The sequence below is a fragment of the Leucoraja erinacea genome, chromosome 1 (assembly GCF_028641065.1).
Source record: "Leucoraja erinacea ecotype New England chromosome 1, Leri_hhj_1, whole genome shotgun sequence".
Classification (NCBI taxonomy): domain Eukaryota; kingdom Metazoa; phylum Chordata; class Chondrichthyes; order Rajiformes; family Rajidae; genus Leucoraja; species Leucoraja erinaceus.
Window position 1 is genome coordinate 48,400,087 of NC_073377.1, and position 72,089 is coordinate 48,472,175.

Consider the following 72,089-nt stretch of genomic DNA (forward strand, 5'->3'; position numbering starts at 1 on the left):
GACAGTTTACACCCCAGCGGTATGACCAGCGGGACAACCAGGTTCTGCAACAGCTTCATCCCCCAGGCCATAAGATTACTGAACAATCAACAAAACCGAGGCTAGAACTTTTTAAATATCGACACTTTTTAAAAACTTTTTATATATATTTTTATTTTACAGAACCATGCACATGAGGCATTTTTATGGACGCACCTAGCACTTTTTACTATTACCTGATTTTGGAGAGGCAAATGCAACGAAATTTCGTTCAAGGTGCACTGTGTCTAGGTGTATATCTGAATGACAATAAAGTTTTCATTCATTCATTCATTCATTCATTGACTTCTCCAATTTCAGGTAGTCCCTGCTTTCTCCTCACTTTCCCAGCTCTCCCTCAGCCCACTGTCTCCACCTCTTCCTTTCTTCTTCCTGCCCCACCCACCCTCACATCAGTCCGAAACGTTGCCTATTTTCTTTGCTCCATAAATGCTGCCTCACCCGCTGAGTTTCTCCAGCATTTTTGCCTACCTTCGATTTTCCAGCATCTGCAGTTCCTTCTTAAACTTAACTTTTACATTTAATGTTTACCTTCACTAACAAAAGATTATGTTAATTAATCTGTAATTTTGTACAACAAAAAAAATTCCAATTACACATATTCGACAAACATATGATGAGGACATTCTTCACAAACACATTTGTGTAATGTCTCCAGTCAGTTGTGTCTAAATGGGAAAACCCGAGAAATAATACAATGTTTACAATGTTTCGTTAATATTTTCCCACTACCTGTTTTTGAAACCACACCAACCTCATGCTACTGGCTCACTTGTGATGGTTGCCGAGTATGAGCTGTGTTCACTGACATTGTCTCAGCTGGGCCCCCAATTTTACAAGTAGAATAACTGAAGCTTGCTACACTGGATAAAGGTAGCCAGCTGTTCTTCTGGTGAGGTTTAGTGTGGCCGCCGGGAGGTACTGGCCTGTGTTCAGGAACACATTCTGTTTCAGGAGTGGTCAAGAATTTGCAATTACATGGGAGAGAGCCAATACCCCATTTCTCAATAGCTGCAGTGGAGAACGGTGAAGAAGCTGGAGAGGAAGAGAGATGTCCTGGTGGTGCCTCTGGCTGCTACAAATGCGAAAAGTGCATCCAGGTACAGCTCCTAAAGGGCCGTGTTGGGGAACTGGAGAAGCAAGTGGATGACCTCCGGTTCGTACGAGAAACGGAGTCGTTCCTCGACAAGTCCTACAGTACGATTGTTACACCTAAGGTACTGGAAGAGAGAAGGTGGGAGACAGTGAGAAAGGGAGGGAAGCATGGAATGCCAACGTTCCCCGGGTGGTGTACCTCTTGTAAACAGGTTCACCCGCTTAGAAGCTGTCGGGACAGAAGACGTGTTTACACTGAGCGACGGACTGGCTTGCGATGCGAATAGGGCTGTTGAGCCAAAACCAAAAAGGCCTAAGGCAGGCAAGGCCATTGTAGTGGGAGACTCCATTGTGAGAGGTACGGACAGGGGTTTCTGCGGCAACAGACGGGATGCGAGGATGGTGTGCTGCCTTCCCGGTGCCAGGATCCAGGATGTCACGGACAGAGTGCAGAAAATCCTCAAGGGCGAAGGTGAACATCCGGAACTGGTAGTGCATGTCGGCATAAACAATGTCGGAAAGAAGGGGATGAATATTCTGCAGCGTGACTTTAGAGAGCTCGGAAAAATGTTGAAAAGCAGGACCTCCAGGGTTGTTATCTCCGGTTTGCTTCCAGTTCCCCGTGCTGGCGAGAGCAGGAACAGGGAGATACGGGACCTGAACGTGTGGCTGAGGAACTGGTGCACGGGGCAGGGATTTAGGTTCTTAGATCACTGGGATCTGTTTTGGGGTAAGGGGGAACTGTACAAAAGGGACGGATTGCATCTTAACAGGTGTGGGACCAGCATTCTGGCAGGCAGGTTTGCCACTGCTACACGGGTGGCTTTAAACTGAATAAGGGGGGTGGGGTGTCGAATGGGATAGTGGAGGATGGAGTTAAAGGGAAAGGGTTTCTTAAATGTGTGAGCGTAGAGACCGAGGGGTGTAAAATGAGGGTAGAAGCAATAGGTAGCAAGGTGAAAAGTAAAAGTGGCAGGCAGACAAAACCCGGGCAAAAATCGAAAAGGGCCACTTTTCAACATAATTGTATAAGGGGTAAGAGTGTTGTAAAAACAAGCCTGAAGGCTTTGTGTCTCGATGCAAGGCGCATTCGTAATAAGGTGGATGAGTTGAAAGTGCAGATAGCTATTAATGACTATGATATAGTTGGGATCACGGAGACATGGTTCCAGGGTGACCAAGGCTGGGAGCTGAACATCCAGGGATATTCAATATTCAGGAGGGATAGAGAGAAAGGAAAAGGAGGTGGGGTAGCGTTACTGATTAGAGAGGAGATTAATGCAATGGAAAGGAAGGATATTAGTTTGGAGGATGTGGAATCGGTATGGGTAGAGCTGCGAAACACTAAGGGGCAGAAAACGCTGGTGGGTGTTGTGTACAGGCCACCTAACAGTAGTAGTGAAGTTGGAGATGGTATCAAACAGGAAATTAGAAATGCGTGCGACAAAGGCAAAACAGTTATAATGGGTGACTTCAATCTACATATAGATTGGGTGAATCAAATTGGCAGGGGTGCTGAGGAAGAGGATTTCTTGGAATGTATGCGGGATAGTTATCTAAATCAACATGTAGAGGAACCAACGAGAGAGCAGGCTATTTTAGACTGGGTATTGAGTAATGAGGAAGGGTTAGTTAGCAATCTTGTTGTACGTGCCCCCTTGGGCAAGAGTGACCATAATATGGTTGAGTTCTTCATTAGGATGGAGAGTGACATTGTTAATTCAGAAACAATGGTTCTGAACTTAAAGAAAGGTAACTTTGAGGGTATGAGACGTGAATTGGCCAAGATTGACTGGCAATTAATTCTAAAAGGGTTGACGGTGGATATGCAATGGAAGACATTTAAAGACTGCATGGATGAACTACAAAAATTGTTCATCCCAGTTTGGCAAAAGAATAAATCAGGGAAGGTAGTACATCCGTGGATAACAAGGGAAATCAGGGATAGTATCAAAGCGAAGGATGATGCGTACAAATTAGCCAGAAAAAGCAGCATACCGGAGGACTGGGAGAAATTCAGAGACCAGCAGAGGAGGACAAAGGGCTTAATTAGGAAAGGAAAAATAGATTATGAAAGAAAACTGGCAGGGAACATAAAAACTGACTGCAAATGTTTTTATAGATATGTGAAAAGAAAGAGATTAGTTAAAACAAATGTAGGTCCCTTGCAGTCAGAAACAGGTGAGTTGATCATGGGGAACAAGGATATGGCGGACCAATTGAATAACTACTTTGGTTCCGTCTTCACTAAGGAAGACATAAATAATTTGCCGGAAATAGCAGGGGACCGCGGGTCAAAGGAGTTGGAGGAATTGAGTGAAATCCAGGTTAGCCGGGAAGTGGTGTTGGGTAAATTGAATGGATTAAAGGCCGATAAATCCCCAGGGCCAGATAGGCTGCATCCCAGAGTACTTAAGGAAGTAGCTCCAGAAATAGTGGATGCATTAGTAATAATCTTTCAAAACTCTTTAGATTCTGGAGTAGTTCCTGAGGATTGGCGGGTAGCAAACGTAACCCCACTTTTTAAGAAGGGAGGGAGAGAGAAAATGGGGAATTACAGACCAGTTAGTCTAACATCGGTAGTGGGGAAACTGCTAGAGTCAGTTATTAAAGATGGGATAGCAGCACATTTGGAAAGTGGTGAAATCATTGGACAAAGTCAGCATGGATTTACGAAAGGTAAATCGTGTCTGACGAATCTTATAGAATTTTTCGAGGATGTAACTAGTAGCGTGGATAGGGGAGAACCAGTGGATGTGGTGTATCTGGACTTCCAGAAGGCTTTTGACAAGGTCGCACATAAGAGATTAGTATACAAACTTAAAGCACACGGCATTGGGGGTTCAGTATTGATGTGGATAGAGAACTGGCTGGCAAACAGGAAGCAAAGAGTAGGAGTAAACGGGTCCTTTTCACAATGGCAGGCAGTGACTAGTGGGGTACCGCAAGGTTCAGTGCTGGGACCCCAGCTGTTTACAATATATATTAATGATCTGGATGAGGGAATTGAAGGCAATATCTCCAAGTTTGCGGATGACACTAAGCTGGGGGGCAGTGTTAGCTGTGAGGAGGATGCTAGGAGACTGCAAGGTGACTTGGATAGGCTGGGTGAGTGGGCAAATGTTTGGCAGATGCAGTATAATGTGGATAAATGTGAGGTTATCCATTTTGGTGGCAAAAACGGGAAAGCAGACTATTATCTAAATGGTGGCCGATTGGGAAAGGGGGAGATGCAGCGAGACCTGGGTGTCATGGTACACCAGTCATTGAAGGTAGGCATGCAGGTGCAGCAGGCAGTAAAGAAAGCGAATGGTATGTTAGCTTTCATTGCAAAAGGATTTGAGTCTAGGAGCAGGGAGGTTCTACTGCAGTTGTACAGGGTCTTGGTGAGACCACACCTGGAGTATTGCGTACAGTTTTGGTCTCCAAATCTGAGGAAGGACATTATTGCCATAGAGGGAGTGCAGAGAAGGTTCGCCAGACTGATTCCTGGGATGTCAGGACTGTCTTATGAAGAAAGACTGGATAGACTTGGTTTATACTCTCTAGAATTTAGGAGATTGAGAGGGGATCTTATAGAAACTTACAAAATTCTTAAGGGGTTGAACAGGCTAGATGCAGGAAGATTGTTCCCGATGTTGGGGAAGTCCAGGACAAGGGGTCACAACTTAAGGATAAGGGGGAAATCCTTTAAAACCGAGATGAGAAGAACTTTTTTTCACACACCTAGAGTGGTGAATCTCTGGAACTCTCTGCCACAGAGGGTAGTTGAGGCCAGTTCATTGGCTATATTTAAGAGGGAGTTAGATGTGGCCCTTGTGGCTAAGGGGATCAGGGGGTATGGAGAGAAGGCAGGTACGGGATACTGAGTTGGATGATCAGCCATGATCATATTGAATGGCGGTGCAGGCTCGAAGGGCCGAATGGCCTACTCCTGCACCTAATTTCTATGTTTCTATGTTTCTATGTCCTCGTTACACAGCAGGGTAGGCAGTGGGAGTTGACAGTAATTGAGATCAATGCCAGGATAAACCCAGTAGTAGGCTGGGATTTTATCCCTTGGAGCACAGGAGGATGAGGGGTGATCTTATAGAGAGGTATATATAAAATCATGAGAGGAATAGATGGGGTAGATGCACAGTCTCGTGCCCAGAGTAGGTGAATCGAGGACCAGTGGACATACTTAGGTTTAAGGTGAAGGGGAAAAGATTTCACATGAATCTGAGGGGTAACTTTTTTGCACAATGCGTGGTGGGTGTATGGAACAAGTTGCCAGAGGAGGTAGTTGAGGCTGGGACTATCCCAATGTTTAAGAAACAGTTTGACGGGTACATAGGACAGGTTTGTAGGGATATGGACCAAATGCAGGCAGGTGGGACTAGAGTAGCTGGGACATGTTGGCCGGTGTGGGCAAGTTGGGCCAAAGGACCCGTTTCAACACTGTATCACTCCATGACTCTAGTACCACATGAGGTTTAGTGAGCTCAAAAGGCATATTTAAGATCAGCACATGTTCCTCAAATCCCCCTTTCCACCAAATGCATCACAAACTATGCACATTGCTCAATGAAACACACCTCTGTGATTACTCACCTGCAAAGATCTCAATCAGAACTCATACCTAACATTCATATGTAATGTTCTAATGCATTCTCCCACGGTGCCACCGGCCTCAAATCCACATTTCACGGCGAACATACACAGCTATTCAAGAATGACAGGTATGCCATTCCAACCGCATGCACAAAGCTAACCGATATACCTTTCTTCAAAGGACAAGATGTTGAAACACACTGCATAGTGCTACTGTGGGTGTAAACTTCAGGTGCCAGTTTATCAATGCAACTGATGTGACAAAAACAAAAGGAAAATTGTAGAATGAGTGCAGTGCATGAGAAATTATCAATTGCACTTACTTTTCCACCCCATCACTTCAATCTGTATTAGGTTAGCTGAAGTTTCCCATTTTCACTACTGCATAGTCTTTGTTCTTCATAATTTCCTACATTGGTTCATCTATACAACTCCAAAATTGGTATTTTGAAGAATACAGACATGCATAATGGCCGTACTATTATTTCTTATCATTGACAAAATGAATTCTGTCTTTGACTTTCTCCAACGCAGCAATAGTTTTTAATTACATCCTGCACCAATTTTGTTTGGAACCTTCTATTGAGTGTTTTAAATACCTGCTTAAAATACTCAGCAGATTAAACAGCATGTGTGGAGAGATAAAAAGTTAATGTTTCAGGTCAATTACCATACATTGGAACCTGTCAGCTTCAACAATATGGTAGCAGATGGAATAAAATGTAGGAAAATGTGAAGTTATTTACTTTGGTCGAAAAAAACTCAAGATGGATTTGAAATGGTGGTAAACCAGTGATGGACAGCTTTAACAAACAATTATGAATGTAGAATGTAGCATTAAGAATAAGAGGTATGTTGCATTTCTATTTTAGTACAAAGTTTAGAGTACAAAATTAAGGATGCTTTAGTTTCAATTGTACAAGTGTTTGATGAAACCACACTTGGGGAAATTTTGGTCTTTACATTTAAAAACATACATGCACATTGCAGATTCTATGAAATCTGACCTTGGAGAGGGTCCAGAGGAGATTTACAAAAATCCCAGGGAATGAGTGGGTTAACATACGGGGGATTTGAGCATCCTGTTCAAATAGTAGTACAAATCACTATTCTAAACTCCGCTTTTGACCAGGACCGGCAGGGTTTACATAAAAACATTGACAGCACTGGGCCTGTACTACCAGTACATGCTGTAGCCTCACCATGATTTTTAGCACTGGAATGTACTATGCTGGGCCCAGGGTGTTTAGAAGAGTGGGGTGCCTCATGATCTGTGTGGGGTGGGGGGGCTAATTGAAATGTACCGAATAGTGAAAGGCTTGGATAAAGTGGATGTGGAGAGGATGTTTCCACTAGTGGGAGAGTCAAGGACTAGAGGTCATTGTCTCAGAATTAAAGGACGTTCCTTTAGGAAGGAGATGAGGATGAATTTCTTTAGTTAATCACTTTTAGACTGCCTCTACTACCAGTACATCCTCTCTAAAATACGGGGATCTTGGCAGGAAAACAATACAGAGTACTCCAATTGTAGCCTCACCAGCATCCTGTTCAAATGTAGTAATCCATCACTTTCTAAACTTCACCTTGCAATGAAGGCCAATCTACTAGCTTGCTTCTAACTACCTGTACACCTGCCTGTTGTCCTTTAGTGATATGTCAAGAATGTTTTATTGACTTATTTACAGTATGTCCCGAAATGGAACAATGAAATTCTTACTTGCAGCAGCACAACAGATATGTAAATGTAGTACTCTGTGCACAAGGTTACAAGGATCCCTCAGTATTTTGCACATCTGAATACACCTTTCCAAATTAAGCCATTGTTATTTTATGGAAGGGCTTCCCATGAGGAAAGATGACAGCATTCAGACTGTAATCAGACAGTATTGACAGAAGCTCAGAAGAGTGTGGCAGAGTAGTGCAGCAGATGGTACCTCACCACTCCAGTGAACTTGGGTCTGACTACGTGGAGTTTACACGTTCAACCATGTTCAACCTGTCACCATGTCGGATTTCCCCAAATGCTTCAAATTTCTCCCAAATTGCAGACGTGTCAGTTGGTAGATTACTATAAATTACCCCGTGCCCCTTGTGTAGGTAAATGGGGAATTAATCGGAAATGTAATGGGAGGGGGCCTGTATCCTATCCCGCATCAAGCCCCATTCAGCTGTACCACTCAAGCTTACTGACTGACAATAACTCTCAAATTTAATTTCTCGCTGTCAAACACCCCCAAAGTTCATTGTGGTGGGTCGAATCATGAACATTGATGAGATTCTCCCTTGATGTCAGCAAGAGGAAGGAGCTAGTTATTGACATCAGGAAGCATATGGAGGCACAGTGGCCTAGGGCAGCACAGTGGCGCAGCACTAGAGTTGCTGCCTTTTAGTGCCCAAGACGCAAGTTCGATCCTGACTACGGGTGCAGTGAAATGGAATATCTACTACGGGTGTACGAAGTTTGTACTTTCTCCCTGTGACCACATGGGTTTTCTTCTGGTGCTACGGTTTCCTCCCACACTCCAAAGACATACAGATTTGTAGGTTAATTGGCTCCTGTAAATTGTCCTTAGTGTAGAATAGTGTTTGTGTAGGGGGTGATCACTGATCAGCACGGACTCAGTGGGCCGAAGGGCCTATTTCCACGCTGTATCTCTAAAGTTTCAAGGCATAGTGGAAATCATGCCCCAATCAGCATCAATTGTACTGAAGTGGAAATAGTTGAAAGCTTCAAGTTCCTTGGCATTAATATTACCATGGACCAACCACATTAATGTCACAGCGAAGAAGTCACACCAACGCCTCTACGTCCTGAGGACATTCTGAGGAAATTTGGTATGTCACCAATGATTCTTACTAACTTCTACAGATGCACCATAGAAAACATGTTGTCAGGTTGCATCACAGCATAGTTTTGGAACAGCTCTGCCCAAGACCACAAGAAATTGCAGTTGTAGATGTAGCCCAGGCCATCACACATACCAGACAGCCCACAGTTGACTCCATCTACACTTTGCGCTGCCTCAGAAAAGTAGCTAACATAATCAAAAACGTGTCCCACCCTGGTCATTCCATCTTCTCCCTGCTCCCACCCGTCAGAAGGTAAAGAACCTTGAAAGCAAGTAATACCAGACTCAGGAACACTTTCTTCCCATCTGTTATCAAGCTTCTGAATGGTCCTTCCATAAGCTAGGAAACAGTCTGATTCACCTCTACCCCATTTTTGACATTGGACTTTATCTATTGAACAATGCTGAGAGCTATATTCTGCACAGTATCTTCCCCGTCAAAGGGTTTGGACCCAAAATACCACCTATTCCTTTCCTCCAGAGATGCTGCCTGACCCGCTGAGTTACTCCAGCATTTTGTGTCTATCTTTGGTGTAAACCAGCATCTGCAGTTCCTTCCTATGCATCAGCATATTTACTTTCTTAGGTGTCTGAAAAGTTTTGGCAAGTAAATGTGGATTCTCTTAAACTTGTACAGATGCACAATAGAAAGTATCAGATGGATGCATCTCAGCCTGGTATGGCAACTGCTTAGTTTTAGTGTAGTTTAGACATACAGCCCCCGCACATTGATACTACCCTACACATACGAGGGACAATTTTACATTTTTAATTTATACCAAGCCAATTAACCTACACACCTTTACATCTTTGGAGTGTGCGAGGGAACTGAAGATCTTGGAGAAAACCCACACAGGTCACGGGGAGAACAAACTCCGTACATAGAAACATAGAAAATAGGTGCAGGAGTTGGCCATTTGGCCATTCAAGCCAGCACCATTCAATATCTTCATGGCTGATCATCCAAAATCTGTACCCCATTCCTGTGTTCTTTATCCCATATCCCTTGATTCCACTAGGCCTAAGAGTTATATCTAACTCTCTCTTGAAAACATCAAGTGAATTGGCCTCCACTGCCTTCTGTGAAAGAGAATTCCACAGATTCACAACTCTCTGGGTGAAAACATTTTTCCTCATCTATGTCTTAAATGGCCTACTCCTTATTCTTAAACTATGACCCCTGGTTCTGGACTCCCCCAACATCAGGAACATTTTTCGAATCCCTTAAGAATGTTAAATGTTTCTATAAGATTCCCTCTCATCCTTTTACGTTCTAGTGAATACAATCCGTCGACCTATTCTTTCATTATATGTCAGTCCTGCCATCCCGGGAAGTGACCTGGTGAATCTATGCTGCACTCTCTCAAGAGCAAGAATTGTTCAAAAGCAAAAATAACAGACAAACACCAGTAGTTAGGATCGAACCCGGGTCTCAGGCACTGTAAGGCAGTAGCTCTACCTCTGTGACACCGTGCCATCCTGCTGTGCTCTTGATTGCCTGAACCTGCAGAGTGGTGAACACAGCCCGGTTCATCACATGTTGTCACTTTGTTTCATCCAGCCATCTTCATGGTGCATTGCAGGGCTCGAAATTAACTGTTGCCCGGGTGCCAATGGCCACCTAAAGTCCCACCGGGACACCTAAATGCCGTGTCGTTTTAACCGGCTTGGCAAGCGAAGGAAAGCTTGGCTGATGTGGACTGCGGGCAGCCTGATGCAAACTGTGCCGGTGTTTCTCAGAGACCTCTTGTCTTATCTTTGTTCCCTGTCTTGCCCTGTGGAGTTGCTGCTTATTTGTGAACCAGTGGCTCAGGCAGCGGATAGGCGCTCGACACCGCTGCAAATTGTACTGTTGCTGTTGTTCCCTTAAAGGGCATGTCATACTTTGTGATTTTTTTTCGGTGCTGCGGAGCATCAGTGAAGGTTTTAAAGGGCCTCACTCACTGACGCTCTGCAGTTGCCGAAAAATATCACAAAGTGGGACAGGCCCTTTAAGGGAACAACAGCAACAGAACAATTTGCAGCGGTGTCGAGCACCTGAGCCGCTTCTTCCCTTCCCCACTCTTCCTCCCTTCATCCCGCTCCACTCTTCCTCCCCTTCTCCACTCACTCCCACCCCCCTCATATCCCCATCTCCCTCCCTTCTCCAACACCCACTTTCATGACGTTCCCCATTTGTGGTCCCAGCCTACGATCAGCGATCCACCCGCTCACTATCCCACACACGCTAGGGACAATTTATACAAACCTTTGGAGTGCGGGAGGTAACCCTAACTCTAGGTTGATAGGCTTGGTATTTATAAATTGTCCCTAGTATGTGTGGGATAGTGTGCAGGGGAAAGCTGGAACGTGGACTTGGTGGGCAGAAGGGCACTGTATCTCTGAACTAAATGTGACACAGGGCCCCAGGGTTTGGACTCGAACCCCCAATATTCTGCATGGGAACTAAACTGTTGGTCACGAGTTGTCCCAGAGGCAGATCTCTTTTCCAATGGTCTCTCCAAACCCCCAGAGGCAGCAGGCTTTTCAACTGGGTACAGGCAATGTTTTAAATACACCCACCCACCTGCTCCACCCACTGAGTCTAAATACCCCACCACCCATTATGAAGCAAGTCGAGGTGGCGGGGGGGGGGGGGGGGGGGGGGGGGGGGTTGTTGTTCCCAAAGTCTGCATTAATCCCATAGTCAATGTTACTAAAACAGATGATGTGGAGTAGACTTTGTACAGTACTCTTAGTGGGATCTAGCTATCACAGAATGGGGGGCGTCGGGGAAAGTGGGAGGTTGGAAAATGGGAGAAGGGAGGGAGAGGGGGAGAAGGGTATGTGGGGGGAGTGGAAAAGGGGGAGAAGAGTGGAGCAGGAAGGAAGAAGTGGGGGAAGGGAGAAGAGTGGGGGCGGAGTGGAGAAGGAGGGATGGGAGCAGGAGGGAGGAGGGGAGTTCAGTCTACACTCACTGAATCCATCCCTGTGAAAAGTTAGAGATGGTGATTTGGATCTGGAAGCGGACCAATACAAAATAAAACTGAATGATTCAGACATCTTTTCATTTGCACAATTGATTTTATTGTATTAATTTCAATATATGAATGTTTAAAATCCATGCATTGAGGGAAGAATACTTTACAGCTCATCTGTGGACCCCAACCCCAACCCTAACCGGGCGTCACCCACAGGACAGCATACGTCAGCGTGTGACAGGGTGCATGACATGATGAGACACCCAAATGTCGCCCCTGGATTTTGAACATTCCAAAATCCTGGCGCAACAGGGAGACACCGCGCGTCACTACATGAGTCACGTGTCACGACCCGACAACCTCTTTTCAGGTTGTCGCCAAAAATGGCGCCCTTAAATCCCTCACCCCACGGGAGGGGAAGAGAAACTGCAAAGCCACCTACCCGCGTTTGGACCATATCCCTCCAAACCTGTCCTATTCATATACCTGTCTCTGTCCCTATCTTTCTATCTGTCTCTGTGTCTCTCTCCGTCTCTGCTCTTTCTGTCTCTCTCTGTTTCTGCGACTCTGTCTCTCGCTTACCAGTTCTCCCCCACTTTTTCATCTGAGACCCACCCCGAAATGTGGGTATTGATACTCCCCCTAATGTTCCAGTGTAGTGCCAAATAACAGCCATGTTGCTGAAAGGGTTGTTGTGATATAGCATGGTGTTCCTGAAGTCCCACACCAGTAGAGCGACCCAACATCTGCACTCTCCTTGACCTCGTCCTTACCATACCGGCAAGTTCAGTTGAGGCTGAGCGAGGATTCAGCCGGCTGAAGCAGCTGAAGACCACCATCAGAAGTTCCCTCCAGGACGACCAGGTGACGGACCAGCTCCTCATCATGTTGCATGCCAGTAACAGCAAGGACCTTGATCCCCTTGTGGCATGCAGGAGGGTAGAGGGCAAGGAGGCCTGACACGGGAGAAGACCCAGCTGCAGCATCTGCCTTGGGACCTCACCCTGACAGTGACAAGTCTGATGAGGAGGATGCTCTGCTCGAGAGTGACTCAGATGACAATTAAAGTGACTTTTACATGTATTTGAACAGCTCTGTCTTTACTTTGCTTTTCAGGAGATGGTTTAAATATCAAGCAGAAAAGTTACACAAGTTCTGACAAGTATAATATTTCTGTTCATTTAAAGTTGATATCCACCGCCTCAAAAAAAAAAAAAATAACCACTTCAGCCATTTTTATTGCCCTTCTAGGCAATCTCACTTGCCAAGTTCCATGATTGATTCAATATAGTCAACTACTTCCATGACTCATCTTCTTAGTGGGCACAGAGTAAAAGAGGTACTATGTACATTCAAAAGTATGGTGTAGGTCTGGTCAGATAATAATAATAATAATAATAATAATAATAATTCAGTAACAAGTATATTACAAGAAAAAGAAAATCAAAGTACACTTCCATTCTCTTTATTTCTGTTAAATTACAAAATTGTAAAGCAGAAGGGATATATTATGTATCTATGTTCCCCTCTTGATGTTGTTACTGTGTCCACCTTCAAAGGTGTCAAACAGATTGATTCAATTCTTTATCAACTTACCTTGCTGTGACTGGGCACAACAGAAATTGATGATTGAAGATTCAAGAGGAAAAGACCCATGCTATGACCATGTCATGATAATTTTCGGTCCTTCACAGAAAACATGCTTGCGTCAATTTGTAGTGTGCATGGTTAGGCATATATATTACCATGGTCAAGGATGTATTGACAGAGGTTGATCATACGCTGAATAATCCAACCACATTTTTGTTTGGAAGTGGAAAGAAATAATAGAAATTGCATTCATTGCAACGTGTAAAAATAGTTGAGATACTGTATTATAATATTGCTGCATTGTGGTATACATCATGCCTTGATTGGTCAATATGTTTAGTTTGTGACATTATTTGAAGCAGAAATAATATGTGAATGCTTCATTGAGCATAATTCCAACTGGTAACTACGCACTTCGTCCGAGCACATTATCGCACGCGTCATGCAAGCAGTCTTTAAATGACCACCTAAAATGTCTTTGGCAACCTAAAAAGCTGCCAAGGTTGCCCGGCTGGCAACAGTGAAAAAAAGTTAAGTGAGAGCCCTGCATTGCATCAGGAAGGCTGAAGGCTCAAGGATGCTTACCACCTTGGCATTTCCCTTTTCTCCTTTTACTTCAGTGAGAAGGTAAAGGAGCTTGAAAGCTTGGGTGTTCAGACTTAAGAACAGCTTCTTCTCCCTGCTTCCAGATTCCTGAACCAATCACCTGTTTCATACCCCTTAATCAGCAGTGCTGCCATGCATTCTCATTCTAAACTCTACTTCATTCCATTACGACATTATTGTACTTTGATATATTTTGCACAACTGTGAACAAGAAGTTTCATTGCACCTTGGTGTCTCTTGGTATTCCTCTACACCATCTCCTTAGGTGCCCCAGTATTAAGTTGTGCTTTAAATGATAAGCTTTCAGTTTAAGATACTGTCCTGCTGTCAGTAACATCATTGCATAAATATGCATTTAAAATGCAGAGATGTTACATAAATATTTTTATAATTACGACAATTAATTATTACTGACTGTATATTTATTTACTTTGAAGTAATGAGAACTATTCAACCCCTCCCTCCCTCCTTCGTGAACAAACCAATGGGAAACTTCCAGTGAATGAAATTTATGATTTCTGAGTAGGAAGTTTATGAAATATACAGATTAAGCCACATGTGAGGACTAAAAAAATGTGCATGAACTAATATGCACTGAAGAATGGAATTGCTGGTGAGTGGGTTGGTGCTCGTCACATTGTGCCTAACCTACTGAGGGAGCTGCTCTTTTGCCCTGCCCCTGCTGTCGGAGCTCGCTTGCTCAGACTGGTTACGTGTGTTTCTCTGACTCGGGCACTCACTCACTCAGACAGAGCTGCTCTCCAGGCTGCAGCTGGAAGTGGTCTGTTCAAGAAGATAACACGGGAGTTCTTGGTTCAACATTTCCACCCCGTAAAAGTGATTTCTTTCTTTCTGCATCCTGAATCCAGCCGGGACTCGGTGTTCTGTTTGAATCGCGGGATTTAATGTGCATCCGTGACTAAAGCAACAGCTTGCTGGAGGGGGAGAGAGAGAGAGAGAAGGAGAGAGAGAGAAAGAAAAAGGAAACAAATCGCCGAAGAGCGGGGGTGAGGGGAAAAAGTGCAGCCGCCCCGGGAGGGAGAGTGTGTGAGCCGGGGTGAAGGGGGGATCGGGGAGTGCAGTGTAGGGCAGGGAGGGGGTCCGGGTGGGGGAGGGCAGGGCAGGACAGGACAGGGCAGAGCAGGTCAGGGCGATGGCGCTCCAGGCTCGGGCTCTGTACGACTTCCAGAGCGAGAATGTGGGGGAGATCTCGGTGCGGGAGGATGAGATGCTGACCGTGTACAGCGAGCACGACATCGAGGGCTGGCTGGAGGGAACCAACAGCCGCGGCGAGCGGGGCCTCTTCCCGGCCTCTTATGTGCAGATCCTGCGGGGCAGCGGTGGTGGTGGTGATGCAGAGCCTCCCGCCTCCCGTTACGCCAACGTCCCCGGCGGCAGCGGCGGCGGCTACGACCCCCCGGCGCCCCAGGCCCAGGCCCAGGCCCAGCCCCCCGGCGGCTTCGCGCTGCCCCCCCTCCCCGTCGCCAGCACCTTCTGCCCGCCACCGCCGCTGGTGCAGCCGGGGGGCGGCCTGGGGGGGCTCCAGCAGCATCTACAGCAGCAACAACAACAACAACAGCAACAACAGGCGGCCGGCAGCGGCGACGACGACGACTGGGACGATGACTGGGACGACAACTCGACGGTGGCGGACGAGCCGCTGGCGGGGGCGGCCATGGCGGGGGGAGGAGGAGGATACTCGGATTTCGACGGGACGGGCCGCTACAAAGTGAGTGTGGGGAGCGGCGGGAGAGCAGCCTCTGGCTCCGTCTCGTCCGCAGCCTCGGCCAAGAGCACGGCCACGGTGGGCAGGAACCTCAACCGCTTCTCCACCTTCGTCAAGTCGGGCGGCGAGGCCTTCATCCTGGGCGAGGCGGCCGGCTTCGTCAAGGATGGCGACAAGATCTGTGTGGTGCTGGGCCCGCACGGCCCCGAGTGGCAGGAGAACCCTTACCCCTTCTCCTGCTCCATCGACGAGCCCACCAAGCAGACCAAGTTCAAGGGCATCAAGAGCTACATCTCCTACCGCCTGGTACCCAGCCACACCCAGAGCCAGGTCAACCGACGCTACAAACACTTCGACTGGTTGTACGGGCGGCTGGTGGAGAAGTTCCCCGTCATCTCCGTGCCCCACATCCCCGAGAAACAAGCCACCGGCCGCTTCGAGGAGGACTTCATCTCCAAGCGCAAGAAGGGGCTGATCCTGTGGATGAACCACATGACGAGCCACCCGGTGCTCGCCCGCTGCGACGTCTTCCAGCACTTCCTCACCTGCAACGACGAGAAGGCTTGGAAACAGGGCAAGCGCAAAGCCGAGAAGGATGAGATGGTGGGCGCCAACTTCTTCCTCACCCTCAGCACTCCGCCCACCCCCCTGGACCTGCAGGAGGTGGAGAGCAGGGTGGACGGCTTCAAAACGTTCACCAAAAGGATGGACGAGAGCGTGTTCCAGTTGAGTCACACTGCCAACGAGTTTGCCAGGAAGCAGGTGGTCGGCTTCAAGAAAGAGTACCAGAAAGTCGGCACCTCTTTCCGATTGCTCAGCCAAGCTTTCGAAATGGACCAGCAGACCTTCTCGGTTGGACTCAATCGTGCCATCGCATTTACTGGCGACGCGTACGATGCTATAGGAGAACTTTTTGCAGAACAGCCTAAACAAGATATAGATCCTATTGTGGACTTACTAGGCCTTTACCAGGGCCACCTGACCAACTTTCCTGATATTATCCACGTCCAGAAAGGTATCTATACTTTTATGCATATTACTCAAGTTTACTGTAACTCCTGATACAAAAACACTAGACTTATTTCCTGATCTAAGTAATTTATGTGATTATAGTATAGTACTTTAACCATACCAGACCAGTAAATGTTGTGAATAAGGTCATAAGTAATAGGAGCAGAATTAGGCCATTCGGCCCTTCAAATCTAATCTTGGCCGATCTATCTCTCCCTCCAAACCCCATTCTCCTGCCTTCTTCCCATAACCCCTGACACCCATACTAATCAAGAATCTATCTTTACTTTAAAAAATATCCATTGGCATGGCCTCCACAGACTTCTGTGGCCAAGAATTCCGCAGATTCACCACCCTGTGACTAAAGAAATTAATTTACTTCCTAAAGGGATGTCCTTTAATTGTCGGTCCAAGACTCTCCCACTAGTGGAAACATCCTCTCCCCATCCACTCCATGTCCTTGTGATCTAGATTATAACATCTACCATATATAAAAAATATTTTTGTAAACTTGACCAAGTCAGCTTGATTTGGTGGCTGCATTCAAGCCAAAGGTAAAATCTTGACTTTGAAAAATTTGAGGACGTGATTTTTGCTCCTCCAGTGCTTCACTCACATGCTGACCTTTTTGATGAGATTATGGGTTTGTGGTTTGTGAAACCTTGCACAAATTTCCTGCAACATCCGCTAAGTCACAGTGGTGATTTCACAGCAGAAGGACATCGAAAGGTCAGAGATTATCAAAAACAGACACAAAGTGCTGGAGTTAACCAGCAGGTCGGGCAGCACCTCTGGAGAAAAAGATGGGTGACTTTTTGGGTGGGGACACCCCTTTTTCCTCGTGCATGCTTTTTCTCCAGAGATGCTGTCTGACTCGCTTGAGTTACTCCAGCACTTTGTGTCGATCTTTGGTATAAACCAGCATCTGCAGTTCCTTGTTTCGACATTTGGATATTATCAGTGTCCTCTAAATGCTGGAAAAAAGGACATCGCATTCAGTTTTTCAGTTACATTTCAAAAAAGTGTGCTTTCCAAAACATGTTTTGATCTTTGTGTTGACCTGTCAAATGACTGCCACATTTGCCCACTTTGGTGGTTTTGCACGAATATTTGGCTTTGAAGTAAAAGTGGTACTTTAGTGCTGCTGTTATGTGCTGGGGTGTTTCGATAAATTAAAGGCACCATATCAATAAAGTTCAGCAAAAGTTGAGCGATATAGCTATAACAGGATTTGCTTGATTACTAAAGTATTTCTATATGTAAAATGGACAACAGAAACTGGTTTGTTGACTTTAAATTGACTAAACCCAGCTGATTGTCAAAATTAATCGAACTGAAATCTTTAATAACATTTGTTTTAGTTTTTCTTATTGTGTTAGTAAGTGTGTCAAAGGTTATGGGGAGAAGGCAGGAGCATAGGATTGAAGGGGAAAGTTAGATCAGTCACGATTGAATGACAGAGTAGACTCGATGGGCCAAATTACCTTTTCCTGCTCCTATGACTTATGAACATGATTGTGTACATAGTTTAAATACAATTTATTTTAAAGTCTGTGTTGGAATGTTAATAAGTGCAACATGTCAATACTCTACAACATTGGACAGTCCAACCCTACCAAGGTCTGTAAAAGGGTTCTGGATTGTTGAATTTTAGTGTGTTTCAGAATTTGATAAATGGCTGCATTAAAGACAGCCTATTAAAATTAGTATTTAAGATCTGTAAAATGATTGGTGGACTCGCTGTTCCAAGATGATGAAACCCACTGCAGTTATATACTGTTTTTCTGATGTCAAGTCACAATTTTATAAAAACCTGTCATAATAATACTAAATGGATAAGCATAGATGTATGGGTGCAGAGCAAAGGCTCTGAATTTTTCAATAGCCTGCTTGAATCTAATGAATAACTTGACTGAGTCTGTTGACTATAAAGTTCTGGACCTTAATCTATTCAGAAGATCCAGGGATTACCAGGCTTTCATAGCTAACAACCTACAAACTATTTAGTTGCACCAATTTTAAACTTCTAAAACCAAACCTTAAAGACAATTGGATTGCTGGAAGTTTGTTTAAACTTTTAAGAGTAAAGATAACTTTTCAAAAAAGAATGTGCAGGCTTTCTCTATTAATATTTGCTTTTTTTGCCCAGTTCTTAATTACTATTCTCTATTCTCCAAATTTTTTGACAGTTTTATTTCGAAAAGATTAGTTATTTATTATTTTTTTCATGTCATTTCTACTTGCCATGCAAGTATATGCACCTGAAGGACTGCCTTGAAAAATAATGTGAAGGCCTTTTTGTTTAGATTGTCAGGTGAGCTGTAGGGAGATACACCAGATGGTTGAATCTGGAGCAACAATTCTCTACTGCAGGAGCTTTGCAGGTTGAGCAGCATCTGTACTGAGAAAAACAGAGTCTCTTCCCCACCCCCGAGATATGCTGATCGAGTTCATCCAACAGATTAATGTTGGATTGAACTGTGTGTGCAGTGAAGACTTGAGCATTTATTGTAATTATTTGAGGTAGTTTGATAGTGTTAAAACAAGTAATTATTGTGCCATGTCATTAAAGATTTCAGCTCGATTAATTTTGACAATCAACTGGTTCTCGTCAAATTATAGTCAACATACCAATTTCAGTTGTCCAGTTTACATACATTGCAGCTGGTTTGGAAATCTTAACTCGTGTCTCTCACTTTGTCAAATTTAAGGCTTATGTAGGGTCAGAACAGATAGTGTTAATCCACACTCTGCATTTCCTAAGAATATTTCAAAATCAGGATGTAAAGTGTTATGATTCTTGATCTTCAAGCATCTAAAGAAGCGACTAAGTTTATAATGTATTTTGTATTACACAAAATATCCATGCAAACTAAAACTGAAATTGGCTGATCTATAGCAGCAAGCTGCTGAGTCAGGCTGCTGACATAACCTCATCTAAATGCTTACGTTTGTTCAATTTGGATAACTGAGCTGCTGTTAGCTTTGAAAGATGGTAACCTCCCATTTAGCCTAAAAACATTGCATGAATTCACATCCTTAGCATGCAGAGGAAATGTTTTTTTTTTACCCAAAACAAAAAACCCTTTTAAGTGAGGCATAATGTGGCAATGCAAAATTGCTCACATTTACGAGATAGCCATAATAATTGAAAACTTGTTTAAAATCTTTACATCTAATATTCTGGGCCAGTAAGTGTGTGTTTGGGAAATGCAAACAGTGTGCTATTCATTTACTCAAAAGCTTTGGTTTGAGAGGGGAAGAAACTCAATTATACCAGATGGGATGACAGTGCTGCAAAATAAAAATGGGATTGGAAATGACATCATAATTGGGAACAGATGGCATGGTGAAGGGGAGATTCCTCGTAATCCCAAGGGAGTTGAATGTGCACTAGTAGTTAACTAATTGTGAAGTTTAAAATAAAAAACCTCTAATATAATCTGGCTAATGTAATGACTCGACCAATGTTAATGATTTGTATCTTACTGATTGCAAATGTCAATTGGCATAATTGTGAGTCATAAACTGTAATCTATAATTTTAATATTTTTTGATAATTGAGATTTAATTAATCATGAGGTAAGCAGCTGATTGAGAATGGGCAATGCAAAACACTGGGCACTGTTTTCTCTTGCTCCCCATGAAGTTCACAGTTTATGAACATACCTCTTATTTACAAAATGACCGTAACTTCTAACTGTATATCTTCTAACCGTTCAGAAGAATAATGTTCAATGATTTGTACATGAATTACATTTGATTAACAAATTAAAAAAAAAAAGAAACTCTATGCCTTTTACAATTCTTAATGTTGCTCATACAAATCACTTGAGTTGTAGCAGAGAAGTTAACCTGTGGTCCCTGTCCTGTAGAATTTTTTTTAAATTTCAACATCTTCACACACTCGAAGGTTCATTTATAATTTATTTTATTGAGATTGCCACTGTTTTTAGAGGCATTGTTACTTGATAGATAAGGAAGCACAAAGTCTAGCGTTCAACTAAATTCAGCTGATCTAAAACCAAAGTTTCAGCTCATAATGACAAAGATGAAGGCAGCAACTAGAAACTGATGTTTAAAAAAAAATGACACCATCTCAATGTTGTAAGTAAAAGGAAAATAGCATTATAAACAGGCGTAGACTATGAGATCTCATTTTCTGCTCCTTTGGGATTTCAGACTGGATTTAAGCAAATTTGAAAGTATACGTATTTATCTTTTGGGTTGCTTCATGTAATAAAGTCTGTATTAAATGTATTGCTTTAATTTGACATTTTGTTTGTAAAAAGAGCTATAAAATAAGTTTTATAGCTCTGAAGAAGGGTTTCAGCCCGAAACGTTGCCTATTTCCTTCGCTCCATAGATGCTGCTGCACCCGCTGAGTTTCTCCAGCTTTTTTGTGTAACCTATAAAATAAGTTAACTTGGTCAGTAGTATGATGTAGTCTTTAAAGTCTTGGTACAGCAGTGCTGAGCAATTTGCATTCGAATCCTATCATGTCAGACCAATTGGGGACAATTTGCATATCAGTGACATCTGAAGAATTGAATGCTCTACATTATAATGAATTTTAATAGTAGTCAACTTGGTCATCAATGTTTTTTTGTGTGCAGTGTTTATGGAAAATATATTGAAAGATCATTTAGATTTTGCATAAGACATTGAAATTCATTCAGCCTGGGTATAGCAAACCATCTCTTCCACCCCAACCCATTCCATTTTGTTTGACTAGAATGTTCTATGCTGTAGATTTTTCTTACAGTAAATGATTAGAGATTGGGTATCAACCGTGTTCAGTGTGGTATATTCAGATGGTGTGGACTGAATCAGGGTTGTGAGAATCAGAGATTAAACCATCCAACTAAATTGTTGCTGTAGATTTTATGCAGTCTTTCTCTATTCCTTCCTCAGCACTTGGACTTGCACATATCAGCTATTTATTCAGTCTTGTTTTTCCAATTCTTTTTCAAATTCTTAACAAAATGGAAGTGCCAAAGCATCTTTAAGATCCTTTCACTCCTGGCAGTATCTAAGGTACAATGAAACAATAGTCAACCTAATCTCAGACCTTTCCCCTAGATCTGCTCAGTCAGTAGGATAACTTTGTTGCTGTTCTGTGACATTGACAGTTTGGCTTCTGTCTCCCGTCATCACGTTTTTTAAAAAGAAAACGTTTACCCTCTTTTTAATTTTTGTGTCTTTCCCAGTTCGGGATTGTGCAATGCTCTAGGAGTACTCCTATTAAAGTTCATTTAAGGGTATGCAAGTATAGTGAGTGGTCATGGTTACCGGAATAAAAAAACATAGCAACCTATTCAGAAGTTTGAACTTGAAACAACTTCCATTTATTAACTCGGAACAATGTCCCAGGGTGTTTCACAGATGTAAGCGAGAGTGAATAGCAAGGCTATTTTGCTAAATAATTTATGGAACTCTTAGAAATATTTCAGCGTAATATATCTAATTATTGTATCAGCAGTGGTGGTACTATAAACCTGACAATAAAACTGAGAATTGTCAATGATGATAGTTATGGATTCAATTGAGCTTGTATTGTTCAACTATTTATTTAGTTTTTAAGTTATAACAATTTTAGTTGTATTTAATCGTTCGCAGCATAAGGGCATTATTGACAATGTCAGTGTTTACTGTCCATTCCTAATTGCTCCTGACCTGAGGTGAGTGCATCTCAATCTTATAAACAGAGAAATCTTGAATTGTGAATGTGGAATTTCAAAGAGCCCGGGGTGTTCCCTGCCCTTCTGTATCCTTCTGAGATTGGACTACCTACAACACCCATCATGAGTACTAATAATACTATCTCTTCAAAATTCTCTACATTCACTGGAATGGTAAGCAAACCATTGTCAGTGTTCTCTCCCAGGCCACCAGTCTCAGTATTGATGTCATTGTCAGTTGGCAGGCCATGTTATTTGCATGTGATACAAACACTCTATTCTGAATTCTGTAGCAGAAAGATTGCCTGGTGGAGTGAGGGAAGGATTCAAGGAGAAAATAAAATGTGCCTACTGACTCTTGAGAATCTCGGGGCCTGTGACCACTATGTTAAGGAGGAGTATTCTGGGATGATATTGAGATTGTATGTGCATGAGGAAGATGCACATGTCCTTGTGTGAATGACAGAAGTGCACCACCTCACAAACTAACTGCCTGTCCAGATGTTACAGATGACTCATCAGCCATGTAGACTCAATAGCAGCAGTGGAAGGAAGTCATTCTCAATTCTGAGGGGCTGCCAAAGCAGAGGTTATAAATGTGCCGTAATATGCTGATACTGGAGAGAGTGGTTAGTGAAAACAATGGTTAGTGAATACATTGATCATGTGTGGAGCTTTGTTCCAGATGTGTGGGATTTTGTTTTTTGTCTAGACTAAATTGTCATTACACCCTAGAAAGACCGCTGTAAGTGTCTTTCTACTAGGGGTCAACAGATATTCTAGCGACCTTAGTCCCAACAGTTGCCCACTGTGTGGATGCAGATTTTACTTTTGATAACTTGATCTGTCTGAAATTTGCCAAAAATGGATCCCACTTCCGCTTCTGGCTTGTTAACAATTCACTGTGTATTTGGCAACGAAGAGCATCCATGGAGGCAAAGAGATAGTCAATGTTGTGACCCTGCATCAGGACTGAAGAGTGCTGAGAGAAGATTTCCTGTATAAATGGGTGAAAGCGAGGGGTGAGTCAAAGACCGATAGATGATTCTTAAGGGGCTGGACAGGCTAGATGCAGGAAGATTGCTCCCGATGTTGGGGAAGTCCAGGACAAGGGGTCACAGCTTAAGGATAAGGGGGAAATCCTTTAAAACTGAGATGAGAAGAACTTTTTTCACCCAGAGAGTGGTGAACCAGATGGAAAGGGAACAAAGGATGAGAGAACCTATCCATGGACTGGTACAAATGGCAAAGGAACACTGGGATAGAGGGCATTGCCTGAGAACGGGGTAATAAGAATGTTGGATACAGCCATGATCATATTTATGCGGTGCAGGCTCGAAGGGCCGAATGGCCTACTCCTGCACCTAATTTCTATGTTTCCTATGGGGGTGAAACCAAGTGAGATGGAATCCAATGGGATAGGGGATATGGAGGATAGGATGAGGGGCAGAAAACCAGATGGAAAGGGAACAAAGGATGAGAGAACCTATCCATGGACTGGTACAAATGGCAAAGGAACACTGGGATAACACATTGCCTGAAACTGGAAAATAAGAATGTTCATACTATTTGGTTTTATGCTACAACTAGACCAAGGGGGACCTGTGGGTCCCGTCCCCTCAACGTGCGGTTGCGGTGGGGGGGGGGGGCCTGCGGCATCACGCATGCACGCACACACACACGCCTACACCCCGCACGCATGCACACACTCACATACACACCCCGCACGCGTGCACACATGCCACACGCACACACTAGCCACCCCCCTTGATATTGGAGAGAGGGGGGGGGGGGGGGGGGGGAGTAGGAGGGAGGGGGAGAGAGTAGGAGGAGCGGGGGAGAGGAGGAAGCGAGCAGGGAGCAGCAGTGGGCAGTGGGGCGGGCGTTAACTAAAGGACTGCGAGTACAGTGGCTTCAATCCAGTGCCCGGGGAGGGGTCGTCACAGGGGAGGACGGGCGGGCTCCTGAACGTAATCTTCTGCAAAACCGCCGCCTAGTCTAAGTTTGGGCTTGCCAATGCAAAAAAATATATCACTCCCAAGCACTGAATGCGGTGGACTAGTTTGGAGCAGTTGCTGTGAATTTCTGCCTCTCATGGATGGGTGGTTTAAAAGACTGGATGGCGCTGAGTGTTACATCTCTTAGCAGTTGAAGGGGAAAATGCCAGAGATGGAGATGAGGAACAGCAGGAAATCAAAGAAAGGGTGGTCACCAGGAGAGGGACGGAAATGACTGATGGTGGGATCCAGTTACAGTGGTAGAAATGGCAAAGGATGTATAGTGGATGCAGTCGGTCCCTTTGCCTCAACAGACATGGCTCAATTTGCTGAGTTCCGCAAACTGTTTTTTGTTGCAGCATATTTCAGCATCTGCAGTCTCTTAGGTCTTTTCAATGTATTCACACTCTTGTAAGGGCAGAGTTCCTAATTTGAATGAGATTTGAATTTCACATGTAACCTCTCCAAACATTTACAAAAACAGTTTTGGGACGATCTGCCAATCCCAAGTTTGCCAGTTGCCTCCTTTGCAATTTTGCTATTTTCAGTGTTATTTTGGGAACCACATGCTGTGACACAACAACATTTCAAGATCACCAGTGATTTGAATTTCCAATCAAACAAATCATTTTAATGTCAATATAGAGGGTTTGGAACCTGAAAATATTAACAGAGTGATAAGATCACCCCTTTTAGACACTCAAGAAATAATGCTGAAAATACAAATCAAGATGTACAAATTTCTATGGAGAGCAATGTGGTTTAAGGTGTTGGTTGGTGACCTTTATTAAAATTGAACTATGTAAAGGCAGACTTTTACATTCTGCCTGCAAAATATTTGATACTAAAGCCATGTAAAACTATTTGTTTTTAATTTAGACCTTATGTGGAACTTGATAATCCAACTTAATTGGATTAGGTATGAATAAGGTAAGGCTAAATTACATTCCTAATTACATTCCACAATAGAGCCAGGCTCTGATCAACAGGTGCAGCACATGAATGACTATATTCATGTATGGAAATCAGATTATATTCATGCTGTTATGCATACATATAGAGAAAAACTCAGAGAAACAAAGCAAAATTTGGACTTCCATCACTGTTCTGCACAAATAAATCAATCAACCTTGTTCAAGAAGGAACTGCAGATGCTGGAGAATCGAAGGTAGACAAAATTGCTGGAGAAACTCAGCGGGTGCGGCAGCATCTATGGAACAAAGGAAATAGGCAACGTTTCGGGCCGAAACCCTTCTTCAGACGGTTTCAACCTTACCCTTTGAATATAGAAACAAGACGAAAATAATGCCATATATTCAATCATATATGGTCCAATGAAATTAAGATATATATGTAAAAATATATATATGGAAACAGGCCCTTCCGCACACAAAGTCCACACCGACCAGCAATCTATCATACACCAATTGCATCCATCACGCCAGGGACAATTTACAGAAGCGAATTAACCTACAAACCTGCACTTCTTTCGGATATGGGAGAAACCAGAATACCTAGAGAAAACCCGTGTGGTAGTAAGGCAGCCATTGTGTCATCCCATTAAATTATTTTTTCTGTAATATATTTATTATGGTGTCACGTGAGTAAAGATGAACACATGATTCTGATTTCTGCCCTTAGTTGGATAACAGTCATTGTGTTTTATGGCTGGTTTTCAACCTCTTCAGGCTGAAGGTCTCGACTCGAAACATCACCCATTCTTTCTCTCCAGAGATGCTGCCTATCCTGCTGAGTTTTTCTAGTTTTTAGTGTCTATCTTCAGTTTAAACCAGCATCTGCAATTCCTACCATCCGGGAGGCGCTACAGGTCTCTCCGTTGCCGGACCAGCAAGTCCAGGAACAGCTTCTTCCCTGCGGCTGTCACACTACTCAACAATGTACCTCGGTGACTGCCAATCACCCCCCACTCCCCCCTCCCCGGACACTCCACCCACAGGAAAAACACTATGTATACATGTAAATAGATTTATTTATTAAAATCATATTCTATGTCGCTCTTCCAGGGAGATGCTAACTGCATTTCATTGTCTGTACTGTACACTGACAATGACAATTAAAGTTGAATCTGAATCTGAATCTTCCTACACTATTTGTTAAGCAAAACAGACCCTATTCTCATTATATAATTTTGTGAACAGCATGAGAGCATGCGAATTTTGTGAAATGCGTGAGTCTCACGCTCAATGCGTGAGAATTGGCACCCCTACTAATAATGCAAACATTTTCTGCAAGTTCCAATTGTTTGGACAAAAATCACATTACTGCTTTATAACAGTTAAGTTACTTTAAGACCATTTCAGAAATTATGGTAGTCAACAAAAAATCAACTAACAAATTAAAGCAAACTAAAAAAAAAAACATGTTCCCTTTCCTGACTCTACCTCATAAGTACTTTAACGCTGTTAACAGAGCAAAGGGATATTAATCTCAAGAATCAAAATGGGGAAAGTGAGGTCATTCTAAGCCCATTCAGATCTGCATAGAGTTATACAACATGTACATGGCTGGCCCAATTTGTCCATAATGATTAAGTTGGCATTCTGCGTGCCCGGGGACTGGCTGCCGTTCCCAGATCAGCTTGCATCCCAGGGACTGGCTGCAGTTCTCCGGTCGGCTCGCTTGCCCCGACCCTGCGAAAACGAGTTGGAAAAAAAAAACGCGTGTGCCGTAGGTTGCCGATCCCTGTCCTAGATGTTTGGCCTCATTGTGATCCCCTCCCCCCATGTTTTACAACCAATTCACCTGGTTAGTTCTATCTCCGGCTGCTTCATGTTGTCGGCGGCTGCACATCCAACCAAGAAAGAAGAGAAGAGAAGAGACACGACATCACTCACAGCCGCCAACTGACGCTCTTCCACAGACCGCACAGATCGCTCTGATGTGGCGCAAAAGAGACAAACTGTGCAGGGACTGACGACAGCGTGAGAATTCTGTCAAAGCGTGAGAGTTGGCTGATGCGAGAGTTGGCAGCCCTGTCTAAGGCCAGGATGTCACGCACAAAGCGTGACAGTTGGCAGCCCTGTCTAAGGCCAGGATGTGACCACACACACAGGGAGACACACACACACACAGGGAGACACACACACAGGGAGACACACACAGGGAGACAGAAACACAAGCGCGCACACACACACACACACACCTTCCTTCCCCCTCCCTTCCTCCGTCCTCCCCTTCCTCCCTCCTGCCCTCATCCCCCTCTTTCTCCCACTCCCACCCTCATTCCTCACCCTCCCTCTTCCCCTTCTCCTTTCCTTCCTTCATCCCCTTTCTACATTCCCTCCCCTTGTCTCTCTTTGCCTCATCCCCTTTTTTTCTTTCCCTTTCTCTCTCTCTCTCTCTTTCCCCCCCTCCCTCTCTCTCCCCGGCGGCCCAATGGGGAGTCTGGCGGGCATGGTGTAACATGGATTGGCGGCGCTGGCGCTGCCATGTGAGTTGAATGGGAGGGAGGGAGCGAGGTTGCAGCGGCGGCTGGCAGCGCAGCGCTCATAGCCGGCAAACAGATGCGCTGACACCCGGCGGCTACACATCCAACCAAGAGAGAAGAGACACGACATCACTCACAGCCGTCAACCGACGCGCTTCCGCAGATCGCTGTTGTGGCGCAAAGAGACAAACTGTGCAGCAAAGATCGTATAGCTCCGCTATAGGAACCTTGCTGTGCAGGGACTGAAGACGGCGTGAGAATTTGCTGTGTCTCACGCTCAAAGCGTGAGAGTTGGCTGCCCTGCATTCTGGATCAGTCCAATCAGGGTTGTGTTGTCCGCAAACTTGAGAAGTTTGACAGAGGAGTCTGTGGAGGTGCAGTCATTGGTGTAGAGAGAGTAAAGGAGATGGGAGAGTACGCAGCCTTGCGAATGTTCCTATGCTGTGGGTCAGCGGGTCCGAGATGTACTTTGCCATCCTCACATGCTGCTTCCTGTCTGTCAGGAAGTTGGTGATCCCTGACAGAGGGGTTCAGGCACAGTCAACTGGGAGAGTTTGGAGTGTAGTAGCTCTGGCACAATGGTGTTGAATGCAGAGCTAAAATCTACAAACAAAATCCTTGCATAGGTCCCCTGTCGCTGGAGGATGAAGTGCAAGCTTAGGTTGTCTGTATCATGCACTGATCTATTTGCAAACTGCAGGGGATCCAGCAGGGGGTTTGTGATATTTTTCAGGTGAGTCTGCACAAGTCTTTCAAGAGTCTTCATGATTGCAGTGGTCAGTGCGACAGGCCTGTGGTCATCAAGACCAATAATCCTTTGGCTTTTGGGGTATGCGAACAATAGTGGAGATTTCGAAGCAGGCAGGAACAAGTGGGACTTGGGGCTTCAGGTAATTATGCAATTAATGATTCTGCAAAACCAGGCACAGTAATCTATCAGCTTGAGCCTGGCAGTCAGCCAGAAAACTATTCTTGGCTTGTGATTTTGTTAGTCTTCGGGAAAATTAGGGCTAGTCGTAGTATGTCTGTTTACATTTGGTCCTGTGATTTGAGAATAAGCTCTACAAAGTTGGCTCCTTGGCAAGATCCAGAATTATTGGCACACCCTTTGTGATGCATCCAGCAAGGAAATAGAGTTAAAACATACAAAAAAATCCCAGTCATACCATTTGGTAGAATAATAGCTATTAATGTAACAATTTCACAAGAGACTTGGAATAAAGCCATGTCTAGAATGAACAGACTGGAAACTTGGATATTGTAGAGATAAGAGCAAGTTTGTTGCTTCTCTTAAGGACTGGATATGAAGATTAGTGTGCTTTTGTATCTGAAGCTGGGAAAAGTGTTTGCTAAAGCCCCCCCATATGTCAATTTACTTTATTTTTGTCACATTCACCGAAGTAAACCATTTCCTTTTGATATTTATCAAGGGGCCTAGTCTTGCTTTAGCTCCATTTCTCATTCGACGTGACATGTTTATATCTAATTCTTTGTTAATTCTGTGAAAAGTTGTTTGATTTGGTTGTGTCAATCTCCTTTTTTGGAAATATTTCTCTCATGACAAGATTTCATAATTTCTTGCAGTTATGATCTAAACTAATTAATCAATTATATATTGCTTCAAGTCAACCATAATGACTCGCCTGTCCTTCAAAATCATGTTATTACTTTTATTTCATAATCTGTTTCTAATCTTTTTAATTGTATTAAAACTGAAAAGGGCAATCATTAAGTAATTGTAAAATAATGTGTAAAGATCAATTTTTGCCCATGTTAGACCTTTGTCAGATAGTATGAAATGCATATGACTTAAAATAAACATGATTAACAAGAGAATTTCTTGAGCAGATCCCTTTTCTCTTTGTAACTTTTCATCCCCTCTGTCTGGGGCTCAGTGAAAAATTACCGACTACTGAGAATACTTTTGCAGATGATGTGAGCATGTGTACAAGAATTTTGAAATGTTTTATAAAAAAACTTGTAACTTTCATCCCCTCTTTTGTGGATTTTTCAGATAATGAATGGGGCAGTGTTGGCTTCATTAAATATTCTCTAATCTGGCCAATGAGCCAGGCAGTACCTGTTGGAATTTTTTATTTCAATGTCAAATTGGACACAGAAAGCATTTAATTCAGCATTGTGAAGAGTTTTTGTTCAGCAATAATATATATTTTTAAACCATTATATTTTGTTAAATGACTTTCCATTAGTACTAAATTTTCTTTTGGCCATCGGAAATGGCTGCTATTAACTGGACAGCTTTATACGGGGGCAGAATTTAGAACTTTTAACACTTCTGCTTGTGTACAACGCTCACCTCTTTAAATTGATTATATCTGCTATTGTTCTTAGATTTCACCATTTCAATACTACACTATATTGTGCAAGTAGCAGCCAAATTTTACATTTGCAGGTACTTGTGGGGCTAGTATTTAAATACATTTTAGTCCAAACATTTGGAAGCACATATGAAAATAGTTAAAGTTGACATTTTTTAAGAGATAATTAAAACTTTTAAGTTTTAAGGGAATTTTATGTTAAGGAGTCATCTTGGATTGAAGGCACAAGGCACTGCATATGCTGGTTTACAAAAAAGCCCCAAAGTGCTGGAATAACTCCGTGGGTCAGGCAGCATCGTAAATATTGGCGTTCCTAATAATAGATGCAAGCTGCCAGTCAGTGGAAAGCTTAGGTTGTTTATATTGTGGAGTGGAGTTGTCCAGGGATGCCAGGTTTCTGGGTCTGCTCTAGGATACTTGTTCAAAAAGACAAACTGAATTCTAGTATGATCCCACAGAAGTGAGATCTGTACTACGGCAATGTAAAGTGAGTATAACAAAGCAAGTTATTCTGTCACTTGGTGAATGGACACTCAATCGCAGAAAAATAATTAAATTGAGGTTAACTTGATCAAGTGTAATAATGGATCAAGCATGTGTTGTTCTTTGTTCAGGAAGGAATTGCAAATAGAAGGTGTATATCTTCTATTTACACCGAAGATAGACACAAAATGCTGGAGTAACAGGCAGCATCTTTGGAGAGAAGCATCGACCTGAAACTTCACCTTTATTGAAGCTCTTTTATTACCAAGCCAAGTGAATTGAAAGCTTTAGAGACTAGATATTTGTGTGTGTAATATCTGATAAAACATAGTTGTAATCAAAATCTTCGCTTTGGATTCTCTAAAAGTGATCTTCGGCTGACCCTATTCTGATTTTTTTTTTAAATGTGACCAGCCACATAGCCACATGTTGTAACCAATTTTCAAATCTGGACATCAATGCCATTTGATAAGATTGCTCTAGTAATAATTTATGCTATTATTATCTTGCTGACTTCTTAATGTTGACTAATGAAAATTGTTTCACATCAATCTTTTTATTTGCAAAAATGCTCAGCCCCTGGGATAAAGTTTCTCACGTCAACCTACATTGCATGTAACTTTTTTTATTCTGCAGCTGTATTCTAATTCTAGTTCTCATCAGGACAAATGTTCTCTCATTAACTGCCCCATCATTATGCCTCATGTGCATCTGTGCACCTCTTTTTTGTCATGTGTACCAATTTATAAGTTCCGGAAGTGGCGGCGCTGCCCAAGCAGCTGCGGCTCGCCTGCAGTCCTTCTGTCTTTTTTTTTTCTTTTTCTTTTGTCTTGTTAGATGTATGTTTTAGTTTATTTTTAGCTGTGGGGGGTGGGAGAAACTTGTTTTTAGTCTCTTCCTTCGGGGGCGATGAGACCTTTTCTTTGTCGTATCCCCGTCCCCGTCTGCGCTGAGGCCTAATCGCGGAGCTGCCGGCCTCCAAGTGGGACCGACCTCGTGGCTCCGGAGGCAGAGTCAGGGCTTACCATTGCGAAGCTGGCCGACTTCGGGTTTGTGGTGGCACTGTGGCGGCGGCGGCCCAATTTCGGAGCCTCGGAGGCTTCGGCCGCGAGCCCAGTGGACGACAACGTCGGGAGCTCACAGGTCCCAGGTTGTTGACCAATTCTCCGGAGCTCCCGCAACAACAGCTTCATCTGCTGGACTGGAGGGTGGCAGCTTCGACCGCCCCGGGCTGCGGAGTTTGAACCGGCCCATTCGCGGAACTCGGATTCGGCCGCGGGACTTACCATCACCCGGCGGGGGGCCCAACATTGAAAGCCTGGATCGCCTCAACGCAGAGGGAGAACAAGGAAGGAAGAGACAAGGACTTTAAGACTTTTGCCTTTCATCATAGTGAGCAGGTGTCTGGTAGACTCACTGTGGTGGATGTTAAACTGGATTAATTGTGTGTTCTGTTATTTTATTTTCTGTATGACTGCAAGGTATGCAATTTAGTTCAAACTGGAGACAGTTTGAATGACAATAAAGGATACTTTACTTGTTTTATCTAATTTCCATGTAAAATATCCATACATAAATACTATCAAGCCATGGGGAGCAGTGTTACAGCTACAGAAAAAGTGCAGATAAAAGAGTGCAAAAGCATGTACTAGATCAGGGGATCATGACTTCATCCTTAGTTTATGTTGGCGGCTTTCCCGAGGCAATAAGAAGTGTCGGCGGAATCAAACGAGGGTGGGGAAAAGGTTGGTTTGTGTGATGTACTAGGCAGAGACCATAACTCTCTGTAATTTCTTGAAGTCTTGCGTAGAGCAGTTGTCAAATCAAGCTGCTTAAGATGTTTTCGATGTTGTATCGATAGAAATTAGTAAGAATCAATTGAGGAATGCCATATTTTCTTAATCTTCTGAAGAAGTAGTGGTGGTGGTGTGCTTTCTTGGACCTATGTGATTGAAACGGGACAAAATGATGTATTTACGCCAAGGAACATGAAGCTCTTGGCAATGTCCACTTCAGCACTAGTTAATGTAGTTCACCCACTGTGCTCTCCGAAGTCGACCAGCTCCATCATTTTGCTGACATTGAGGGGGATGTTGATATGTTGTCACCATGTTATTACTAAGCTTTCCATCTCCTTCCTGTACACCATCTTGTCATTATGGGTTATCCTGCCCACTACAGTGGTGTCATCTGCAAACATCTAAACTTGAGCTAGGGCAGTATATGGCTGCACAGTCATGAGTGTATAGGGAGCTTAAGGTGCTAAGAATGCATCTTTGTAGGGCACTAACGTTGAGAATTTGTCATCTATATCACTGATTGTGATGGGGCTGGGACCCCAGTTGTTTACAATTATATATTAACGATTTAAACGAGGGAATTAAATGTAACATCTCCAAGATGACACAAAGCTGGGTAGCAGTATGAGGTGCGAGGAGGATGCTAAGAGGCTGCAGGGTGACTTGGATAGGTTGGGTAAGTGGGCAGAAGCATGGCAGATGCAGTATAATGTGGATAAATGTGAGGTTATCCACTTTGGTGGCAAGAACAGGAAGGCAGATTATTATCTGAATGCAGTCAGATTAAGAAAAGAGGAGGTGCAATGAGACCTGGGTACATCAGTCTCCGAAAGTAAGCATGCAGGCACAGCAGGCAGTGAAGAAAGATAATGGCATGTTGGCCTTCATTGCGAGAGGATATGAGTTTAGGACCACGGAGGTCCTACAGCAGTTGTACAGGGCCCTGGTGAGACCGCACCTGGAATATTGTGTACAATTTTGGTCCCCTAATTTGAGGAAGGACATTATTGCTATTGAGGGAGTGCAGCGTAGGTTCACCAGGTTAATTCCCGAGATGGCGGGACTGGCATGATGACAGGTTGGGTTGACTGGGCTTGTATTCACTGGAATTTAGAAGGATGAGAGGGAATCTTGTAGAGGAATCTTAGGGTTAAGAGAATGGAGGGATATGGGGAAAAAGTTGGAACTGATTTTGGATGATCAGCCATGATCATATTGAATGGTGGTACTGGCTCGAAGGGCCGAATGTCCCACTCCTGCACCTATTTTTTTTAAATGTTTCTATGATTGCAGACCTTTGGTTAGGATGTCAAGGATTCAGTGGCTGAGGCGCAGGTCCAGAAGTTTTTCAGAGCAGCTAAATTATTGAAGACGGAACTGTAGTCAATGAATAGGATTCCGACATTGGTGTCCTTGTTATCTGGATTTTCCAGGGATGCGACCATAAGAACAGATTCAGCCATAGAATCTGCTTGATCATGGTTGACCGATTTTTCACCCTCTCAACCCCATTCTCCTGCATTCTCCCTGTAACTTTTGACGCCTTTAATATTCATGAAATTCATTAAAAATACCCAATGACATGGCCCACCACTGCCATCTGTGACAATGAACTCCACAGATTCACCACCCTCTGGCTAAAGAAATTCCTCCTCCTCTCCATTCTAAAGGTATGTCCCTTTGTTGTGAGGCTGTGGTTCTAGACTCGCCCACTATTGAAAACATCATCATCTCATCCACTCTCTCTGGACCTTTCATTATTCAGTAGGTTTCAATGAGATTCCTCCCTCAGCCTCACTCCTACACCCATGAATGTAGGGGCCAAGAGAGTGTGTCTATTGTGGATCTGTTGTATTAGCAGGCAAATTGTGGTGGATCAAACATGTGTGGGAGGTTGACCAGACCGAAGTATTTCTTGGTGGATGTCTGATCCATTTTGCGGTAGTCATTAAGGCATGCTGCTTTGCTTTAGTATTGGCATAATAGTAATTTTCTTAAAGCAGGTGGGAACCTCTTAATGGAATAGAAGGAGGTTAAAGATATCTGTGAATACAGACCTGCTGGCAAGCATAGTCTTTGAGGACATGGTTGATGCGTTTAGCCTCACTCTGACAATTGAGGAGTCCTATTGTAGCTACGGATATCTCCTGTATGCATTGTTCTAGATGTGGACTCTTATACATTTGCGAGACGTAGACTGGGCGATCATTTTATTTAGCACTTTCGCTCAGTTCGCCTGGACCTACCTGAACTGGTTGCCAAACATTTTAATTTCCCTTCCCATTCCCACACTGACCTTTCGGTCCTGATGTGCTAGTGGCCAGAGGATCTGGGGTGACGGAGGAACAGAAGAAAATCCACATTAGGCAGGAAATGGTGATGGGTAAACTGAAGGCTGATAAATCCCCAGGGCCTGGTGGTCTGCATCCCAGGGTAGTTAAGGAAGTGGCTCTAGAAATCGTGGACGGATTGGTGATAATTTTCCATTGTTCTATAGATTCAAGATCAGTTCCTGTGGATTGCAAGGTAGCTAATGTTATCCCACTTTTTAAGAAAGGCTGGAGAGAGAAAATAGGGAATTATAGACCAGTTAGCCTGGCATCGGCGGTGAGGAAGATGCTGGAGTCAATTATAAAAGATGTAATAGTGGCACATTGGATGGCAGTAACAAGATCGGTCTGAGTCAGCATGGGTTTACGAAGGGGAAATCATGCTTGACTAATCTGGAATTTTTTGAGGATGTGGGGAAGGACATTCTTGCTATTGAGGGAGTTCAACGTAGGTTTACAAGGTTAATTCCCGGGATGACGGGACTGCCATATGCTGAGAGAATGGAGCTGTTGGGCTTGTATACTCTGGAGTTTAGAAGGATGAGAGGGGTTCTAATTGAAACATATAAGATTATTAAGGGTTTGGATATACTAGAGGCAGGAAACATGTTCCCAATGTTGGGGGAGTCCAGAACCAAGGGTCACAGTTTAAGAACAAGTGGTAAGCCATTTAGAACGGAGACGAGAAACATTTTTTCTCACAGAGAGTTGCGAATGTGCAATTCTCAGCCTCAGAGAGCAGTGGATACTTTCAAAAGACATATAGGTAGGGCTCTTAAAGATAGCGGAGTCAGGGGATATGGGGAGAAGGCAGGAATAGAGTACTGATTGGGGATGATCAACCATGATCACATTGAATGGCGGTGCTGGCTCGAAGTGGCAAATGACCTATCCTGCACCTATTGTCTATTGTCCTAGGCCTCCTCCATTGTCAGGGTGAGGCTAAACGCAAATTGGAGGAACTATCTCATATTTCGCTTGGGCAGCTTACAATCCATGAATATTGATTTATCTAACTTCAAGTAACCCCTGCATTCCCTCTCTCTCCATCCATCCTGCACCCAACTTCACCAGCTTCCCATTCTCACCTTGCAAACTGCTAACAATGTCCTGTTTCCTTTATCATCATTACTTTTTTGCATATCATTCATTCATTTGTTCTATAACTCTCTACATCACCATCCAGATATCTAGATTCCCATTTCCCTGATTCTAGTCTGAAGAAGGGTCTCGACCCAAAGCATCACCCATTCATTCTCCAAAGATGCTGCCTGTCCCGCTGAGTTACTCTAGCATTTTGTGTCTATCTTGAAATAGAGAATTGTTGCTGGTGATAAATGGCACACACATATCTATTCAGGTGGTTTGTGTTTTAATCTTGCCCACCCAAAGCCATCTATTTGTCTTCCTGAAGGGTAGCGCCTGCAAGGAATATACTCACGGAGATGTGTAATTGATGTATCACAGCATGATTGCTAATTCAAGTTTATTTATGGTAACAAGTTGGAAATTCGGTTTAATAACAGGCATTCAAACATGGCCCGCAGTTAACCCTGAGAGAAGCAAACATGAGCAAATCTAATTGTAAATACATTTCTTTCACCTGTATATTATTACATGAATATCTATTTCTTAAAACAGTGTGATTTGTGGTTTTGAAATTCTGCGGTTAACATTATTTCTCTGTGGGGCTCCATTTAGGGGAGAGATGTTTAACCAAAATGACAATGTTTTTGTGCTGGTAGTCACTTATAGGACTATTATTTCACGTTAGACTTTTTATAGAAATCAAGATTAGTTTACTTAGAGGCTTGTTTGAATTAAATATCCAGCGCTAGCTTTAGTTATATCATTTGATGCTTTGCTGTATATCTATGCAATTGCATTAGCAATGTTCAGCAATTGAAAGGAAGCAGTTTGCTTCAGTCCACAAATACCCTTGTGTGCTTAAATAAAACTAATATCTGTATTTGACGCATAGTTTTTGGAGTCACCCTGCAATTTGTTCCATGATGTTGTTTTGCATTAAATTATTATGCAAAACTGCATTATAATTTATATAATGCTGTTATATGAATAGCATTATATTATATTAAAAAAAATATTATATATATATATATATATATATAATATATTTTTTAATATAATGCTATTCATATAACAGCATTATATATATATAAATAAATTTATATATATGATATAAATAAAAATCATTATTTTTATTCAATAATTTAAAAAAATCACCTGGTTTATATTTAAAGCAGTTCAATTCCTTTTCGGTCGAGAGCATAGTGCCTGTGGAAACTGGATTTTGTTGGAGTAACTAGATTCTTAGCGTAACTAAAGCTTGTCTTTTTGAGCTATCAACTTTTGCTAAGAACAATAAAGAGTTACTTTTTTTACTGTATTCATTTTGCTCAATTGTTTCTTTAAAATCCATGTACAAAGACAAACTGTTCAATGCAAACCTCTCCATAAATGTTTCATGATTTCTAGAATCATTATGGAGCTTATATACTCTTCTTTAAATTTGCCTAGTTGACTGACTGTGTGATTTCTGTTTGCAACAGGTGCTCTCACCAAAGTAAAGGAGAGTAACCGACATGTGGAAGAAGGGAAGATGGAGCTACATCAGGCAGACGGGGTCCGTGATCGTTGTGACACTATTTCCTTCGCCACGTTAGCAGAAATCCACCATTTTCACACTATTCGTGTATCAGACTTCAAGACACAAATGCAGCATTTTCTTAAGCAGCAGATTCATTTTTACCAGAAGGTGACTCAAAAATTGGAGGAAGCCTTGCAAAAGTATGATGGTGTTTAAATTCTGAAAGTCTGATCCATTCTTTCGTGGCCTTTTACACCTAAACAATGCAGGTGACCCGCAGGTGGTCAAAACGTTCATGGATTAGCCCTGATGTTGATTACATTGAGCTTCTGATTTGGGTGATCTGGCATCAAAGTTTGTTGAGCAATCTTTTGTATAAAAAGAAACACATGGAGTTCAATTCCTGGCAATTTATTCCAAATTGTGTGGGAAAAGGAACTGGGAGGAAAACTATTGGAATGTTATGTACTGTATGCTTACACTACCATACTAACTTTGTTCTGCAAAATGCAGTATGTGTATACTATCTAAATGTTTTGCTTTATTTAACAAAGCTATCCGGGATATTATTAGACCCAAAATCCTGTGCATGATCCAAAAACAGGACGGGCGGGTGGATGAATGCATTAAATATGTTCTCCATATGGCCTGTTCTAACTGCTGAGGAAGCCAATAGACTTTTTGGTTTGTTCTGTAATGAAACGTAAGGGTTAACACATTGATGGATTCCAGCCACAGCAACTATGCACTCATGTGCCTTTTGAGTCATGTGTCTTCTGTAGTTTTAATAAATGCTTCTGTTGAAGGCAGAGGATATCATGAATGTCCTCTACTTGAATTGCTCCAGGGAATGAAGAAAATGATCCTGACCTTGACTTGTCAGGGAAGGAAGACCGCATCACTCTGGGTTGATGGCAATCACAGTAAATACTAATGAAGTTTCACTCAGGAAAGCAGGGGATGCTATTTATTTATTAACACAACTATAATGCTGGCATGAATGGCCTGCAGGCTTCAGAGTGACTTATCCACATTGATTGGAAATCTCCAAGTTATCAACAGTTGGGGAGGACTTTATTTACATTGTGAAAGTATGTGGGAGCATTCTTTTTTTTATTTTCCTCAACATCTTATGTCTGTGGATGTCTTGGGCTAACAGAATATTGGGATATTTGACTACAATAATTTCAAATTGATGGGAATTTCACAAAGAATTAAAAGTAATAACGGAAAAATTACTTTACCAGCTGGAGTTTTCTAAATTCCAAAATGAGAATGAAAGAAAATTAAATTTATTTTTAAATAAATATACACAGAAATTGAAACCCCTGTTTTTGACAAATCAATGAAACCAATCCATTCTGCCTTATCTCTCCCTTATTCTACACCTCCCCTGCCTGGGTTGTCTACAATGCCTTGTGTGTAGCGCATATACTGACAAATTGTAATGTGTTGCTTGGTGGGAGTTGTTGCAATCCATTGTATCCTTTGAATATAGTAGCTGACAAGGAGTTATTGTAAGCTGTTCTGGGCAGAACAACCAAAGAAGAGGCAGTTTTTTGAGACTATCTTTCATCTGGAAATGAAGGTATTATATTTCATACGAATATGTTAAAATTGCACCAAATCGTAAAAGATTTGAGAATCAACTAAAATTATTAATTTAATTTGGCAATCAACTGCGCTGAAATAGCATTACTGGTCAATGTACAGTTATTGCAGTGTCATTGGCTAAAGGAAAACTTACTGAAGAACTTTTGTGCTACTGGTCAAAATGTCACATTATGTAATGATCCTTTTAGTCAACTGGTGCTTTGCTGCAGTGCACACTAAATAGCCATAAAGTGTTTTTACAGAGGATATGTGTGGGAAACCCGAGGATCTGAAGATGTTTACAGCTTTTTGTATTACTTGTCATGGTTCCTCATCTGCGACAGTTTGAATACCACAATCTGTAATAAAGTGATGGTTCATTCATAAAAATTGTAACAATGTCAGACTTTCTGTGAAAGTACAGTTTATACAAATCAGCACAGTTAAAAGCGATTTCATTGTATGCAATATAATAGATTAAAAAAGATTACCATAACTGAGATGACTCGGCATTATTATTAATGTGTATATAAAAAAGTGTTTGGCTTTTCACCAATATTATCTTTTTCTAATGATAAGACTTTGAAGTCAGTCTTCAGCCTGCATAGTGACCCCCTTTCACTTTGAATTCCTGTTCCATCTGAACGCTTTGGCTTCTTGCCCTTTCTAATCTTTTCATCATGATGTTGGCTGTTCTTTCCATTCCACTCCTAGCCAACCCTCCCTGAGCTTGCATGATTTTATTCAGCAAGGACCAACCCCAGCATTCATTAAACCTGCAGACAAGGACAGTGCTATTGTTGCGTGATGGACATTCACCCTCGTTTGCAGACGTTGAACACTAGCTCTGATTACTTGTACCTCCCAATATTCTTTCCCAGATGGTACTAATCATGCTGCTGTGCATAACCTTGTGCTCAGAATCTACAAGCTGACTTGCCTAATACACTCATCGTTGCAACCTGTTCTTATCTTTTGTGTCTTTATTGACATTATATTTCTTTCACCTGTTTAATTGCATCTGCACCTGCAACACTGACACTTTACCACAAATATTCTACCGTTTCTCATTTTCATATGTTTCATATTTTCACCAGTGGCATCCAATTCCTTTACACATCAATTCCCACCAGCCTTCTCCTGATCCTGGATGTACTTTATTTTTGCATTGAACAATTTCTCTATTAACTCTTCTCTCTTAATCAAAATAAAAAAATATTGCAATTAGAGCCCACGTGGCTCTAAAGCCTGCCTATTTTATGGTTTTATTTTGTGGTATTCTCCTCATAATCTCCTCTCACAAGGATACAGCAGTGCTGCCTTCTGCCAACACCCTGAACATTTGGTCACCTTTTTAGTCAACCTCTACTTTCTTACAGCTGCTCTGTTGTCTCGGATTCTTCCTCACCTAGACTTTCATCGTCACTTCATAAATTTATAACTGGTATATATGAAAAGCCCACTAATTGTCCAGTTATGTGAACCACATTTCTTCTTGCTTAACACCATGTAAAATATACTTTTCCATACATTGCATCTATTGTAAGGATTCTGTGTTTCCTTGCTCCCAGAAAGTCCACTTCAATCACGTTTGAAAATGGTTCAGGTTTATGATTGTGCTATGATCCTTTGTTTCGCATCATTCCCAAAGCCAAGATACTTTATCTTGACTTTGATAAATACTTTGTATATTAATCATTTGGACAAGGGTATTGAAGGCTTTGTAGCAAGGTTTGCGGATGATACGAAAATAGGTAGAGGGGCAGTTGAATGAGATGGGGAGGAGGGGGGGGGGGCTCATTAAAACGTACAGAATAATGAAAGGCTTGGATAAATTGGATGTGGAGAGGATGTTTCCATTAGTGGGAGAGTCTATAACTAGAGGTTATAGCCTCAGAATTAAAGGACGTTTTTTTAGGAAGGAGATGAGAAATGTCTTTAGTCAGAGGGTGGTGAATCTGTGGTATTATTTGCCACAGAAGGCTGTGGAGGCCAAGTCAGTGGATATTTTTAAGGCAGAGATAGATAGATTTTCTATTAGTACAGGTGTCAGAGATTATGGGGTGAAGGCAGGAGAATGGGGTTAAGAGGGAGAGATAAATCAGCCATGATTGAATGGTGGAGTAGACTAATTCTACTCCTATAGCCTTAATGTTCAACAGATCGACTGCTTGCGTACACCTCCAATGTTGTACCACTGCCAGATGCATATTCTCCACCCTTCCCTTTCAACTATTCCAAAGGCACTATTCACTCAAGCATAACCTCCAATCTCCACAACACTTTGCAAGATGTGAAATGCCTGTCCTTTTGCCACCTTTTCTCGATGTCCAGGTTGTAAGATATTTTTTATGCAAATGAAAAATTTACTTGTAAATTATGCGACAAGGTGCTGGAGTAATTTAAATTTATTGATGAAGTTAAAATAGGTTGGTGAACATGCCGAGATTGGGGCATTTGGACTTTGAAACAGGATTTAAGTTGGTAGAATAAACAGGTGAAAACTTGGCTAATTTAATTTAGCAAAATGTGTGGCCGTGCATTGTAATAGCAAGAATCAAAAGTTACAAATAAGTGAAGTGCAAAGATTCAAAGGTTCTTTATTGTCACGTGTACCGAGGTACAGTGAATGTTGACAACTCTAGATTGTCTGTGGAGTTTGCACATTCTCCCTGTCACCATGTGGGTTTCCTCTGGGCGCAAGTTTCACTCCATAACCCCTGTGAGTTTGTAGGTTAATCAGCCTCTAGATTGCTCCAAGTGTGTAGGATGTGGATGCAAAAGTGAGATAACTTGTGTGAACAGGTGATTGAAGGTCAGTGTGGACTTGGTGACCCAAGGATCTTATTTCCATGCTCTTTCTTTCAATCAATGAATTCAATCATCTCTTTATGTCCCCTTTTTGTTTTGAGGACCCATTCTCAGCGGGAAACCTATGACCTATGAGTTAAGGTAATTTTTTAACTGAAAATCGTTGCAATGATATTTGATTTATATAGATCAAATCATAAGCAGGTGGCTCTTTTTTGGCTTCACACAATACTCCATTGGTCTAAAACCATAATCGTCTTTCAAGGAATTAATTGTGCCTTTATTTAAGAATCTGAAAGGTCAATATAAATTCCTGTTGAACATTTTCTGTCAATTTAGAAATTTGATCTCAATGTATAAATTTTCATTCAGGTAAAATAATGAATTAGGAAAAAGCAGTTGATGAAATTGTTACATTCTTTGATAGCTGAGGCAATACCACAAATTTAAATAAGGAACCAAATAATATTTTGTTTTACTATTTCAACTTTAAAGTGAACATGTTTTAATCACTATGAGCTGAATATCTGAAAATGTAGCAGATTATTACATGTCATTTATTTTTAAATTTAAAGTTTTCCAATACTGTGTGCTTAAGTGCCTTGAAGTATTTTACAATGTCAATTCAATTTTTTTGAAGATTAATAAAACTCAAAGATGCTGGTAGTTATGATGTTGCTGTGGGCACAAAGAAAACATTATTTTTATATTTTAAAAATAGCAACCGAAATTTCAAGTTTGATGAGAATACTTTATTAAGTAACCTTACACAAAACAGAAAATAAATAACAATATTCTACAAAAGTAACATAGTTATATTATTCTGTTCTGTAGTCAGTCAATTTTTATAATGAAAATAATGAACATTGTAAGAGAAGATTAGTTTTTATAGTGAAGCAAAAGCAACGCCCACGCCGACCAATGTGCCCCATCTACACTAGTCCCACCTGCTTACGTTTGGCCAGAAACATAGAAAATAGGTGCAGGAGTAGGCCCTTCGAGCCAGCCGAATGGCCCATATGCTTCTAAGCCTATCTTATCCATGTAACTTTCCAAATGTATTTTAAATGTTGTGATAGTACCTGCCTCAGCTTCGTTCTCTGGCAGCTCATTCCATACCCCCACCACCCTTTGTGTTTAAAACAAAATAGTTGTCCATCAGGTTCCCATTAAATCTTTCTCCCCTCACCTTAAACCGATGTCTTCTTGTTTTTGATTCCACTACTCTGGATAAAAGACTGCACTTACCCAATCTGATTTTCTTATAATCTTATATTTCCAAAGAAAACAATCCAAGTTTGTTCGACCTCTTCACATATGTAATGCCTTCTGATCCAGACAACATCCTGGTGAACCTCTGTTCCCTCTCCAAAGCCTCCACATACTTGTGAAGTACTGATTTGGCTACACTTACACTATTTGGTCGTTGTCAGTGACACACTGGTAAATATACAGGCCAGCTTTGTCAAGATGATTCCAGGGTTAATAAACTTTACTTCTGTGGATAGACTGGAGAATCGCAGATTTATTTTTCTAAAAAAAACAACTGTAGTAATTGTTATTTGATCAAAGTATTTAAAAAATATGTAATAAATAGAAATAGACTATTCCCATTAATAGAAACATCAAGAGGTAACGGACCTACAATGAAAATGTAAAACATAGAGTTTGCAGGGCAATTATGGAGTGGGCAGGCGACTAGGATTAGCTGGATGGTCTTGAGTAAAGCCAATATGGATGGCAGTCCAAATAGCCACCTTCTATGCTCTAAACATTCTATAATACTCTTATTTTGATTCTAAGTCTAATGGCACATTTTGATAGGATGAATGAGAAGAGTCTACGGTAATTAAATTGTACAGTTTTAAAGTGGGCAGTGAATTAAAATTCAATTGAGAAGATTTGATTCTTGCAGGTTTGTCTAATAGAGGAATAGAGTACAAAAGTGTGGAAGTCATAATAAATCTTTATAAAGTACTTGGGCCAATTCTGGGAACTACAATCCAAGAAAGGTGTCAATTTCTTAGAACAGATGGAATAAGAATGACTAGCTTTTTACCTGATATGAGGGATGTATGTTGTATGGAGTAACCAGTTAATTTGCCTTAATAGAGAAATGATTAAGAATAGATTTGAGAGAGCTGTTCAAAAATAGTGGATTTATTAATATAAATGAGAACTGATATGGTCTCAGATTTAAGCTTTAACATTTGAGAAATGAACTGAAAGTGCCTTTTTTTAAACACAGGAAGTTGTTGTGAGCTGGAAACTGCACCCTTTAAGGGTGGGGAAGTAGATTAAAAAAAATAGCATTCAAAGGAGATTTGTGTAAAATGCAAGATAGGGTAAAACTGAAGGATGTTGGCAAAGAACTAAGTAGATTGCTCTTTTAAAATATGGACACATGGTATATGGGTTGAATGTCTTGTATTGTACGATTCTATAATTATTGTTGCTTTTCTTTTTAATTACTGAGATTGGAAATTTTTAATACAATAGATATTTTGATTTAGCTTTCCAACACATGGTCTAATCTTCAGTGTCAAATTTTGACTGATGATATACTTGTAAAACACTTTGCGATGTTACAAATATATATTCAATTGTAAACGGTTAGTGGTTGGTTTAAATAGCTTTTTATAATTACTGTTTTATTGTTTAAAGAGAGAGATATTTTTCTGATTGCTGAAGCAAAATATCAGATATTAAAATTGAAGATTGGTAAATGGAGGAAGTCACCACTTTTATTTCAGATATTCCTTAAAACTAGTTTGTATTGCTCAGTGTTTTGGGGTGAAATTGCACTGTGATGTTAGTGCAGAAAAAATGTGGCAAGCTTGTACAGAATTGCCTTGGAATTTTAACAGGGATCTTAATTCTGCGTATTTGCATAATGTTATGCATTAATATTACAAAAGTCACCAAATATAATTCTGATTCATCTCGAGTCTTAATCGTTGAATAAACAATACATTCTGAATAATGGGCTGTGCCTTAATGTGATTTCAATACGTCCCATCTGCAATTGCAATTTGGTGCTTTAGAATGTGTGGAACTAAGAACTATTTCTATTACTAATTGCCCATTTACATCCTTTGCCAGTGTAAATTAAATATCTCACATATTTCATTGTTAGTGAATGTTAGCAGGATGACTGATGTTCTTGAGCTCAAGGTTGCTGCCAAATATTAAAATCAAGTGAACTTGCTTTCGAGACAGCATTACAGGGCATAATGCCTTGCTAATCTTTCAAACAGTAAAAGATCCATCATTTTTCTCCAGAGATGCTGTCTAACCTGCTGAGTTACTCCAGCACTTAGTGTGTATCTTCGATATAAACCAACATCTGCAGTTCCTTTCTACATAAAAGATCCTGCAAACCTGTTCGCCTTTTTGTTTTTCGTTTTCTAGTCATGCAAAAATTGAATCCTTGCCAATTAGGATTTAATTAAGCTACATCTTGGAAGTGCCTCAATATTGTTGAAGAAGTTCATTCCCACTCAAGCTAAAGTTAGGTTTTCTTTTCAAGGGACCTTAACGCAGAAATAACCAACAAAGGAGATGATCTACAGAAGTTGGTTATGTTTTAGAAAAAGGATTCTTCCTAATTTTGCTTCTACTTTTGATGACTCCAACCAGCAATCTGGTTACTTGTAAATAGTGTGCTCCAGGGCAGAAACCTTTCAAACAGCACAAATGTGTGTAGCTGTACTTATCTCACAGTCAGTAAGGAACTAATTTGGTTAACATTTTCAAATTATAGTTGTAATTGCTTTTTCAGTCTGTAGAATCAGAAATAATTTAGTTACAAACTGCTGCAAAATGCATAATCACAACTGATCCATGTTTCATGTTAAATATATAAATGAACTCAGAATACAAGGAGCAACACCTCATATTTCGCTTGGGCAGTTTACACCCCAGCGGTATGAACATTGACCTCTAATTTCAGGTAGTCTCGGCCAGGGGCGGAATTCCCAGGCGGGGCCAGGGGGGACATGTCCCATCTCTGTTTTGAGAGGAGGGGGACGATCCCCCCCCCCCCCAAGTTTTTGTAATCCAGATTTTAAAACTCGGTGAAATCTCTGCATTCCGCGAGACAGTAGGGGTGGGACTGCTGATTGGATGAGAGAGACGTCGGTCAGATGGCAATGGGGGCAGGACGTGATGATCCAGCGCGATCATTGGAGGAGGGAGGAGAGGGGGGGGGGGGGGGACTAAGGATAGAGTGCTGTGATTGGAGGAAGGAGACATGCCAAAACACTCGCGGCACAGACCTGCGCCTCATCCGCAGCCAGGATCGATCCCCGCTGTCCCGTCCCCACCCGAGTGCCCCCTCCCACCCCCGCCCGGGGGTGGCCAGAGAGGTCGGGAGTCAGACGGGAACTGTACCCCCAGGCCCACAGCCAACGCAGAGAAGCAGCGCAAAGTCCAGATAAACTCTGCCTGTTACGCCAGGTTAACCTACAACCCTACCTGGACTTGCAGGGAATATGGCCCAGGTTTACAGCCAGCACGGAGAAGCAGCGCTGGTGTCCCGTCAGTCCAGGCAGGGCTGTTGGTTAACCCGGCAAGACAGGCAGAGTTGAGCTGCATTTAGCGCTGGATTGTGGCTCCGAAGTCTCGCGCGTGTGAGTGTGCGCATGCGCGCGGCCTCCAAGAAATTCTGTCCCCCGGTCCACTCCATATTTTCGTTGGGATTTATGTGCCTGGTCCCGGCTTTCTCCTCCCCTTCCCAGCTCTCCCTCAGCCCACTGTCTCCGCATCCTCCTTTCTTCTTCCCGCCCTTTCCCCCCCACCCCCCCCCCCCACACTCACATCACTCTGAAGGGTTTCGTCCCGAAATCTGGCCTATTTCCTTCGCTCCATGGATGCTGCCTCACCCGCTGAATTTCTCCAACATTTTTGTCTACTGAGTACGTTGATTTGATCTGTTCCATAAGCAGGATGGAATGCGTTTGAATGAAAGAGCAAAAAAGGATGTCCCTTGTCCAGTATTGCTTGTGTAGGATTTTTCAATGAGCTATCCTATTTTGATAGACAATAGACACCAGGTGCAGCAGTAGGCCATTTGGTCCTTCGAGCCAGCAACGCCATTCAATGTTATCATGGTTGATCATTCCCAATCAGTACCCCGTTCCTGCCTTCTTCACATATCCCCTGACTGCTATTTTTAAGAGCCTTATATAGCTTTCTCTTGAAAACATCCAGAGAACCTGCCTCTACCACCCTGAGGCAGAGAATTCCACAGACTCACCACTCTCTGTGAGAAAAAGTGTTTCCTCGTCTCCGTTCTAAATGGCTTATTCCTTATTGTTAAACTGTGGCCCCTGGTTCTGCTCCCCCAACATCGGGAACATGTTTCCTGCCTCTAGCTTGTCCAAACCCTTAACAATCTTATATGTTTCAATGAGATACCCTCTCATCCTTCTAAACGCCAGAGTGTACAAGCCCAGCTGTTCCATTCTCTCAGCATATGACAGTCCCGCCATTGCGGGAATTAACCTTGTAAACCTACGCTGCACTCCCTCAATAGTAAGAATGTCCTTCCTCAAATTAGGGGACCAAAACTGCACACAATACTCCAGATGTGGTCTCACCAGGGCTCTGTACAACTGCAGACCTCTTTGCTCCTATATTCGATTCCTCTTGTTATAAAGGCCAACATGCCATTCGCTTTCTTCACTGCCTGCTGTACCTGCATGCTTATTGCACCCATTTCCTTGGATTCTTCCACATTAATCCCACATCGCCCAGTGCATCTCCAGCTGTCCTCTAGAAATCCCAGTGGGATCTGATTCTACTATCCTTTCAGCTGCAGCATTCAAAATCACAGTAACCAAGTGTGGGGAAAATAATTCACCTGACAATTGTTTTACATTTATCACCAACTGACCATTTTTTCACAGATAACTCATTTTTCCCTTTTGCTCTATCAGTTCTGCAATAATTGAGAAGTACAATTGTCTGCCTGTGTACTACATCTGCGCCCTTCACCTTTGTATGAGATAGAGAGTCAAGAGTATTTTATTGTCATATGTCCCAGATAGGACAAGTTTGCAAGGTCAACAAAAAATAGAATATTGCTACTTTTATTGTCCTTGGAAAGGAAGGATGGGATGCTAAACAACATCCTTATTTTTGAAATACATTGTTAGCAATCTTTAACAGAACCTTTGTAATTTTTATTTGACCTTTATTCTCCTCTCTGCTAATCAGATGCATCTGTTCCTCTAAACTTAGTCTAAAAAAAAACGAGATTGCTGAATAAGGAGCCTACTGCCGAACTGATAAAGGGAAAAATCATTTCCTTAAACTCAGAACTTTGAAAGGATTTTTATGATTGATTGATCTGTTTTTGTGTTCAATGCCCAAATGTTATGTCAAGTATGACAACAGCCTTCTTATCTGCATTATTAAATTGCCTGTTCTTTTTGAAATGTGCAAATATACAAATGCATTCCAACACCATATTAGCTTGCTTCTTTTAAAGTGCAGGTTTTCAACGAGCCATAGAGTGGAGAAGCACAGCACCTGGCCCTTCATCCCACCATGTCCATGCTAACCATCATGTTCCATCTGTATTAATCTTATTTGTTAGCACTTGGTCCATAGGATACCATCAAGTGCTTGTCCAGAGGCTTCTTAAACCGTGTGAGAGTGCCTGCCTCCACCATCCAGGCAGGCTGTGTGCTTCACATTGAAGCCACCCTCTGGGTGAACAAATTCTTCATCACATCCCCTGTAAACCTCTTACTCTTCACCTTAAATCTGTCTTAGATTCTACTGTACTCTAGGGAAAACTTTCTTATCACCTCATTCTTCAAGCTCCTCTGCTCCAAGGAAAACAAACCCAGCCTATCCAGAACATTTTCATTTTTTAAATGTTCCACCCAGACAACATCATGGCAAAACTTAACTGCATCCTCTTTCCAGTGTAATTACATCCTTCCTGTAGTGTGGCAGCCAGAAATGCACACAATATTTCAACTATGGCCTAACTATAGTTATATAGTTTTATATAGTTGTACCAAATCCTCTATGTTCTTACACTCCTTGTCCCAGTTAATGAAGGCAAACATCATGTTTGCCTTCACCACCATCTTATGCTGTCACTTTCAGAAATCTTTGGACGCTACCAAGGTCACCATGATCATATTGAATGGCGGTGCAGGCTCGAAGGGCCGAATGGCCTACTCCTGCACCTAATTTCTATGTTTCTATGTCACTCTCTTCCTCAATCATTCCCAGGCCTTTACCGTTCATAGTATATCTATCACCTATCTATCAAGATTAAATTCCATCTGCCATTGTCCTTCCTAGTTTACCAGTTAATCAACATCATTCTATAGCCTGACTAACCTTCCTGTTACCAACAACACCAGCAGTCTTCGTATTATCTGCAAAGCTACTAATTATTTCTCCCACATTCCCATCTAAATTGTTAATATGTAGGGCAAAAAACAAGGATCCCAGCACTGATCCTGAAAGTATACCAGTGATGATGTGCTTCATATCACAAAAATAACCCAAATATCACTGTACCTTCATTGGTTCATGTGACAATAAATTTGGACTTGAACTAGTCTGACTCCACGCACAAATTGCCTCGTTGGTCCCCAATGGCTACCACTCTCTCCATGATCATAATTCTTACTCTGAATATACATAAAATGCCTGGAGATATTTCTCAACCTTATCTGCCAGTGATGCCCCTCTTTCCCCTGATGTTTGAGACCGATCTCATATGCTTGATGCCCCATGGCAATTCCATTTCTGCCTGCTTGATGCCCCATCTATTGTTCCATCAAATAGGCACCCTGTGCCTCACCTCTTGACTCTCTTGAACTTTGTGTAGCCATCTCTTTCATTGTTCCAATAGCATAATTCAGTTTTGTGCACAATAATAATCCTCAAGTACATAAAATCTGAGCAGCACTTCCTGTCATTGTGGTTTTCCAGCACACACAAACCTTTTGCAGTTTCCATATGGCGCAAGATGTGCAAATACTGGGCTGTGGCTGATTTGTTCTGCAGTGGCACTTAGTTTGGTTTCATGAAGACTGAAGTAATCTTATAGTTACACTGCGATTAATAACAAAATTGTATCAGATAATGTGAATGTTTTTTTTAAACATTTAAAGACCATTTGAAGTGCTTAAGATTGTGACATGATTAATTTTTAGGTAGAAAATATTCGTGAAACTTTTGTGAAATGGGTATTTGAATATTTTGTGATGGTTGTTTCTTGTTAATTTCTCTCCACATCTTCACTTATTTCATTCTGCATTTACTACTTGTTTGAACCGTGTTCCTGAACTAATGCAGCATGGTGGTGCAGTGCTGGAGTTGCTGCCTTACAGCGCCAGAGACCCGGGTACAATCATGCTGTCTGTATGGAGTTTGTACATTCTCCCTGTGACTGCGTGGGTTTTCTCCAAGATCTTCGGTTGCTTCCCACACTCCAAAGACGTACATGTTTGTGGATTAATTGGCTTGGCATATAATGGAAACAAAAAAATTGCCCCTAGTGAGTGTAGGATGATGTTAATGTGTGGAGATCAGCGGTGGGCCGAAGGACCTGTTTCTGCACTGTTTCTGTGCTGTATCTCTAAGCTAAACTAATATTGTAATGGCATTCTTGATTGTTAGTTATTTGTTTGTTGAAGAGTAATTTATGATTAATCAGTGCTATGTTCCCAAAGAAGATGATTTGTCTTTTTTCTTGTGGGGCTCAAATCCTCGTCCTAGTTTATTTTATTTTTTTAATTTGGCACCTTTAGTGTTGTAAGTTCAGTATTTAATGAGGTCATTTCTGTTGCCACACGATCTGAGCATTTAATGATGTCATCCCTTTCTGTCTCGGTAATCTCCAGGCACCACTCCAGTTCATCCCCACCCGCTTCTCGAATCCCGGTCTCTTGGGGATTCCTCTTTTCCCTATCATATATAGCTGGGGTTTTTTTTCCAAGGCCCATTACCTCCCCAAATAGCTTTTTCCCTTTTACATTTTTACTGTCCCTGATAAATAGGCACGAATGTTTAATTGTCATATGCACCAGGAAAGGAACAACGAAATTCTTTCTTTTTACAGATCCATTAAAGCACCAGTACAACAAATAAGCATACAATAATCAGTTATACAATAAAATATCAGTAATGCTATGTAACCAGACTAACATTTTGTGCAAGAGGGAACTGCAGATGCTGGAGAATCGAAGGTTACACAAAAAAGCTGGAGAAACTCAGCGGGTGCAGCGGCATCTATGGAGCGAAGGAAATAGGCAACGTTTCGGGCCGAAACGTTGCCTATTTCCTTCGCTCCATAGATGCTGCTGCACCCGCTGAGTTTCTCCAGCTTTTTTGTGTAACCTAACATTTTGTTCATCTCTGTTGATGACTACGTTTGCCCGTCTTTTAATTATTTTATTGTATTTCCTCAAACACACCAACACTTCTTTCCAATTTAAATGTGATAACTAAAAACACTCTCAAAGTGCTAAAGTAACTCAGAGGGTCAGGCAGCATCTCTGGAGAACATGGACAGGTGACATTTTGGGTCGAGACCCTCCTTCAGGCAATCCATTTTGGTAGTCTGTAGACATCACGTGCAAACCTCTGGTCTGGCTCCTCTCTACTTTCTCATTGATCAAAACAGCATATCCACCAAATTAACCTGTTTTTATTTTAATATCAGAGACCTATTTTCGCTCCTCAGTTTATCTTTACATTTATTTGCTTCACAGTGAATACAAAAGATTTTCATTGAATAGCACTATTTCCCAAGCTTTATTTTGTTAAGGATTATTCATGGCTGTGGAAGGTTTAGTGAGAATGCTGCTGTACAATTCCGAATGCATTTAATTTTCACACTCCGTTGAAAGATATGCTGAGATAATTTCATGATCACAAGCTGGTGATTTGTCACGAGGCTGTACATCAGACTAGAGTAAATGGTGGCGGTGATTGCAGGCTTCACATTAAAGGGCCTGTCCCACTTGGGCAACCTAATCTGCGAGTTCTGGTGAGTTTGCCCTTGACTCGTACTTGCAGCATGGTCGACACAAGGTTGTGGGAGGTCTTCGTAACTCTCCTTCATGCTCGAGAGTGGTCTCCGCGTACTCGAGACCTCAGTTAGGTTGCGGCTTTTTTTTCAATATGTTAAAAAATGCCAGCGAGTAAAATAAGGTTGCCATGGAAAAAATCAATACTTTTTTTTTGTCGTAGTAGGTCGGCATGTTAGTCGAGGGTAGTCGAAGGTAGTCATAGGTAGTCTTCATCATAGTCGAAGGAGGTCTTCAACATGTCATTTTTTCAAACTCTTCTAAACTCGCCAGTTAGGTCACCCAAGTGGGACAGACCATTAACTTTCCCAGTAAGGGTTCACTTGAAAGGGGCAGAGTTCATTTTCTGTCCTTGACTTTCAGTGATTGTGGTTGTTTGGTACAACTAAGTAGCTTGCTGAGCAATTTCGAACGACAATTATGTTAACTAAATTCATTGTTAATTTTAACTGGGCATAGGCATTATTGGCAAGATGTTACTCATCACCACTTGTCTATGGGGCAAATGCCTTCATGAATGGCTGCAAATCTTGAGATTACAATTGGCAATGGTCGAGAGAGCTATAGGGATTGCTAAATCTGAAAGCTGTTAGAACTAAATGACATTCATAAAGTGATAAAGCTGGTGTCTGATAAAGTGATGAAGAGTCTGGTGGTGCAAAATTGGCACCACCAGACTCGGGAACAGCTTCTTCTCCTCTGTTATCAGACTTGTGAACAGTTCTTCCATAGGTTAGTGTACTGCCCAATTCACCTCTACCATATTGCGGACAGTGGCCTTTGTTCCATTTATTCCTTTTCCTACGTGTAAATTGTGCCAATGTGCACAACGACTTCTGGCAACTCGTCCTCCCTCTTGAGAATGTTCTGCAGCTGCTCAGAGACATCCTGGACACTGGCACCAGGGAGGCAACACACTATCCTGGTGGTCCACAAAAATGCAGGAGAAACTCAGCGGGTGCAACAGCATCTATGGAGCGAAGGAAATAGGCAACGTTTTGGCCCGAAACGTTGCCTATTTCATTCGCTCCATAGATGCTGCTGCACCCGCTGAGTTTCTCCAGCATTTTTGTGTACCTTCGATTTTCCAGCATCTGCAGTTCCTTCTTAAACACTATCCCGGAATCTCATTTGCTGCCACAGAATCATTGTGTGTCCCCCTAACTAACCTCTCCAATCACTATGGTGCTGTCTGACACTGTATTTGTACATTGTGGATGGCTTGATTGTAATCATGTATAGCCTTTCCGCTGACTGGAGAGCATGCAACTAGAAAGCTTTTTACTGTACCTCAGTACATTTGGCAATAACAAACAAAACAAAACTAAACTAAACAACAAATTTTCCCTTTTCTGCAATCCCTTCAAGCCAGGTCCAAGACCACACACCAGACCACCTTTTCTGCTGCTCTCCCCTGGCCAAGTTCAAAGTTTATTGTCATGTGTCCCTGATAGGACAATGAAACTCTTGCTTTGCTTCAGCACACAGAACATAATAGGCATTGACTACAAAACACATTAATAAATAAACTGATAAAGTGCAAAATGACAGATAATGGGTTATTAATGTTCAGAGTTTTGTCCGAGCCAGGTTTAATAGCCTGATGGCTGTGGGAAAGTAGCTATTCCTGAACCTGGTTGTTGCAGTCTTCAGGCTCCTGTACCTTCTACCTGAAGGTAGCAGGGAGATGAGTGTGTGGCGAGGATGGTGTGGGTCTTTGATGATACTGCCAGCCTTTTTGAGGCAGTGACTGTTTGGCCAGTCATCCCACACATCAGTATGCAGAGGAGCATATCGTTGTCAAGGGAAATGGACCTGGGGAATCTTTGCACTGTCTGCCTACTCCCTTTACTGGTGTTCACCCATTTTCCGCTTGCATATTGGGCATTACCACCCCACCGCAACTCGTAACTACGATACTCTCACACCCCACCCGGGTAATCCCAGGGTCATCCAGCTACAGTTACAGTTCCTCAATGTGGTCGGTGAGGAGCTGCAGCTGAACGCACTGACGTTCGGTGAGGAGCTGCAGCTGAACGCACTGACGTTCGGTGAGGAGCTGCAGCTGAATGTCAGGGGCACTGGAAATCCCCGACTTGCAACACCCTGACTTCCACTATCCCACCTGCCATCTCTACAAGAACAAAACTTCAGAACTACACTGTGGCTTTTGAACTGTAGAACCTTCTCTTGCCCATTAGAAACATAGAACATAGGTGCAGGGCTAGGCCATTTGGCCCTTTGAGCTAACACTGCCATTCAATGTGATCATGGCTGATAATTTAGAAGGATGAGAGGGCATCTCATTGAAACCTATAAGATTGTTAAGAGCTTGGACACACTAGAGGCAGGAAACATGTCCCCGATGTTGGGTGAGTCCAGAACCAGGGGCTACAGTTTAAGAATAAGGAGTAAGCCATTTAGAACGGAGACGAGGAAACACTTTTTCTCACAGAGAGTTGTGAGTCTGTGGAATTCTCTGCCTCAGAGGGCGGTGGAGGCAGGTTCTCTGGATGTTTCAAGAGAGAGCTAGATAGGGCTCTTAAAAATAGCGGAGTCAGGGGATATGGGGTGAAGGCAGGAACGGGGTACAGATTGGGGATGATCAGCCATGAACACAGTGAATGGCAGTGCTGGCTCGAAGGGCCAAATGGCCTACTCCTGCACCTATTGTCTATTGTCATCCAGAATCACTACCCTGTTCCTTTCTCCCTATATCCCTAGATTCCATTAGCCCTAAGAGCTATATCAAACTCTCTTGAATGCATTAACCATGTGGGTACCTGGCTGATTTTTATTTTACCCCCAATTTGCTACCATTTTACTTGTTACTTTGATTTAGTTCCGTATACAATTTTTTGTAAAAGATAATATATCATTTATTCAGGATGCTTACTGACCCAGCCAAATAAATGGTGTTTTTTGTTTGAAAAAGATATGCAACTGCTAGCAAAACGTAACAAGTATAGTTTGACATTTTATGCAAGCAAGAAGAATTTTGCAAATTTATTATCAAACTAGAAATGTTGCACTCTAATGTCATGCTGAAACCCCAAAAATATTTTAACTGGCACATTCTTGCTTTAAAAAAAAAAGCCATTGAAATGGAAGATAGCATCAACTCGCCTACTGATGTTTCCTGTTACAGTTCATGTTCCAGGGAAAAATGCAGGCTGGCAATATTACAGTTATTGAACCCAACCCATTGCTGCTCAAAGGCAGTCAGAATAGATTTTTTTAAAGTGTATTCAGCCTGTTCTTTTCCGTTGTAAATAGTTTCAAGCGCTCTGATTTATGACTTTATGATTTATGCTGACAGCACCACTGGTAAAGCTGAATTAGGAGCAAAATTAGGCCATTCAGCCCATCGCCTCCTCCTCCATTCAATCTATCTATCTTTCCCTCTCCACCCCATTCTCCTGCCTTCTCCCCATCACCACTGACACCAGTGCTAATCAAGAATCTATCTGCCTTAAAAAATATACATTGACGGACTCCACAGACTTCTGAGGCATGAATTTCACGGATTCATCACCCTCTGACAAAATAAATTACTCTCATTTCCTTTCTAAAGGCATGTCCTTTTATTCTGCGGCTATGGCCTCTGGTCCTAGACACTCCCACTGGTGGAAACATCCATTCTATCCAGGCCCTTCACTATGCAGTAAGTTTCAATGAGGTCCCCCCCTTGTCCTTCTAAACTCCAGTGAATGCAAGCCCTGTGCCATCAAACACTCATCATATGTTAACCCGATCATTCCTGGGATCATTCTCGTAAACCTCCTCTGAACCTTCTACAATCCCATCATATCTTTCCTCAGATGTGGGCCCCAAAACTGCTCACAATACTCCATATGCGATCTTGCCAGTGCTTGCAAAGCCTCAGCATTACATCCCAGTTTTTTACATTTAGTCCTCCCAAAATAAATGCTAGATAAATAGTATAGGAATGTGTAGGAAGTAAGTGTAGATGCTCGTTTAAACCGAAGATAGACACAAAAAAGCTAAAGTAACTCAGTGGAACAGGCAGCATCTCTGGAGTGAAGGAATGGATAACGTTTCGGGGTCAAGACTCTTCTTCAGACTGCTACGTTTGGTGCCAGCTAGTTTGAAGAAAGGTCTTGACCCAAAACGACACCCATTACTTCTCGCCAGTGATGCTGCCTGTCCCGCTGAGTTACTCCAGCTTTTTGTGTCCATCTAGATAAATAGTACACTGCTGTAATCTATTAATATTTTAGTGGGAATCATAAGCATAGCTATGGGTGGTATCATTTTCCATCAAAAGCTGTTGTCAATTATATCTATTTCTAAAGCTTAGCACTCTTTGCATTCCCATATTTAGCTGAACCACTTTCATAAGTGACCCACACCACAAGCTCAGAAAAAACAATTTGAGAAATAAGAAGGAAATGATCACATTGTAGCAGGTGCGTGAGTGAGCCCGGAATGAAGGCGAGGAGCCAGGCAAATTCTGTAGAGGCTTTAATGAGCACAGTACACTACTCTGCGCTTCGGTGAGAGACTGAAGACTAATCTCGCACCCAAAATCCCTGCTCTTATCTCGTAGCTGGGAGCCGCCCCCGGACCTGTCCATGAAGTGCCGAGGGGGACGAACCAGGGAGTAGCCTACTCCCCTGGAACCGCCACAGGACCCTTCCCCCCCCCCCCCCCCCTCCAAGAACGGGAGGCACGAAACGGACAGGGGGACGTATGGGACGTACGGGACAACCAGCCCGTGTGCGCACCACAGCGGGCGCAGGAACCGGAGACACACTGCCAGGCGAAGGTGTCGGCGCGGGCACTTGGGGAAAGGGCCGGAACGGAGAGCAACCCCGAGGGCGGGGCCGTGCAAGTAGCATCATTGGCTGATATCCACGTGTGCCGGCTTCAGCCGCGCAAAGGAGACCGCCTCACGACAACTCCCCATGTCCAAAACGAAAGTGACAGGGCCATACTCGAGGACCTTGAATGGTCCTTCGTACGGCCGCTGAAAGGGCATCCGATGCGCGTCCCGATGCAAGAAAACAAATGGGCGGTCCTGGAGAGCAGAAGGTACATGGCACCGGTGCCAGCTTGCCCACCGTCTCCCGAAGCCATTGCAAGGCGGCTGATGGCTGCTCCGCCTGGCCCTGTGCTGATGGGATAAACTCACCGGGCACTGTCAGCGGGGCCCCATACACCAACTCAGCTGAGGAGGTGACCAAGTCTACTTTGGGCGCGGTGTGGACACCCAGCAAAACTCAGGGCAATACATCCGCGAGCCGAGCCTTCAGGGCAGCTGGCGGTGGAAATGCTCCACCAGGCCGTTCGACTGCGGATGATACGCCGTGGTGCGGTGCAGGTTAATTCCTAGAAGGCGAGCCATGGCCGACCGCAGCTCGATGTGAACGGAAGCCCCCGGTCAGACGTAATGTCCAGCGGCACTCCAAATCGGGCAATCCAGTGGGCCGCCAAAGCACGGGCACACTTGGCCGCAGAGGTGTCTGCCAATGGAACTGCTTCTGGCCACGACGTGAAAAGGTCAGCCACGGTCAGGAGGTGGGTGAAGCCCCGAGAAGGCGGCAGCGGGCCCACGATGTCCACGTGGATATGGTCAAACTGCTGGCGAGGGATGTGGAACTCCTAGAGTGGTGCCCACACATGCCGCTGTACCTTGGCCGTTTGACATGGGATGCAGGTGCGCGCCCAATGCCCAACCTGTTTGCGCAACCCATGCGACATGAAACGGGAGTAACGGAAGTGGCGCACGCAGAGGGAAAGGGTTAGGAACTCGCGATGAAAGGTACTGTAGTGCCACTGGGCGCCACTGAGTTGCCTGCTGAAGAAGGCCAGAGGCCACCAATGCCCGTCGATCAGCTGCTCTAGCACAGCTCCAACAGCTACATTGGAAGCGTCGACTGTCAGCCCGATTGGTGCATCCGCCCGTGGCCTGGTCGAATTCCGCTACTGCTTCGTCAGCGCATTCGACCTCCTTTCCTTTCACCCGAAATGGCATTTGGCTATATTGTCGGCCAGCCCATGATCGCAGAGACGCTGGAATTATTGGCGGAGATGGGTACAATGCTCCTGCCGCGAGCGGCTTGCCACCATGATGTCATTGAGGTAAATGAACACAAAGTCCAGGCCATGGCACACACAGCCAATAAGCCGCTGAAAGGCCTGCGCTATGTTCTTAAGCCCAAATGGCACGCGCAGGAATTCGAAAAGGCCGAATGGTGTTAAGATGGCCGTCTTGGGCACGTCATCGGGGTGGACAGAAATTTGTTTGTAGCCACCCACCAGGCAGGCCTTGGAAAACACTGCAGCCCTGGCCAGGTGCGCGTTGAAATCCTGAATATGGGCGACCGGGTACCTGTCAGCGATGGTGGCATCATTAAGCTGACGATAGTCCCCGCAATGGCACCAGCCTCTGTCCACCGTCCGCCTTGGGGACCATATGGAGCAGGGACGCCCACGGGCTGTCTGAGCGGCGCATGATACACAGCGACTCCATAAGGCGGAACTCCTCCCGAGTTAGACGGAGTTTGTCCGGTGGAAGACGCTGCGCCCGGGCGAGGCAGTAGTGGGAATGTGATGCTCCACCCCGTGTTTCGGGGCGGACGAGCGGAACTGCAGGTCGAGGATTTCAGGGAAGTCGGCCAGTACACGGACGACAGGGGCCCATCAGGCAGCAAGACCGAGTCGTCCACACGGAGGGAAACAGGCTCCAATGTTACAGAGTGCATCAGACGCTGCTGCTTGACATCCACAAGCAGGGAATGTGCGCGTAGGGAGTCCACGCCCAGCAACGGCTGGGAAACATCAGCAATGACAAATGGCCATGAAAAGCGGCCATCCCTGAAGTTGAGGGAGAGTGCACGCACCCCATATGAGACGTCGCCATTAGAAGCGGGCAGCACACTTATCTCTGCCCCGGCGTCGACGAGCCCCAGTGCGGCGATCCCACGCAAACACGCTATGAATCTGGCCGGCCACCGAAGCAATCACTGACGTGATGCAGCCGCCCCCCAGCGGCGGTAATAGTAGCACCAGCTCCCCCTGCTGCCGTCTGAAAAAACAGGTGGAGGTGCGGGCTGATCCGACCACCAGCGACGTCTGGTGACGTCCAAAGGAATTGATGGCAGGCCACGCTGGGACAACATGCCGATGCGCAATGGCGGCCGGATCCCGCCGCGGAGAGCGTTTAGGTGCGGCAGAGACCCGGTCAATTGAAGCACCGACCTACTGTGTGCTGCCCGGCACCGTCTGGAGGATCTCCAGCGCATCCAGGGCCTGCTGACGGGCCATCCAAAGTTGATCTGTGCGCTCGCCCACCAACAGCATGTCGGTGAAAGGGTTGCTGGTAAGTTGCAGGCAGATGTCGGACAGGAGTTGCTGCAGGTAGGCATGTTTAAAAAGAAACCAGGGCTCATGGTCACCCATAAGGGCCAGCATATCGCCTGGCAGGGCCAATGGTCGGCGGTCACCCAGGCCAGTCATCCGCAAGATTTGGGTCGCCCACTCAGCCTCGCTGAGGCCAAACCTACGTAAGAGTAGGGCCTTAAGGGGCTTATACTTATTAGCCTCCAGGGGGACGTGGAGAAAAGGCTTAACCCGTCATGCAGAGGCCTGGTCGAGTGCGCTGATAATATAATAGTATTACGTTGCATCTGCCGTCACGCCCCGCAGTGCAAACTGCGCCTCAGCCTGGTCAAACCAGATATCGGGCTCGTCAGTCCACAGGGTAGGCAGTTTCAGCTCAACGGTGTGAAGATTGACGGGGCTGGCAGGGCCAAAGGACAGTTGACCGACATGGTCCAAGGGTGGTTGACCGGGTTGTGCGTCCTGTAGAATATTCAGGTCCATCGCGACTTGCGGCAAAATGTCGAGGGTCACCAGTGTAGCGGGTGCGTGAGAGAGCCCGGAATGAAGGCGAGGAGCCAGATAAATTCTGTAGGGGCTTTAATGAGCACAGCACACTACTCTCTGCTTCAGTGAGAGACTGAAGACTGGTCTTGCACCAAAAGTCCCTGCTCTTATCTTCGTAGCTGGAAGCCGCCCCCAGACGTGTCCATCAAGTGCCGAGGGGGATGAACCAGGGAGTGGCCTATTCCCCAGGAACTGTTGCTTGGGTTTCAGCAACTAAGTTACAGAGAAAGGTTGAACAAGTTAGGGCTTTATTCTTTGGAGCGCAGAAGGTTAAGGGGGGACTTGATAGAGGTCTTTAAAATGATGAGAGGGATAGACAGAGTTGACGTGGATAAGCTTTTCCCACTGAGAGTAGGGAAGATTCAAACAAGGGGACATGACTTGAGAATTAAGGGACTGAAGTTTAGGGGTAACATGAGGGGGAACTTCTTTACTCAGAGAGTGGTGGCTGTGTGGAATGAGCTTCCAGTGAAGGTGGTGGAGGCAGGTTCGTTTTTATCATTTAAAAATAAATTGGATAGTTATATGGACGGGAAAGGAATGGAGGGTTATGGTCTGAGCGCAGGTATATGGGACTAAGGGAGAATACGTGTTCGGCACGGACTAGAAGGGCCGAGATGGCCTGTTTCCGTGCTGTAATTGTTGTATGGTTATATGGTTATGGAACTCCCACAACATTGGTGTATGTGTACTATAGACGCCCAAATGGTCAATGGGAATTAGAGAAACAAATATGCTGGGAGACGGCAGGCAGCTGAAAGACTAATAGGATTATGTAGGAAAGAACTGCAAATGCTGGTTTAATAGGGTTGTGGTAGTAGGGGACTTTAACTTTTAACTTCCTCAATATAGTCTGGAACTGCCACAGTGCCAAGGGCTTAGATGTGAGGGAATTTGCCAAATGCATTCAGGAATGTTTCCTGAATATGTTTCCTGAATATATCCATATGTAGAGGGCCCTACAAGGAGGGGACAACGCATGGCATGCTCTTGGATAATTGACAGGGCAAGTAGTGGGGTTAATCCAATAACAACATTTAAAATTAATTTGGATAGGTTCGGGAATAGGAAAGATTTAGTAGGAGAAAGACTAAAAGCGGGCAAATGGGTCTAGCTCCATTGGGACACCTTGGTCGGCACGGACGAGTCTGATTCCATGCTGCATGTCTCTATGATTTGGATGAGAATGTATATGATTAGTAAGTTTGAAGATGATATAAAATAGATTGTATTGTTGCTATTAAAGATGGCTATCAAGAATGACAGCAGGATCTTGATCAGCTGGACAAGTGGGCCAGGGAGTGGCTAATGGAGTTTAATGCAGATAATTGTGAAGTGTTGCATTTTGGGAAGCAAAACCAGGGCATGACCTTCACAGTCAGCATAGACGGGTTGGACCATAGGTACTGTTTCTTTGCTTCATGACATTAAAATACTAATTAAGTAGTATTACTGATACCGTTCCCATTCTTACCCCTTCTCCATGTTTCTCTTCAGAAATTCTACAAATGTTTGTTCCTTGCTAAAGTATGATTCAAATAGTTGTATTGTGCTTGGGAGGCAATATGCATTAAGGAGCACAGACAGTAAGTATGTTCAGCTAGTCAAGCATGAAAGTTTGTATATTTGAGTCCAATACTATCCTTGCTTGCAATTTTCATATGAATAATTCCAAAAGGAATTGTGGGAAAACAAGATGAAAGAATAGACGTTGTTTCCTTTTCTCCCATCTTTGAAGTTTGACATTTGTTTCTGCTGGCACTGATAAAGACCAGCAAAACTCAGTGAGCAAACTGAAGATCCTGCAATTTTTCATGACTAATGGGCCTGTCCCACTTAGGCTATTTTTAGGCAACTGCCGGCGACTGTCATAGTCTTAGCAGGTCTCCGAAAAACCGGCGAGCCCTTCGACATAAAATTTGAAATAGAATCATTACATTAACAACAACAAAAAAAACGAAATCAGCACCGGTGACAATCTATGTTAACCTGGTGACAACTGCGATAGCACCTACATCAGGAGAAATCAAGCTACGCTCATTGGCGTCAAACCCACTGTCGCCGACTGTCTCCGAAAATTTTTCAACATGTTGAAAATCCAGCGGAGACCAGAAAGATGCTACGACTCTTTGGGTGACTGAGGAGACTACTCACGACCATACAGGCGACACTCCAGCGACCATGTGGTGACAGCCTAGTCGCTGGCAGTCGCCTAAAAAAATCGCCTAAGTGGGACAGGCCCTTTAGTCTTTACTTGCTTTTATTATCTGCTACACAAAGCCGAGATAGCTCTCATTCTCATTTGCATTCTATAGCCTAATAGGAGGGAAAGGAGAGAGTACAGTGATGCAGCTGGTAGAGTTGCTGCCTCACAGCATCAGAGATACAGGTTTGATCCTGACCTCAGGTACTGTCGGTGTGGAGTTTGCGTGTTCTCCCTGTGAATGTGGGGTTTCCTCCAGGTGCTAGGGTTTCCTCCCACATCCCAAAGGCGTGTAGATTAATTGGTCCCTGTGTAAAAAAAATAATGAAATCCTTAATTGCTAGGGAGTGGATGAGACAGTGGGATAACATAGAACTAGTGTGAATGGGTGATCAATGATCGGCATGGACGCGATGGGCAAAAGGGCTTGTTTCCACACTTTATCTCTAAACTCTAAACACAGCATCATTAATGCCACATCACCCACCAAACAATAACTTAAGACCTACAGGCAATTGTTCCCAAAAATATGCGTTATTCACATCGTCAGTCAGTATACCAAACAATTCAGTGCATTCCCATAAAACATATCAACACTACTTAGCAACGTTACAAAATTTTGAGATTTAAAAAATCAGGTCTGCAATTTATCCCATCAGATAAAGCGTAAAAAGAAGTTTAATTTAACACCTAATTCACTTTCATATCTTCAGTATTGAAAAAGTTATACTCGGAAATTAGCATCTTGTTCCCTATTGCTTTTCCATTGAATTAACTCAAAAGCTGTGATCAAGGACAGTCAAAAGCCCATAACTTTCTTTAAAATTAAGAGAACTGAATGAAATTTTCAGTTATTATAGATTGAAGCATTCTGAAACAAATATGAAACAATCTTACTTGGATGACCTGAAATTAAAGCATATAATTAGTTAGTTACCTAATAGTAGCTAATTACAAAATTCAATTACTAGATCTAAACATCTATCCATTTCTTAAGAAAAGGTTAACATTTTTAAATAGCCTGTGTCCAAATAACATTCACACAAGAATTCACAATATAACATGATTTTTAAATCTCATTATCATGAATTTATAGGCCAAATGGAAGGAATTTAGTGTTTAATTCCCATAAATTAATGGCTATTTAATCATCTTGCGAGTGGGATTTTGTGGAACGCGATCGTTTGGAACGTTGCGGTTTGCGGTGAATTTAAAGCCCATATCGGCAGGAAAAATACTGCCGGTTTGTATCGGGCCTTAGTCACCTTTTCGCAACGTGAAGTTTTGATTAAAGGCATCCAACGAAAAACGTTTATATGTAAAAATAAACGGCGTACCTTGCTCTGTTCCGTACGTGAGATCCGTCCGTTGTCGGCATTGATGGCTTTAGAAGACGATTTTAATTTTACTCCTGCTATTAAAGCTCGCCCCCCCACCCTACACCGGGTCCCCCTAGTTCTCCCACCGTCCCTCATGCCGGGTCGCCATTGTTTTCCCCTCCCCCCTTCACGCTCATCAACCGCTGATCGTGGTTCGATCGCGAATCCCCACCGCTGTCGAGGCTCGCGTGGCCATCAAGGCCTCACATCTGCCGAGGCTTCTCTTGCCGCCGAGGCTCACACTGCCACAGTGCTCCCACTGCTGACTATGTCGAGGCACCTGCTGCTGGCACCGAGGGTCCCATCGCCGCCGCCACTGTGGCTCCATTGGCCCAGACGCCTCGCTGCCTGGCTTCACCATAGTCTCCTGGGAGGCCTGTGGGGCAAGTCGGGCCTACCGGGGGCACATCGGTAGGCCCGACCGTCGGCGGAGCATTTGTTCAGCAGGTGGATCAGGCCCGCACGGCTCCCTGGGACACAATAGTTGCTCCCCTTACAATAGTTTGTAATTTATTGTTGAAGAAAAGATTCTGTTTTCAAATGGAGTGGATGAAATGTGTAGGAAAGAATAGCAGATGCTAGTTTAAAACAAAGGTAGACACAAAATGCTGGAGTAACTCAATGGGACAGGCAGCATATCTGGAGAGAAGGAATGGGTGACGTTTTGGGTTGACCCAAAACGTCACGCTTTCCTTCTCTCCAGAGATGCTGCCTGTCCCGCTGAGTTATTCCAGCATTTTGTGTCTACCTTCTGTTTTCAAATGTTCTTTGCTCTTTCCTTTCTAAGCCTTACTGATCTGCATCCTTGAATTTTGAAGGAATTATTACCCCATTTGTTCCATTTACACTGATATGAAGTTAGTTGCCAGGGGTTCAGTGAAGGCAGCTTGCTCCATAAAAAATACTAAAAGGATGATGAAAGGGGAAAACCTAAACAGTCAAGAATGGACAGCCTGACGCCACCTTTCTTTATCACAGCGTGCAGGAAAATTTATGTTTCCTGGAGTGGAATGCAATAATAAGACAGTTGACCTCTGCCAAGCACATTTACAGAGTTGCTGATAGAAGCCAGGTTGTACTGTCCCGGAATGTGCCTATTACTGGTCACTGAATTTGGACACTGATTCAACCGAGTGACCCATCCAGATTTCCACAGTACTGCTTGGTCAGTCATGCTGCAATTTAAACATTAGACTACCAGAGGAGGTCAATCTGTCTTAAGGAGATGCAAGAGACTGCGGATGCCGGAATCCAGTCCAGATGCGAAAACCAGTCTGACCCTAGATGTCAACTGTCCACTTCCCTCCACGGATGCTGCTCTTCCCACTGAGTCCACCTAGCAGATCATTTGGTGCTTCAATCTCATGTAAATTGTTTGCATTCTGCCTCCCTTTGAGCCTTGCACCCCAACTCCATGTAACTGACACCCCACATCTGCGCAAACACATGTCCCCCACTGACCAGACCCAATTGACCATTGGATAACCTGCCACATCCTAGCCCCAATACCACAAAGCAAATAGCCTCACCTCCCAACCCCAGAAACACCAGTCTGAGACTGGATTATCTCCCCTTGCTTGACCTCTAACTCGCACACAAAACTCCTCAACTCCCCCACCCCCCACCACCAAACAGAAACCAATGCTTTGCTGAAACATACATTACAGGCCCCGTCACCATCTACCATCCCTGCCATCCCAACTTTCTCCCAACCCACCACCTCCCCTCTCCTCTCCTCGTGTCTCTGAGGCAGCTTTATAGGACTTTGGTTAGGTTGTATTTGAAGTATTGTGTGCAGTTCTGGTCTCACGATTTCGGGGAGAATGTGGGTGCTTTGGAAAGTGTGCCGAGGAGGTTTACCAGAATGCTGCCTGGATTAGGAAGTATTAGCTACAGGGAGAGGTTGGACAGACTTGGATGGTTATACCTGGAATGCTGGAGGTTGCGGGGAGACCTGATGGAAGTATATTAAATTATGGTAGGCATAGATAGTCAGAATCATTTTCCCAGGATGGAAGAATCAAATACTAGAGGACATAGATTTAATGTGAGAGTGGCGAGGTTTATAGGAGATGTGTCAGACGTATTGTACAGAGAGTGAGAAGACTGCTTGGAACGGGCTTCCATGGGTGGTGGTTGAAGCAGATACATTTGTGGTATTTAAAAAAACTTCTGGATAGGCATATGGATATGCAGAAAATGGGGGAATATAAGTTATGTGTAAATGATTGACCTGACATCATTTCGGCCTAGACGTTGTGGGCCAAGGGGCCTGTTCTTGTGCTGTGCTGTTCTATGTTCTCCCATACTCCATACTCCCAGAATCTGGCCCTCTGCACTGACGCAGGACCCAGCCTTGTTGAGGGTCGACCATGGAGTATCGCACACATTGGGCCTTGCATACCACTACATTTCCAAACAGCAAACAATAGACAATAGACAATGGTGCAGGAGTAGGCCATTCAGCCCTTCGAGCCAGCACCACCATTGATCATCCACAATCAGTACCCCGATCCTGCCTTCTTCCCATATCCCTTAACTCCGCTATCCCTAAGAGCTCTATCTAACTCTCTCTTGAAAGCATCCAGAGAACCAGTTTCCACCGCCCTCTGAGACAGAGAATTCCACAGGCTCACAACTCTCTGTTTGAAAAAGTTTTTCCTCAGCTCTGTTTGAAATGGCTTACCACTTATTCTTAAACTATGGTCCCTGGTTCTGGACTCTCCCAACATTGGGAACACGTTTCCTGCCTCTAGAGTGTCCAAACCCTTAATAATTTTATATGTTTCAATAAGATTCCCTCATCCATCTAAATTCCAGAGTATACAAGCCCAGCCGCTCCAATCTATCAACATATGACAGTCCCACCAACCCAGGAATTAACGTTGCACTCCCTCAATAGCAAGAATGTCGTTCCTGAAGTTTGGAGACCAAAACTGCACACAATACTCCAGGTGTGGTCTCACTAGGGCCCTGTACAACAGCAGTAGGACCTCCTTGCTCCTAAACTCAACTCCTCTCGCTTTGAAGGCCAACATGCCATTTGCTTTCTTCACTGCCTGCTCTACCTGCATGCTTACTTTCAGTGACTGATGAACAAGGACCCCCCCAGATCCCGATCAGTCTGAAGAAGGGTTTTGGCCCGAAACGTTGCCTATTTCCTTCGCTCCATAGATGCTGCTGCACCCGCTGAGTTTCTCCAGCTTTTCTGTGTAACCTTCGATACTCCAGCATCTGCAGTTCCCTCTTAAACACCCCCCCAGATCCCGTTGTACTTCCCCTTTGCCCAACTTTGTCTGTAGGTATTATGGGAAATTGCCTGGGGTAGTATTATTATTATTAATTAATTGATTTTTAAATATGGTAGAAGTGTTGGGGAAAAGGGGTGAGATTTAATAAGTTATTCTTCTTCTCACTCCTTTTCGAGCTTGTACAGACACAGAGTTGGACATTGGAAATTTGCTTTTTGTTCTTTTCATTGCTTGTAAATATTGATTGTAATGTCCAATTGTTTGATAATTTCGATTTTGTTACTATTAATGTCTTTAATGTCTTTACTTGTTCGGAATAAATAAATAAAATAAATAAATAAATAAATAAATAAATAAGAAACTTGACACCATTTATTTAATAATCTGCTTCCGGTTTTTGCCACCAAAGTGGATAACCTCACATTTATCCACATTAAATTGCATCTGCCATGCATCTGCCCACTCACCCAAGTCACCCTGCATCCTCATAGCATCCTCTTCACAGTTCACACTGCAACCCAGCTTTGTGTCATCTGCAAATTTGCTAATGTTACTTTTAATCCTTTCATCCAAATCATTAATATATATTGTAAATAGCTGCGGTCCCAGCACCGAGCCTTGCGGTACCCCACTAGTCACGGCCTGCCATTCTGAAAGGGACCCGTTAATTCCTACCCTTTGTTTCCTGTCTGCCAACCAATTTTCTATCCATGTCAGCACCCTACCACCAATACCATGTGCTCTAATTTTGCCCACTAACCTCCTATGTGGGATCTTATCAAATGATTTCTGAAAGTCCAGGTACACTCCATCCACTGGATCTCCCATGTCCGTTTTCCTAGTTACACCCTCAATAAATTCCACAAGATTAGTCAAGCATGATTTCCCCTTCATAAATCCATGGTCTCCTGTCTAAACCTATGGCCTAAACAATTAAAACGAAGATTGTGACCCCAGAGATTTTGAGGACATTCATGTCCAAACTTTGATCCTGTTTCAAGAACTGCCCCAGTCAAGCATCAATGTAGAGAAAGAATTCTCAGGGATAATCAGAAAGAAAATATGTGGTTCTGGCATGGCACATGGGAAAGAAGGGTGAAGCTGTAGCAAATTATTTATTACATTTGCAAAGAAGGTCGAGACTTTTAGGTTATTAAGGCCTTTAAAACCTGATGTTTATGCTTTCTAGCTTTAAAGATAATATGAACAATATGTCCACATCTCTTTGGGTAAGAAAACATTTATTAGAGGATCATCTTCTTGTGTGCTACAAGTGATTAAGACAAAAGTTCACATCTTCATTGGGTTTAATGCTTACAAGCTTACAAGCATTAAATGTAAATTTGAATGTAAATTTCAGAAACTAAACTTTCAGAAAAATATTGAAGCTAAACTTTGTCTTGTTGCCACATTGTCCACTCTGTCCCAAAAGTGCTATCATATTTCAACCAGATTCTCATTGTTTTAAATCATTTTTTCTCTCTTTTGCAGTACTGGCAGTGATCTTGCTGTGGTCAGCCAAAGTCAAAGAATTTTTATTTGCTGTATGGAACGGTTCAAAACTCTCAGTTTTTGTCAAGGGGCAGGCAGAAAATAATTGTACCATGGAAGGCAGTCTTTGGCAAATTCAACAGCAACAGGAAGGGCTTGAAGTAATTTCCTGAGAAATTACAATGCTTCCTGCACTCAAATTTTCTCTCTTCCTCCTTTTTTTTTAAATCTTGAGTTAGTCTCCTTGCGATGTTTTAAAAAAAAATCTACATTTGAATACTTCAGCAAAACAATTTAGTTGTTTAAATTTTCATAAGTTGTTTCAAATCAGCAGATTTATCAGTCTTCAGAGTCCAGTATATGTGATGATTCATGCTTTGGGTGTTGTTATGACTGAACTCCGGTGGGAAGTTGGTCATGTTGGAGTTTGCCCATTTAGGAAATGCTTAACTTCATAACACAGAGCAGCATGAACCAGGAAACTTCTTTGTCAGTGTTGATTTAGTCAATCTCAACAGGAGAATAGTTTGAAATCTCTGGATTAAGGTACGGAATAAATTAGTCTTCTCTCAAATCACAGTTTCAATCATGCATTGGATAAAGTGGTTAATAATTAAGAACATTTGCCCCAGGCTGTGATTCATCCCCGACTATGTTCGACTATACTGCTGACACACACTGTGTCACATATGAATAGTCACTTGGATAAAGTTTCAGGCAGCAATCTGCATCAACTTTGTGTGATAAAGTGAGTCACTGCATTTAAGTAATCAGTATGAAGACCGGGAGATGGAGGCAGTAAGAAACATTGGATTGCAGAACAAAACCTGAACGCGGACCCTTTGCTCCATAACTCATGCCCCACTGAGTCATGAAGCACCTACCTGCCTTTGATTCCTGATGAAGCTAGTGCTTGCTCTTAAATGGGTGCTGAACAGAGATTTGCTATTGCACAACAAGGCCAGTACAGATAGGGCTACTGTGATTATTCCTTGTGCAAATGTGTGGCAGTGCAGATGTGCTATTGCATCATTCACATCTGCCCACTGACCTAGTTCAAGCACTGCTTCGTCCTTCTGCTTTGGCCAAGTCTGCGATGTGGGTTAATTGATTGATGAAGTACAATTTTTTTTTAATGGTTCCAGAAACACCAAAATATATGTGTAAATGCTGGAAATGCACGCTGGTCAGAGTATCTAGAAACGAACATTGGATCAATATTTTATGTAGACTTTAACAGCATTTAAATGGAATCGGAGATAAAATGTAATGAGGTAGAATGAAATTCAAATCATTTCCTGATTATGTGTCTGTGCTATGTATGCAGGTGAAGTGAGAAATGAGTGTTGGCCTTTAACAATTGGGTTTTCATAGTGCCTGCTGGAGCCTTTGGTGAGGTTACTCCTCGGATAGAGCCTTTGAGTGGCCACTCATCACTGGGGTCTTTAAGTAGGCAACCCATCAGTCAGAGATTTTCACTATGCTACCCGTATCAAGAGTCTTTGGGTAGGCTACCCATCAGCTGTAGCCTATGAGTAGACTACTCATAACTAGAGTTTTTTGCTATAGAGATACAGAGTGGAAACAGGCCCTTCAGCCCACCGAGTCCACGTCGACCAGCATATACTAGTTAGATCCTACATATTGGGAATATTTTGGAGAAGCCAATTAACCTACAAACCTGCATGCCTTCTAAATATGGGAGGAAATTGGATCATGGAGGAAACCCATGTGGTCACAGGGAGAACATACAAACTTCACCCAGACAACACCCATAGTCAGTATCGAACTTGGATCTCCAGCGCTGTAAGACAACAACTCTACCGCTGCGCCAGTGTACTGCCCCATAATATTTAGGTAGACAACCCATCAGTCAGAGCCTTTGACTGGGCTACCCATAGCTGAAGACCTTGGGGCTACCTACATACCTATCAGCCAGCCCCGTCAGCTGCAGTTTGCTTGTGGTATGTTTATTGAAAGGGGGAGGAGAGAAAACACATTTCTTGAACATAAGAAAATCACATCTTGAAAGTGAAGCAGCTGGACAATGGAGAGAAATCAAAAAAAGACCATGGAGCAGAAAGGGAGAAAGACTAATCGCAGTACTTCCGGGGCACAGGTGAAGGAGCGAGCAGGAACATATGGTAGATGGAAATTCTAGCATATGTGTGGGTGTGTGAATGAATGGGGTGGGGTGCGTTTGGGAGTTGAAGGGAAGTCGGAAAGTGGCTGTTGGGAAAGTGACAGAGGATGCAGTAATGTCTTTGGACTGCCAACCTCCTCCCCGTGCTATGTGCCTGTAGTTTGTGATTTGTTACATGCCATAAAAAAAATGAAGTCATTTATTAAATGGAGAACAGTACAGTTTGATTAAAAATTACAATTTTTAAAACTGTATGTAAATGTGAAAACATTAATCAAGAAAATAATGGGACATTTGATTACAGTGAAAAATACTCTAAGGAAACAATTCCAAGTTTTAAGTATAGTATGGAAACCGGTTGTTCAGGAGTTAACTTGTGCTTTATCACTTCTGTACGGCTTCAGTGAAGGATACCATCTGCATTGGCTGAAATCTTGAATCGAATGCTTCACATCTATTTCCCTATTACATTGCTAGGTTGTGTGAAATGACATTGTTTTATCATATTTAAAAAGGAATACACGGATTACAAAATCATCGTTTGCTTATACTACAAAAAGGAAGCTATTGGGCCTATTGTGTCTGCGTTCACCGATTCGCTACCAGAACAAACCACGGGTTTCACCCTTCAGAGCTTAAACTTGCAAATTTTCTCTCACTATTTATTTGTTCAATTCCCTCTTGAAGGCCACAGTGGAACCAGTTTATACCACATCTGTAGGTATGGCATGTGCAATTCTAACCATACACGCACGGCAAACAGAAATGATTTTTCTCATCATTACTCTTAATTCTCTTCCCCTTTACCTAGTACCAGTGACCTTCAGTTCTTATCCTCTCTGCCACTTTCCATTGTGTGCAGATACCTCATCAATTTTATATATTTCTATCGACTCTTTCCACATCCTCCTCCAAAGGAAATAATTCTTGCCTCTGTAATCTATCCTTGTGAATATAGACTGAGGAGATGTCCCGACCCAAAGCGTCACCTTTCAGTGTTCCCCAGAAATGCTACCTGACCTGCTGAGTTACTCCAATACTTTGTGATGTTTATTTGTAAGCCAGCATCTGTAGTTAGTTTCTATGGGAATATCGCCCTGTACTCCCACATTCCAGGAACCATTGTCTTAAATATTTTCTGGATCCATTGTAATGCCGAAACATAATTTCTACATTCAACCAGAATATATGTGTTCAAGAAGGAACTGCAGATGCTGGAAGATCGAAGGTACACAAAAATGCTGGAGAAACTCAGCAGGTGCAGCAGCATCTATGGAGCGAAGGAAATAGGTGACGTTTCGGCCCGAAACGTCACCTATTTCCTTCGCTCCATAGATGCTGCTGCACCCGCTGAGTTTCTCCAGCATTTTTGATGCACATATATGGCCAGACCATGTTTTATATAGGTTCAGCATGACCTTTTTATCCTTATATGCTGTTCTCTATTGATAAAGCCCAGAGATGTGTAGTTAAAGAGTTGTACAGCAGAGAAACTGGCCCTTCAACCTAACATCCGTGCCGACCAAGATACCTACCTACACTCGTCCCAAATTCCTCCAAACCTTTCTTATTCGTGTAGCTGTTGGTATAATACTTGCCTCAAATGCTTACTCTGGCAGGTATTTCCATACATGCACTACCTTCGCCTACTTTCACCTTAAACCCTTTAGTTCTTGATTCCCCAACCCTGGGAAAAAGGCTATGCCCCTCATGATTTGATCCATCTCAGAAAGGTTTGAAGGAATAAAGCCTGCCCAACCTCTCCCTGTAACCTCCTCCCTTGAGTTCTGGTAACATCCTCATAAATAATTTTCTGCACACCATACTCCAATGTGGTCTCACGAACGTCTTGTGCAACTGCAACGTAATGTTCCAACTTCATAACTCCATGCATTCATTGATGAAGGCCAGCATTCCAAAAGCCACTGCATGCCTTACTCAACACGTCCTGCTACTTTCAAAGGCGTGTACAGCAATACTCAATGTCCCTCTGTTTCTTCACTTATTTTAGAATAGTATTTCTTACTCCATACTGCCACTGTTCATTCAATGTGCATTGCTTTATATTCTTTCATATTAAATTTCATGT

General features: G+C 43.1%; 1 protein-coding gene across 1 annotated transcript; it reads left to right on the forward strand.

Annotated features, from left to right (window-relative positions):
• The first annotated feature begins 14,851 nt into the window (after window positions 1–14,851).
• Window positions 14,852–39,243, forward strand: snx18a (sorting nexin 18a). The gene is made up of 2 exons (XM_055634114.1): window positions 14,852–16,473; window positions 37,117–39,243. Exons 1-2 carry the CDS (start codon window positions 14,886–14,888, stop codon window positions 37,368–37,370), a joined length of 1,842 nt encoding a protein of 613 aa, XP_055490089.1. The 5' UTR covers window positions 14,852–14,885; the 3' UTR covers window positions 37,371–39,243.
• Window positions 39,244–72,089: the final 32,846 nt, after the last annotated feature.

Coding starts and splice junctions, on each gene's coding strand:
- snx18a (XM_055634114.1), top strand. CDS start 14,886: ATGGCGCTCCAGGCTCGGGCTCTGTACGACTTCCAGAGCGAGAATGTG. Junction 16,474..37,116: donor TATTATCCACGTCCAGAAAG/GTATCTATACTT, acceptor TGTTTGCAACAG/GTGCTCTCACCAAAGTAAAG.